Genomic DNA, 72,089 nt, shown 5'->3' with positions numbered 1-72,089 from the left:
GTCACCTGCTCTGAGATGTCTATCTCATAAACATGGCTATGCTATCATTTTTCTTACCATAGCATCCTATTTCTTGTCTGCATAGCACTTATCATGAGCTGATGGCTTCCTTCCTTCCCTTCCTCCCACCCTTTCTTCCTTCCTCACCTCCACAATATAACCTCTATAAAAGCAGGTACTTTGTCTTGTTCATTATTGTGTCTTGGTGACAAGAATAGATCCTAGCATGCAGAAGGCACTAAAGCAAAATTTGTTGAATGAATAAATATGATTTTGAGTCATGGATGCTGTCAAGACAAAATAGCCAGAGAGGTATTTATTGAGCACATCTTACGTGTCAGACATTGTAAGAAAAACTATATATATCCTATCTCATAGACATATACTGGCTATGGATCTCATAGATATATGTTCTGTCTCATTTGGGGTCTGCAAACTATGGTCCATGAATCTAATCTGTTCTGCTATGTGGTGTTGTAAATAAATATTTTTCGGAACATGGCCAAGCTCAGTTGTTTAAATATTGTCCACGGCTGCTTTTGTACCACAACACATAGTAAGAGTAGTTGCTAGAGGGACCGTATGGCCTGATATTTGCTTTCTGGTCATTTACATTAAAAGTTTGCTGATTTCTAAGGTAGATAAGGGGTGAACTGAAAGGGCTATAGTCTCCCCAATAAGTTCGTGATTCTTCCAAATGAACATGAAATCAAAGTAAAATCCCTGTGGTTCAAATGCAGCTTCAATGGAACTTTCTCAATCTCCCCTTGAGACTACATTGTGTCCCCAAGTACCTTTATGGAGACATGATAGACATGCATTAGCAAAACCAACCCAACACTGTGAGTGAGGTATTATGATGCTTATTTGGCAGATGAGGTGACAGAGATTCAAACTAGTCAAATACAGAGCTGGGACTGAAGTCCTGACCTGCCTCATTCCATGGCTACAGCAGTTTGAGAAATCCATACAGAATGCCCTCCACACTTCCACATGCACACTTTAAAGAATTACCCTGAATGCCGCGACTGTCTTAGTTTTTGCTTCAGCATGGGTAATTAGTGTCAAGTCCCGGAAGGCAGACTATAGAGTGCACCTGGCTCCTGTCCAAGCTATTAAAGAGTCTGAGGAGCCTATATCAAATCAGAAAATAGTAATGATCTCTGGCTTCATTATAATAGAAAGCAAATGAAAACGAAGCTTAAAAATTGTTACTGAACTTGTATGGCGTGCACTTTTTTCTTTGCATTTTTTTTTAAGTTACATATAAAAGTTTTCCATGGTTGACCAAGTTTGCCTTCATTTCAAGCCATTGTATTAATGTCTGTTTTTATTTTTTCTAGTCTCCATTTCCTCTCATTACCAAATTATTTTTTTAAAAAATCCTTGAATTGACAGACAGTCACTAAGATAAGCACAGTGTAGCTTAAAAAATTATTTGCAATAGAAAAAACAGATTTCTGTGATTAGTTCGTCCCCTCTAGACTCTGCCTCCTCCCCACAGTGTGTGGCCCTCTTCCTTGGCCCAACTCAGCTTCTGATGTGATATCCTAGTGACTTCTGGGTTGTCCACAGGCATCTCACCCAATTATCCAATCCTACTTTCTGATCCTGGCACTTGCCTAAGAAACAGTTCTGAGAAGCTGAGTCTGATTGACCAGAGCCTGGTGCCCATCTCCCTGGCAGTCTGAAGTCACAAGTGACAACATGAACCTGAGTCCTTACATTGACCAAAACAAGGAAGAAGAGAGAAGAGACGCTGTAGAGAGCAAATTCTCATCTATGTGACTCATCTTATCTGTTTCTGACACATGAAAAGTGCAGGCAAATACTTGTTAGTAGGGTGGATGGGTGGGGGGGATGACTGTTTGGGTGGATGGATGAGTGGAACAAAGTGAAGAGTTAAGTTTGGTTCAGCAGGACTTTGTTAGGTTTGGGGTGGATGAACAAGGGGGATATTTTAATAGTTGTTTTAGTTTGCTGTTTTATATCTTCTTCAGTCAATTCTAAAAAGCATAAAATATCATCTGCTTGGTCTTCCATGACAGAACACATTAGCCAGTGTTGTTTATTTTGTGACACTCAAGCAATGAGCTGTCAAAACCAATCTGCCCATTCAATCGATTCTGGCCTGTTTCCGAAAAGTGAAATTAAGCCTTTTACTGTTGTTAGCTATTATCCCTCTTCCAGTTAAATCTGAATTTACACAGGTCATGCTAGATCACAAATAGTAATCCCACTGCACTAACATTTACAAGCTGTGAGTAACTGAGAGCTGTGTCTATGGTAGCACTTGACTTGGGATACTCTTTAACCTCGGGCTGCCGACATAAGACAAAATCAATTTACAGTTGCCAGGGAGAGCAAGCAGGGTGCGAAAATGCCCAAAATAGCTCCACTTGTTTAAGATTTCCTTACTTGATAATTGCAGCATATAAAACGTATATATAGAAACTGCTTGGGCTGCCTGCATTTACTTGTTTCAATTAGCACACCCTTTTATTTAGGCACCCGCTAGCTCCATGGCTGTGCCTCAGTTTACAATAAGAGTAAACTGCACCATGAAAGAAAGCCAACCATATGCTGCCACTGCAGTATTGGGGTGTGTGTGTGTGTGTGTGTGTGTGTGTGTGTGTGTTTGTGTGCGTGTGGACATTCGAGTCACAGAGCCAATTAGGAGTGCTTGGAAGCATTGGCACCCTGAGGATGTTCCAGCCATCTCTGGCGCCATGTTTTTTCTGCTGCTGTCCCCACCACAAAATTGGCTTTCAGTACCATACCTTGAACATCAGGAGAGGGTCTTTATCCCGAAATCCTGCGGCCAAGATATTAGGAAATTCTTTTATAGTTTCATAACTGCTTTTAGGAGACAGTGTGGCTTTATTCCTTCTTTGATTGGGAAATGGAGGGGGTTGTTCATAGGCTAGAACAGAAGAAACAACTTATCCCCCTGAGCCCTTTCAACCATATGAGCTAATGCACTGCCATGACTATGCAGTCAACTACTAGAAGGCCGGGTGCAGTGGCTCATGCCTGTAATGCCAGCACTTTGGGAGGCCGAGGGGGGTGGATCACTTGAGGCCAGGAGTTCAAAACCAGCCTGGCCAACATGGTGAAACCCCATCTCTACCAAAAATACAAAAATTAGCCAGGCATTGTGGCACATGCCTGTACTCCCAGCTACTCGGGAGGTTGAGGCAGGAGAATCGCTTGAACCTGGGACGTGGAGGTTGCAGTGAGCTGAGATTGCGCCACTGCACTCCAGCCTGGGTGACAGAGCGAGACTCTGTCTCAGAAAGAAAAAGAAAGAAAGAAAGAAAGAAGAAAAGAAAGAAAGAAAGAAAGAAAGAAAGAAAGAAAGAAAGAGAGAAATAAATTACTAAAGAAGGCAGCGTGGAAGCCAGACTGAGACTGTGAGGCAGGCAAAGAAGGCAGTTACGTGATGGCACCATTTTTCTCCTCTGTTCTCTCCGAGGGCACAGGCCCTGCCTGCAGGCTGCAACCCATGTCCCACACTGGAACCTGATGATGTCTCCATATCAGCTCTCACTTTCCATGAAACAGGCAACATCAGGTGTATGCAGGGTGGAGCTAGTTTCCTTGCAGTGCCCTGTATTGTGGTTCATTTAAGACTCAGCTTCCTCAGTCAGCAACTGTGGGGCAGTGAATTGGCTGCATCAGTCTTGGCCCTAGAAGTGTCACATTGAAGTTCATTACCACTATTATGGTAAACCAGCTTTTAACTTGAGATCTTTTAGGGTGGGCACTCTTTTTCAAGTGGAAATCATGCCCGGCATTACTGGAGGGTGGTAATGCACCTGTCATGCTGTGGTCAGTCTGATCACACTTGAAGGGCTGGGCTCAGCCCTATGCACCAGTCAGAAAGGGAACTGCAGTGGGCAGATGAGAGGGACTAAATGCTGGTATATGTGGCCTGGGAAACAGCTTTGGAGATGGCATGTATCCTGTGTGGTCCAAGGAACAGAAATGTGACCTGTGATCCGGATAGCTTAGGAACACAGAGTCATCACTGGCTTTTTTCGGTAAACAGGGTAAAAATATTTCTAACTGGAGTGAACTACCTTGGAAGGTAGAAATCTCACTGTCATTCAATGTCTGAGCAGAGACCAGAGTGGGAATAGTAAGAGACAAGATTCTTAAGCCAGGTAGGTGAACTAAGGTCTTAGGGATGATCCAGGTTTTGTGGGGCCTGGAGTTTATACAATTTTGGGATGCTGCTGAAACTACAAGAATCCAAACACCCAATTAGATATGCCAGTGAATATTTATTTATAATGAGAAAATAAGTCACAATACATTCCTAGGGCCTTAGAGATTCGTGATTCTTTCCTCTGAGCTCTTTTTAGGCAATTTACCAGGAGCACATTTACCAGAAATCCTTTCTCCTTGTAATCCGTCTTCCCATCTTCATATAGAACATTCTACAACTCTCAGCAAAACTCTCAGCCCCCTAATGGGCTTCCAAGGAGGAGTCATGAAACTTAAACCTCATAACTTCATGTTACATCTTCCTGAACTGAGTTCCCATCTGGGCTTAGAATTGTGGGCATGATCAGAAAGTAGAAGAGCCAGACCCTCCTTCAGGGAGTTCAATGGGCAAGCCACAGAGGGTGTAGGAGTCTGAAAAGAGAGCACTAACTCTGGTGACGGCCCTTCCATGTGTTTGACACACTCTATGAATTTATCTCCTCTTCTTCAGAATATTAGTCAGGGGTCTCCAGAGAAGCAGAACCAGTAAGATACTTATAAGAAGAGAATTAATTTTGGAATGGGCTCACATGATTATAGAGGACAAGAAGTCCCACCGTATGCCTCCTGCAAGCTGGAGAGCCCAGGGAGCTGATGATATAACTCCCAATCTGAGGTTCAAGGCTGAAAGATACAGTTGGGGGAGCTGCTAGTGTATGCCCTTAGTCTGACACCCCTAGAACAAAGAGCTCCAATGTTCTAGGACAGGAGAAGATAATATCCCAGCTCAGAAAAGAGAGAAAATTTGCCCCTCCTCCACCTTCTTGTTCTATCTGGTCACTCAATGGATTAGACAATGCCTGTCCACATTGCTTAAGTCGATCTTCTTTACTCAGTCTAGTGATTCAAATGCTAATTTCTGCCAGAAAAACCTTCATAGACACACCCAGAAGTAATAATTAACCCAATATCTGGGCAACCCATGGTCCAGTCAAGCTGACGCATAAAATGAACATCATGATTGGTTAGCTCTACTTCATCGTGGAGGAAGTAAGACTTGGAGATGTCAAGATTCACACCTGGACATGTCTGATTCTATGTTCTTCTCACTTGGTGCTGCTAAACCCTTTCTACTGGGGAAGATTTCATCCTGGGGGGAAGGACAATGATCACTTCTTGAGGACAAACTGGGTTCAGAGGGCAACCCAGAATATCTATTGAATGTAGGAGTTAGACTGTGTTAGTCCTTTTTCACACTGCTCTAAAGAAACACCTGAGACTCGGTCATTTATGAACTAAAGAGATTTAATTAACTCACAGTTCCACATGGCTGAGGAGGCCTCAGGAAACTTACAATCGTGGTGGAAGGGGAAGCAGTCACGTCTTACATGGCAGCAGGTGAGAGAGACAGAGAGAGAGAGAAAGGGAGAGAGACAGAGAGAGAGACCTAGTGAGGGAGGAGCTGTCAAACACTTATAAAACCACCAGATCTTGTCTTGAGAATTCACTCTTGTCATGAGAACAGCATGGGGGAAAACCACTCCCATGATCCAATCACCTCTCACCAGATCCCTCCCTTGACACATGGGGATTATGAGGATTACAGTTCGACATGAGATTTGGGTGGAGACATAGAGCCAAACTGTATCAGAGACACAACACACACATCAGCATTAGTGCCATGTAGATATATACACACTCTTGGCTCAAGAAAGAGACTTTTAAAACGAGAAGGAAATAAGTCTTATTTTTACCCAAAGGAACATGGTGCTGAGGCTGCACTAATGATAAAATTACCGATGAGATCTATGGAGAGCTCAACTTTCATTCAAAACAACAGTCTGGGGTCTTGCAGTTTTTTCTCAGAGCTGCTTCTAAGTTTTCTTGAACCCAAGGGAGAATTTCTCTGATTATCTGTGCCTTATTCTTTCCATTCAAAACATTAGTCCTCAGCTCTCCTTTAGGGTCATTATGAAGAAAAATGTGAAAGGGATTTAGCCTTCAATAGGCCCATTTGGATACAGATCACATATGGCTATAAAAAGTCACTAGTATTAGTTTTGTTTTTATTAAGAAAATTGCAAATAATAAAAACATCAATTTAGCTACAAAAAGAATCTAACCTTCCTTTGATGGAAGTGAAAAAATATACTGTTTTTCTTTTTCATTATGAATACTCTAAAAGTAAATCATGTTTATTATAAAAAACATTTACAGTACAGATAAATCATAAGGGAAAAAAATCACCCACAATCTCACCTCCCAGATACATTAAACCATTGAAAACATTTTCATAAATTCTTTCCTTGTCTCCCTCTACTACATGTAAACATATGTGCATGTGTGTTTCCATGTGTGTTTGTGTGTGTAAAACTAGAAAAAAATACTATAATCTTTTGTAACTTGCTCATTGGCATAACAATATACTGTGAACATCTATTCATTTCAGTAAAATCTATTTACTCACATCTTTTTAAAGTGGCTGAATTAATATTCCATTATCAACAGATCACAATTTCAAATAATTTTTACTGTTGGAACTTAAAATATTAACCATTCTATATAATGATGCAATCAATATATTTCCTGGTTCATCTGGTTGTTTTCTTTAGAAGCATTTCTAGAAGTAGCATTATGAGGCCAAAGGGTATATGAATTTTATGGTTCTTGATACAGAGGTCAACCCTCCCTCCAGGAGGCTGTTCATTGCTACTCATATCACAGTGCTTGAAAAATCCGGTTTCCCCATATCCCTGCCAGTAATAGGCATTTTCATTCTCTCAAAACTTTGCCAACTTGCAGTGTATAAATCAGTATTTTGTATACATTTACATTTCTTGCTTAGCGGTGAGCCTAAATATTGTTTTTCATGTGTTTCTTAGCCATTTGTATCTTGTCTATTATAACTTATCTATGTCCTTTGTTCACTTTTTTTCTAGAATATTTTTCCTCAATCTTTCCTGAGAAAGTATATTCAGCAATACTTTGTTTACCTTATTTTAGGATATGGAGGTTCAGATTTCCTTAAAATACAATTTCCCCTATGTAGTCTCCCCTCACTGAAGAAAGACAAGCAACAGCTTTTAGAAGCAAAAAGGGCTGGCAATATGATTTCCACAAAGCATATTTGCATATTTAATATTTTTACTAGCATTTTATTCCTCAATTTTAAAACATGAAATAACTCTCTCTCTCTACCTCTTTGGATGACCTTGTGCTTTCAGTTTGGGTCCCTGAATAAAGAGGGCACCTACCTGTATGCTTTTGAACCCCAGGGTCTTCTGTCATAATGTGTCTATCTGTGTATGTGACTGGGGGAGTCGGGAATAAGAAACTGTGTCCAGCAGATGTCAGTGTATATCAACAGCTGGAGGGCTTCTGCAACCCAAATGTCTATGATAACAGCACAGACAATTTGTTGAAAATGACAGAGCCTATATTTTGGTATTGGAATGAGAACTATATACATAACTCACTATGAAGACAATTCAAGCAAAATTACACCACAAAGTAAAAAATGACACATGGTAGCTTCTGATATAAATTTCTGTCTCCACCAAGAATTGTAAAAATCTCTGCTCTGGTCTGATCTGCCCTGTCCTTCTAGAATTCCTCTGTCTCTTCAGAGCTCTCCTGTTTCTACTTTTCGTGTCCCCTAGTTGGTCTTTTTTTTTTTTTTTTTTTTTTTTTTTGAGACGGAGTTTTGCTCTTGTTGCCCAGGCTGGAGTGCACTGGCGTGATCTTGGCTCACTGCAACCTCTGCCTCCTGGGTTCAAGCGATTCTCCTGCCTCAGCCTCCCAAGTAGCTGGGGTTACAGGTATGCACCACCATGCCTGGCTAATTTTGTACCTTTAGTAGAAACAGGGTTTCTCCATTTTGGTCAGGCTGGTCTCGAACTCCAGACCTCAGGTGATCAGCCCGTCTTGGCCTCCCAAAGTGCTGGGATTACAGGCGTGAGCCATCGTGCCCAGCCCAGTCTCTTTCTTTTATCAGGGCCCCTTTTCCCTGTCACAGCATGCTTTCATCTCCACAGTTGCCATGTTACTCCTTATCCATTCATTCCTGAACTGGAGCAGTTAAGGACACTAGCTGCTTCTAATGTTCTTTCAAGAATGATTGTCCTGGTTATTGGAAACATCACTTCATGGTCCTCAAGCCCTCTGTCCCTGTGAGGACACTGCCTGCCACCCAGTGTTTCAACGCTACTGCTTCACTTTCTGCTCATGCTGAGGCAGCTTTATAAGCTTCAGCAGGAGTATTTCCAGACTGGGGCCTGGTTGAAAATTATTTCTTCCCTTGTCATTATTTAAAGATATGAACACAATGTGTCACTTCATTGAAACAGCTTTCCTGTCTTCTTAAACATGTAACTCTCAAAATTGTAAAGGCTATTTATACCTCCAGGGGTCTGACCAATATTTTTTACATATTTATGACAATAACTACAAAACCTAAAAACACCTTTTAAAGCCTCTAGTAAGCTATGTATAGCTAGTATATTGGAAATGTTTATGAAGACCCCACCCCTTAATGGAGATTTTCTGTTTCCCCTTGGTAATCTGTTAGCGCATACAATTTCAACCGGGGTCGGAGATTTACTGACTTCATTTAAATGTTATTCCCCCAAGCCGTCATGAATAGGAGACAAGTGTGTCTGATAGATTTCTACTGAAAGTATTTGAGGGATGTCAGAGGATTTACGGGAACAAATTCTAGTTACTAGTCAGGAGTTTCTATTCTCAATACTTTCTCCACCATCCTCTAAACCAGAGAAAACTTTACCAGTATGTCCCTCCTTATGGCACCTGGCCTCCTACCACATTACCAACTCTTTCTCTCTCCTCTCTTCTCTCCTGTCAATTTCTGGGCTGTCACTTTCCATTAAACATTCAAGACTTCTGTTTCACTAGTAAGCAGAGCAATTTGTCTTTGCCTTGCCTTAACCTTGTCCTCCCAGACTAGGCCAAAGCCATGTGTTTCATATTCAAAAGGGCCATTTATGAAAGAGCCATTTTGTGGAGATTAAGATCTCTCAGTGCAGAATTGGTGACAGTCACTAAACATATAAATTGTATCTCTGCTCCCACCAAATATGGAGCAGTGCAGCCCTTGGAGTTCCCATCTCGCTATCAACATCCACCTGTGCTCCTTTCCTATCCTTTCCCGTCACCTTTCTCTCTTCTTTTGTTCCACTGATACAGCCAATTTTGCAGCCTTTCCCACTTTGCTGAGAAATCAATAGACCCAGGAATCTGATCCCTTTCCTTACCCTTGAATAGCAGGTGCTTGTCCAAGATATTTAATGCCATTCTCCTCAACATGTGTTATCACGTGTTATCAGCCAACATCCACTTCTTTCATTTCCCTTTCCTCTTGCTCACGGGATTTCAAGAACTACTGGATGCAATCCAAACGGTGCAGTACTACCAGGCCTTCTGTAGGTTTGTTTTTCGCTTTCTTTGACCTGCACCTTTTAGTTATTGCTTTAGGACACTGCATGGTTTATGCAGTCTCACAGAAGTGCTTCACCTCATTCTTCAGAAAATCCAATTTGATGTTTGATATTCAGGAGGAAACCTTAGTCATTGCTGCCAAGTACTCTTACTCTGTTATCCTTCAGAAAACTCATCCATCATCTGGCCTGGCCCAGTGCTGTTCACCCAATGCTGTAATTGCACTGTGATTACCTGCACTGTCCCTCCTGCCTACCTTAGGTGCGATCATTTCTCATGAGCATAATCCATTGCTGTCACTGAGGGCTTGGAGGAGATTCATTTCCACTGTCTCCTGTGGCTTCTAAATAAAATCTTTTAAGCAAAGACTAGACAAAAAGGAAGGCTGAGGACAGTGATGAATCCCTGTTTCCCTCCTACCTAACATGTTCGCCTCCCAGCCCAGGACCCATGCATTAGGAGTAAACAGATCACTCATATCACAGTATTTTGGTAATAAATTGCAATGTTCACTATAGTGTGATTGAAGCATTTATTAAGAATGATACTGCTAAATGAAAAAATTCTCTCTCAATTCACTTAAGATTATATTGACCTTTTTACAGAAAGTCACACTAATCAACCTGACATCAAGCACACAGCCAGGAGGACACTGACTCGGTCTGAGATGCCTGGACCCTAGTCCCATGTTAATGCGTCTTGGTCTTCCTTACACCTTAACTTCAGAGCTTACCCCAGAGTACCTACTAAAAATGGATCTCAAGGCTGTTTAATGGAGGTTTATGCCATTGTTGGCTGCTTCCAGGTACACCAAAAAAGCTACTGTCTTTATTTTTTAGGAGAAGAAAATATACAAAGAGATACTAGGCATAGAGTTGAAGGTGGGAAGAGTATGTTCTAGAAAGAGAAATAAACATGACCAGGAAGGATAGAGTGTGAGGAGGCCTCCTGGACTGGAATCATCAATGAGTGGCCTGTGGACCAGCAGCATCAGCATCACCTGGGAGCTTGTTAGGAATTCAGAATCCCAGGCCCCACCTCAGTCTTCCTAAGCCAGAATCTGCATTGATGCAAGATCCCCAGGTGATTCCCATTAAAGCATGAAAAGAATAATGTTCTAGGCAAACAACCCCCCATACATACATATATGAGGCTGTATATAAGTCACCTATAGAAGTTAAACCCTTAGCACCCTGCCTGGTAAATGTTGTATGTTTATATGGAAAGAAAGGACCAGGGGAGGAGGTAGGAAATGATATATATATATATCTTGCTGTACACAGAGAGGAGCACCATGAACTCAAGAGTGACATATCCTGCTTAGCCCAGGTAATGTCAGTGAAGTGAGCAAAAACTCATGTTGAGTGCCATGTGCACCCCTCACAACCAGTGCAGAGGATGTGATGATTGACCCTTCACAACCTCGCTATTCCTTATCTGATATGTAGCAACACCGGCATTAAGGGAAGTAACTCCAGCTTCTGTGTTAAACCCTGATTGGGCAGATCCAGTGCTTTTCCAAGGGTAGTTCTTGGGCCAGAAGCATCAGCATTACCTGGAAAATGTTTAGAAATGCAAATTCTCTGTTCTCATCCCAGACCTAATGAATCAGAATTTTGGGGGTCAGTTTCTCCAGGAGATCCCAAGGCACACACACACCTGGAGAACCAATGGTCAAATACCACTGACCATTTGGTTCTATTACACTAATTGACCATTACCCTAGCGGGAATTAGGAAACCCAGCCCTAAGCCAATGAATGACAATGGGATTGGTTCATGAATATGTATGGGATCCCAATACAGACCAAAGAGACTCAAGTGGAAGGTTATTTGGGTTTTCTGAGGAAAGCTTCGTACCATTTAAAGAGAACCTTAGGAATAGTTTCTCTCCCTCTAGATGATGCTATGGACTCATATAGAGCAAATATTGCTGCAGCCGTCTAGTTGCTAGCCTGAAGGGAGCTGGCACAGGATGAGGACAGAGGAAAGAGAATAACAGGCAAATGGCATGGAGCCTGCCCACCTCTAGATTACACTTAGGTAAGCCATTTAATTTCTTTATTTCGGCTAGCTCAAGGTGGCTATTATTTGCAGCTCCAAGCATTTAACTGACAGCTTCGATGCAGTGAATAAGCTGCATTGGCTTAGTTTTGCTGATGATCTCAACCCTCTTCAAACACAGAGGTGGTAGGCAATCTCTTTCATAACTGTCATAGTCCAGGCACTGACCAACGGGAAGAAATGATAGCTGGGCACTTTATTATTCATTAGAGGAGCTCATCAAAAATCAAAATTCCTTCTAATTACTCCTGTAGCAATTATGGTACCTCTTCTACAACGTACCATCAGGTCAGAGCTTGATTTTTTTTTTAACTCCAATGGGCCATTTTTGCCTTTCTGAAATCCTACAGCTGGCTGACAATCAAAGGGATACTTCTCACTGAGACTTTCCTTACACCCTAACTTTACTACTCGTTTTTACCTCCCACTTGTTCTATACATGGAAAAGGAGTAGCTAGTAGGAATATTTGACTCACCAGAAAAAAAATGCATATATCTTAAATCATATAGTATGGGACTTTAATGTACTCTATAAAAAGATAAAGAGTGGTTAGTTTATGTAAGTCAGGATCAAAAGCCTTTAATATAATTAACATGGGTACTATTGTGTGTGAAATGAGACATATGCATTTTAATATAACATATGCATTAATAGCTACTGGTAATGGCTAAACCATCATAGTCTGAAACTGCAATCTGTTTGCTAACTCCTGTTTCTCCTGTCCATCGGAGGCATGTATTTTCACTTGAGTTTTAGATATGAGCACTGAAGATACTAATGATTAACAACTAGATCTCTTCCTTCTGGAAAAAAACAATACTGAATATATCATATCCCAATTGTCCTCAAAGAGAAATGTGATAGTAGAATTCTACTTTAATTTAGACCTGAAGGTAACCCTGAAGATATCAATAGCTATATATGGGCTCTACATGTGGCTAGGCAGAGCTGAGTGAATTATGGTGGTGACATTTTCACTACCAAATACTGTGCCTTATCCCTAAGCAGCCAGTCATATATTCTAGTCTCATCACCAAAGTCTTGTCGGAGGGTTTGTTAAGAAGACATCTTTTGAGATTCAATATGAAGTTTTAAAAAACACAGTAACCTAGTTTTAAAAAGAAATTATAAAGTCACAACAATAAAATTCAGATTGACCTAGATTAATAACACATCAAATTGAGATCCTATGATTTATTGTGATCTGATAGCCTACAACTGATGGTCCTGCTATGTCACTTAATAGATGATTTCGGAGGTAGGATTCCTAGCAACATTACAGCTGGTGTTAAGTCTCTTAGAATGCCTGACCAGGAACCATAAATTAGTCCAGCTCTTTGAGTTGTTTCTGCTCTTAAACTAGCAGGGATCATGATTGGAGTTCATGGTAGTTCACTCTGGGAGTCTTCTGACAATTGAAAACATGGCTTTTCACTCCTATTGTTTCTTGTGTTGCTAGAATCTTGAGCAGAAAAGTCACTTCTTTAATCTCAAGGAATCAGAAAAACTATCTTTTTATATTTTTAATGATTAATTCTCTCTTGCATCTTCTATCTTATTTCTCTTAAGTTTACTTATAATGCATACATTGGCTCTCTCAGGTCTGTTCTCTATGTCTTTTAAATCTATCCTTTTCCCCCAAATTCTGCAAGAACAAGGCAGCCTTTAGATTAACTGGATTGGTAGCTTCTATTGTTCAACATATCTGTCTGGAAAATTTGAAAATTTGGAAATTTTTAAGCAATGCATATATCATCTGAATGTAATCATGCCTGGTCTTGGGTTAGAGCCTGTAAATTGATGCAGTTTCCTTCAAAACCTGATGTTTTTTCTAACATTTTTGTTTCATGTGTTTGTTAGTTCAGATCCTCTGCTCAGCATACTCCAAGCTAGGAATAGATGTGCAAAAGGATTTTTAGGGAAATGCCTGTGACAAGTAAAGAAGATGGAACCGGAGAAGGTGGAAAGTGCCTTATCAACCACAAGATCTGATACCTATTCAGGAGAGAGAAGGAAGGCGAAGCCAGTAGGAGAATCCCAGACTACAGCAGAGGTCTAAGAAGGTTTTGGTGAGGCTGCTAGTGAGGCTGTTAGCCAAAGTCACCTATTAAGAGTCCCTTGTCTTGCATGAATGGGGCTGCATTAGTGCATAGTCACTGGCTGGAATAGCCTGTGGGCAACAGCTGGAACCATCACACAACAGGAGATCTGAGTGGTACATTTTCATGGCCACCACAGGGTGTCACTTAATCTTAACCTGTATGTTTCCTTTGATCTAGTAGGTCCTACCTTGCTGGAAGATTTCTCTTCGTTTGCTCAACCTTACCAAGTGAAGTGCCATGTCACTTTGTTCTGGTCTGGAAAATGAAGTGGCTTCACGCAGAGATTGTAGTGATTTCATTAGTGTCAAACAGTTCAGGTTCAGGCAAAGGAAGAAGGGAAACTTTAGATAGACTCTGTTTGTAGACATTGTCTTTTTAGATAGCTTCGTCTATTGGGGGTAGGAAGAGAGCTAGATTAAAAGGTACAGTGCAGCGAGATTTTGCTATACTGAATAATTCATTTTTCAAACCAAAGTCAGCTAGGACAATGTTCCCTCTTTGACATGTCATGACTGCAGTAGGCATTCCAGTGTTTTACTAAGTATGCCCTCTGCTCCAGGAGTAAGCTAGGAGTAAATGCTGCAGTTAGCTGCTTCCCATGCTGGTCTTGGTACACTTTTGTTTCTCAGCAACCATGCAATAAACCGCCTTCACCTCCAGCTCCTGCTCTCTGTGGCTGGGGGTGTTTGGGGAGTCCTGTGGAAAGTCCTACTCATTTCCTGTCCACACGTGCTTCCCTTTGTGAAAGGTGGATCCTGGATTCTCCAATCCCTGTCACAAAACAATCTTTTTTCCACTGTGTCTTACATTATATTTGTGGCATTTTGATGGCATCATTCTCAGTTTCAAGTTGATACAGATTTTCTTTTCCTTTAATGTAACAAAAATCTGTATGGAGTGCAAATTGTTCGGATTTGACTATAGCCTGCTTTCTCGTATCTGTTTGCACTGGTGATTCATTGGTTTGCATAGAAGGTCGAAGAGGAAAATGGTAAAAAATAGAACTCGAATTCTGTGCACACTTTGTGTCCCAGTGGATTTATTGGGTCAGGGAAGATGTGGTGACAGAAGTCAGGTTGCAAGGAGTGATTGCTGCTTCTGAAAAAGAATTCACCAAGCCCAAGTGTAGGTGGCAAGTTGAACCAATCACAGGAACAGGATGTTGGAGGCGGCTGGGAGCAGCAGGACAGTTACGTTGTGGCCAATGGTCCTACATCTGTTCCAGCCCAGCCATTCCAGTAGGATATGTGCAACTCAGGGGAGGAAGTCATAGGTGTGAGCTGGAAGCGTTCTCTCTGTAAACTTAACACATCATGGTGGGCATCAAGCGATTAAAGCACAGCAAAAGGAAAAACAGCATTCTTCTTGTTTAAAGAGAGAGGCTCAAGAGGTTGATGAGCCTCCATGACTCCATGGAACTGATATCAGCCATTCCACCATTGCCAAATCCCAAAAGTTACTGTCTACTCTCTGCTGAGAAGCTTTTTGTATTTTTTTTTCATATTCTATGTCCCCATCTTTCTCCTGAGCAGTCCATCTTTCTTAGGGAATCTGACTGACCAAGAAAAGTTCTCTGTGCTTTTACACTTGACCCAGGTCCTGGGGAGGGGAGGAGAGACCCTCATGACAGGGCAGCAAATCTCTCAAAAAGCAAAAGTATCCATGCAAATTGGTTGCAGTGGAAACTATCACTCACCCCTATTGCAATTTATCTGCCCCACAGTGGGTGTTTCTCACTAGGCAGTGTGGGAATCAGGGAATCAGTGAGAATCACAGTTGATTTCCTGGTGAGTTGCTATTGCCACAGTGAGACTGTTTTCTTTGAGAAACAATACAGACTAGTTTCATAGAAACAGCACATTTTCCTCCTACTAAAATGATGTCCCCCTTCTCTGATGAGGAAAGTTTACCTCCTTCCTCAGGGTGCTTTTATTACACAGGCTCCCCACTTAACTGAGATGGGCCACTCATCCCAGCTCAAATAAGTTCCTCTGGAAGCAAAACTCTCACCTTTCGTGGGCACCACAAGTTCGTCTCCCCATATGATGGGCTAAACCCATGGGATGGGGAAAGCTGTGAGTCCAGCCAAAGTTGACTTCAACACTTCCCACTTCCCTTCCCATGCCCCTTTCTCCCTGGTCAAATCCTTTCTCCATGGGGCTCCACGCCACCCACCCTCCCCATAACATGTTCTTATGGTTCCTTTGATGAGAAAAACAGCTAAATAAAATTTAGCGTAAAGTCAGCTCATTAGAACTTTTACATTCTTCAAAGAGAAGCACAAGAAGAGATGTTCCAAGGAGAGTTTCTAAATGGTAAAACAATTTCTGACACTGCCTCCCTCGGGAAACTTCTGGAGGCTCCTCTATACCGCTGCTTGGTTTGCTGCTCAACTGTCAGTGTGGAAGGCCAGACCCCCTGAGAGGAAAGCAAGATCCCGGAGCCTTGCTCTTGTTAGCAGCTGCAGGGAAACTCATGTTTCCTGTCTCCTATCTCCACCCTTCTCAGAAACCTCAGATTCAACTTCAACTAAACACAGGGAGCACCTAGCATGTGCTGCGTGCTTTCACCCATCTTTCCTCACAGAATCTTCCTAAGACATTTTTTAGGTTCTGGAGTGGTGGCTGAACATTTCAGAGGTTAGCTAACTTAGCCAAAGCCACACAGCTAGTGAGGACTTAAACCAAGAGCTCATTCTAAATCGACAAATGAAGCATCCTCCTCCACTTTCTCCGTATCTTAGAATTATTGAAATTTAAATGTATCCTTTAATGTTAATGAAGATCTTGCTAATAAACCAGCTAGGTTCTGAGCTATGCTTTCTATCAGTTTCTCAAAAGAAAAATTTCTTAAATGTTCCCACTTCCAGCTGCTATGGAACCTCACGTCTAATCTTAACATTCCAAGGAAAAGAGGGACTACAGGGAAGACCCTAAAATGTGCCTGCTGCCATTCCTGTCTTCAGAAGGAGTGCCAGGGTTCCAGTCTCTTTCCTTCTTCTGTTTCCAGATGACCCTTTGAGTAATAAGCGGCTCATGTCACACAGTCTAGTTGAGTGGTTCCCAACATGGTTCCGTAGATCGATTGCATAAGAATCACCTGCAGCATTGTTTTTAAAAATACAGATGACCAGGTCCCCTCCTGAAGATCCTGACTCAGTAGGTCTGGGATGGGGCCCTCTCAAGTGTTTTGATGCACAATCACATCTGGGAGCTTCAGGGCTTGTTGAAAAGATGAGGCACAAAGTTGGAGACCAGAGGTTGGCCTTGGCATTACAACTGCTCTCTGCGTTCGGTGCGCTCACTTGTGAGCAGGGACTGAATCACACTTGCCTTTATGTGCCCTCTGAGGCCACATATGAGAGCACATTATGTCATGGGTATTAACAAGCGTGGAGAACATGCCACACAAATAAGAGCTTATTTCTATTCCTCTACATTACAATCATTGCCAAGAAAGCATCTAAAGTGTTTACCAATTCAATATTTAATATCCGTCATGTTTTTACTGATGTGGGTGACTCCTTCCTCATAATGAGCAGAGAACAATCTCATTCCTGATGTCTCTTAGGTGACTTCTCCTGTCAGTACCTAATCTGTTGGATCCCTTCTGACTCTAAAACTCTATAACTAGCCCTTTCAGCTTTAATTCCAGTTTTTTTCATGACCAAGTCTTCTAAATTATGTTTGACAGTTGATGCAAAAATTATAACACTGCCTGGTATGGTTCTAAATATATGTGAAGGGACTATTTGAGATAATTATAAACAGAAGAGGGTAAAGGGAAGTAAATGGAGATAAGGTTTCTATATTTTATTTGAACTGGTAGAAGATCAACACCAGTAGACTGTGATAAATTCCATATATATAATGCAATACTTAAAGCAATCACTAAAATGGTATACAAAGAGATATGCTAAAAATCATTACAGATGAACCAAAATGCAATTCTAAAAAATTTTCAAGTAACTCACTGAAAGCTAGAAAAAGGAAACAGAGAAACAAAAAGCAGAACAAGCAAAACAAAAAATAAAATGCCAGACTCATGCCTTAACATATTAATAATTATAGTAAATATAAATGTTCTAAGAACACCAATTAAAAGACAAAGGTTTTCAGAGTGAATTAAAACCATGACCCAACTATTTACCGCCTACAAGAAACTCACTTAAAATGCATTGATACAGGCAGAATTAAAAAAAAAGAAAGGAAATATATATATTGTGCTAACATTAATCCAAGGAAAGCAGGAGTATATATTTTATTATACTTTAAGTTCTGGGATACATGTGCAGAACGTGCAGGTTTGTTACATAGGTATACACGTGCCATGGTGGTTTGCTGTACCCATCAACCTGTCATCTACATTAGGTATTTCTCTTGATGCTATCCCTCCCCTAACCCTCCACCCCCGATAGGCTCTGGTGTGTGATGTTCCCCTCCCTGTGTCCATGTATTCTCATTGTTCTACTCCCACTTATGAGTGAGAACATGCAGTTTTTGGTTTTCTGTTCCTGTGTTAGTTTGCTGAGAATGATGGTTTCCAGCTTCATCCATGTCCCTGCAAAAGACATTAACTCATCCTTTGTTGTGGCTGCATAGTATTCCATGGTATATATGTGCCACATTTTTAATCCAGTTTATCACTGATGGGCATTTGGGTTGGTTCCAAGTCTTTGCTGTTGTGAATAGTGCTACAATAAACATATGTGTGCATGTGTCTTAATAGTAGAATAATTTATAATTTTTTGGGTATATACCCAGTAATGGGATCACTGAGTCAAACGGTATTTCTGATTCTAGATCCTTGAGGAATTGCCACACTGTCTTCCACAATGGTTGAACTAATTTACATTGCCACCAAGAGCGTAAAAGTGTTCCTGTTTCTCCACATCCTCTCCAGCATCTGTAGTTTCCTGACTTTTTAGTGACTGCTGTGCTAACTGGCATGAAATGATATCTCATTGTGATTTTGATTTGCATTTCTCTAATGACCAGTGATAATGAGCTTTTCTTCAAATGTTTGTTGTCCACATAAATGCCTTCTTCTGAAAAGTGTCTATTCATATCCTTTGCCCACTTTATGATGGGATTGTTTGTTTTTATCTTGTAAATTTGTTTAAGTTCTTTGTAGATTCTGGGTATTAGCCCTTTGTCAGATGGACAGATTGCAAAATTTTTCTCCCATTCTGTAAGTTGCCTGTTCAGCCTGAAGATAGTTTATTTTGCTGTGCAGAAGCTCTTTAGTTTAATTAGATCCCATTTGTCAATTTTCGCTTTTGCTGCCATTGCTTTTGGTGTTTTAGTCATGAAGTCTTTGCCCGTGCCTATGTCCTGAATGTTGTTGCCCAGGTTTTCTTCTAGGGTATTTATTGTTTTACATCTTATGTTTAAGGCTTTAATTCATCTTGGGTTAATTTTTGTGTAAGGTGTAAGGAAGGAGTCCAGTTTCAGTTTTCTGCATATGGCTAGCCAGTTGTCCCAACACCATTTATTAAACAGGGAATCCTTTCCTTATTGCTTGTTTTTGTCAGGTTTGTCAAGGATCAGATGGTTGTAGATGTGTCACATTATTTCTGAGGCCTCTGCTCTGTTCATTGGTCCAGATATCTGTTTTGGTACCAGTACCATGCTGTTTTGGTTACTGTAGCCTTGCAGTATAGTTTGAAGTCAGGTAGCATAATTCCTCCAGTTTTGCTCTTTTTGCTTAAGATTGTCTTGGCTATACAGGCTCTTTTTTGGTTCCATATGAAATTTAAAGTAGTTTTTTTTTAGTTCTGTGAAGAAAGTCAATGGTAGCTTGATGGAGATAGCACTGAATCTATAAATTACTTTGGGCAGTATGGCCATTTTCACGATATTGATTCTTCCTATCCATGAGCATGGAATATTTTTCCATTTGTTTTTGTCCTCTCTTATTTCCTTGAACAGTGGTTTGTAGTTCTTCTTGAAGAGGTCCTTCACATCCCTTGTAAGTTGGATTCCTATGTATTTTATTCTCTTTGTAGCAATTGTGAATGGGAGTTCACTCATGATTTGGCTCTCTATTTGTGCTTTATTGGTGTATAGGAATGCTTGGGATTTTTGCACATTGATTTTGTATCCTGAGACTTTGCTGAAGTTGCTTATCAGCTGAAGAAGATTTTTGGCTGAGACAATGGGGTTTTCTAAATGTACAATCATGTCATCTTCAAGCAGAGGCAATTTGACTTCCTCTCTTCCTATTTGAATATGCTTTATTTGTTTCTGTTGCCTGATTGCCCTGGCCAGAACTTACAATACTATGTTGAATAGGAGTGGTGAGAGAGGGCATCCTTGTCTTGTGCCAGTTTTCAAAGGGAATGCTTCCAGTTTTTGCCTATAAGTATGATATTGGCTGTGGGCTTGTCATAAATAGCTCTTATTATTTTGAGATATGTTCCATCAGTACCTAGTTTATTGACAGTTTTTGGCATGAAGGGTTGTTGAATTTTATCAAAGGCCTTTTCTACATCTATTGAGATAATCATGTGGTTTTTGTCATTGGTTCTATTTATGTGATGGATTATGTTTATTGATTTGTGCATGTTGAACCAGCCTTGCATCCCAGGGATGAAGTCGACTTGATTGTGGTGGATAAGCTTTTTGATGTGCTGCTGGATTTGGTTTGCCAGTATTTTATTGAGGATTTTCACATTGATGTTCATCAGGGATATTGGCCTGAAATTTTCTTTTTTTTGTTGTGTCTCTGCCAGGTTTTGGTATCAGGATGATGCTGGTCTCATAAAATGAGTTAGGGAGGAGTCCCTCTTTTTATATTGTTTGGAATAGTTTCAGAGGGAATGGTATAAACTCCTCTTTGTAGAATTCAGCTGTGAATCCGTCTGGTCCCAGGCTTTTTTTTGGTTTGTAGGCTATTAATTAACTGCGTCAATTTCAGAACTTGTTATTGATCTATTCAGGGATTTGACTTCTTCCCGTTTTAGTCTTGGGAGGGTGTATGTGTCCAGGAATTTGTCCATTTCTTCTAGATTTTCTAGTTTGTTTGTATAGAGGTGTTTATTGTATTCTCTGATGGTAGTTTGTATTTCTGTGGGGTAAGTGGTGATATTGCCTTTATCATTTTTATTGTGTCTGTTTGATTCTTCTCTCTTTTCTTCTTTATTAGTCTGACTAGAAGTCTATCTATTTTATTAATCTTTTCAAAATCCAGTTCCTGGATTCAGTGATTTTTTGAAGGGTTTTTTGTGTCTCTATCTCTTTCAGTTCTGCTCTGATCTTAGTTATTTCTTGCCTTCTGCTAGCTTTTGAATTTGTTTGCTCTTGCTTCTCTAGTTCTTTTAATTGTGATGTTAGTGTGTTGATTTTAGATCTTTCCCACTTTCTTTTGTGGGCATTTAGTGCTATAAATTTCCCTGTAAACACTGTTTTAGCTGTGTCCAACAGATTCTGGTACATTGTGTCTTTGTTCTCATTGGTTTCAAATAACTTATTTCTTTCTGCCTTAATTTTGTTATTTACCTGGCAGTCATTCAGGAGCAGGTTGTTCAGTTTCCATGTAGTTATGTGATTTTGAGTGAATTTCTTAATCCTGAGTTCTAATTTGATTGCACTGTGGTCTGAGAGAATGTTTGCTATGATTTCCATTCTTTTGCATTTGCTGAAGAGTGTTTTACTTCCAATTATGTGGTCAATTTTAGAGTAAGTGCAATGGGGTGCTGAGAATAATGTATATTCTGTTGATTTGGGGTGGAGAGTTCTGTAGATGTCTATTAGGTCTGCTTGGTCCAGAGCTGAGTTCAATCTTGAGTAACCTTGTTAATTTTCTGCCTTGTTGATCTGTCTAATATTGACAGTGGGGGTGTTAACATCTCCTACAACTATTGTGTGTGAGTCTAAGTTTCTTTGTAGGTCTCTAAGAATTTGCTTTATGAATCTGGGTGCTCCTGTATTGGGTGCATACATATTTAGGATAGTTAGCTCCTCTTGTTGCGTTGATCCCTTTACCATTATGTAATGGCCTTCTTTGTCGTTTTTGATCTTTGTTGGTTTAAAGTCTGTTTTATCAGAGACTAGGATTGCAACCCCTGCTTTTTTTTTGACATTCCATTTGCTTGGTAAATATTCCTCTATCCCTATATTTTGAGCCTACGTGTGTCTTTGCACGTGAGATAGGTCTCCTGAATACAGCACATTGATGGGTCTTGGCTCTTTATCCAATTTGCCAGTCTGTGTCTTTTAATTGGGGCATTCAGCTTGTTTACATTTATGGTTAATATTATTATGTGTCAATTCGATCCTGTCATTATGATGCTAGCTGGCTATTTTGCCAGTTAGTTGATGCAGATTTTTTCATAGCATCGATGGCCTTTACAATTTGGTATATTTTTGCAGTGGTTGGTACTGGTTTTTCCTTTCCATATTTAGTGATTTCTTCAAGAGTTCTTGTAAGGCAGGCCTGGTGGTGACAAAATCTCTCAGCATTTGCTTGTCTGTAAAGGATTTTATTTCTCTTTCACTTATGAAGCTTAGTCTGGCTGGATATGGAATTCTGGGTTGAAAATTCTTTTGTTTAAGTATGTTGAATATTGGCCCTCACTCTTTTCTGGCTTGTAAGGTTTCTACAGAGAGATCTGCTGTTGGGTAACCTGACCTTTCTCTCTGGTTGCCCTTAACATTTTTTCCTTCATTTCAACCTTGGTTAATCTGACAATTATGTGTCTTGGGGCTGCTCTTCTTGAGGAGCATCTTTGTGGTGTTCTCTGAATTTGAATGTTGTGTATTTCCTGAATTTGAATGTTGGCCTGTCTTGCTATATTGGGGAAGTTCTCCTGGATAATATCCTGAAATATGTTTTCCAACTTGGTTTCCATTCTCCCTGTCAATTTCAGGTACACCAATCAAACATAGGTTAGGTCTTTTCACATAGTCCCATATTTTTTGGGAGGTTTGTTCATTCCTTTTCATTTGTTTTCTCTAATCTTGTCTTCACGCTTTGTTTCATTAAGTTGATCTTCAATCTCTGATATCCTTTCTTCCATTTGATCAATTCAGCTATTGATACTTGTGTACGCTTCACGAAGTTCTCATGCTGTGTTTTTTCAACTCCATCAAGTCATTTACGTTTTTCTCTAAACTGGTTATTCTAGTTAGCAATTCTGCTAACCTTTGTTCAAGGTTCTTATCTTCCTTGTATTGGGTTAGAACATGCTCCTTTACCTTTGAAGAGTTTGTTATTACTCACCTTCTGAAGCCGACTTCTGTCAATTCATCAAACTCAGTTTCTGTCCAGTTTTGTTCCCTTGCTGGGAGGAGTTGTGATCCTTTGCAGGAGAAGAGGTGTTCTGGTTTTTGGCATTTTCAGCCTTTTTGTGCTGTTTTTTCTTCATCTTTGTGGATTTATCTACCTTTGTTCTTTGATGTTGGTGATTTTCAGATGGAGTTTCTGTGTGGATGTGCTTTTTGTTGATGTTGATGCTATTCCTTTCTGTTTGTTAGTTTTTCTTCTAACAGTCAGGCCCCTCTGCTGCAGGTCTGTTGGAGTGTGCTGGAGGTCCACTCCAGACCATGTTTGCCTGGGTATCACCAGCAGAGGCTGCAGAACAGCAAATATTGCTGCCTGATCCTTCCTCTGGAAGCTTCATCCCAGAGGGGCACCCATGTGTATGAGGTGTCAGTATCACCAGCGGAGGCTGCAGAACAGCAAAGATTGCTGCCTGTTCCTTTCTCTGGACGCTTCGTGCCAGAGGGACATGTGCCAGATGCCGACCAGAGCTCTCCTGTATGAGGTGTCTGTCGACCCCTCCTGGGAGGCATCTCCCAGTCAGGAGGCATGGGAGTCAGGGACCCACTTGAGGAGGCAATCTGTCCTTTAGCAGAGCTCGAGTGCTCTGCTGGGAGATCTGCTGCTCTCTTCAGAGCTGGCAGGCAGAAACGTTTAAATCTGCTGAAGTTGTGCCCACAGCAGCCCCTTCCCCCATGTGCTCTGCTTCAGGGAGATTGGAGTTTTATCTATAAGATCCTTACTGGGACTGCTGCCTTTCTTTCAGAGACGTCCTGCCCAGAGAGGAGGAAGCTAGAGAGGCAGCCTGGCTACAGTGGCTTTGCCAAGTCGCAGTGCAGTCTGCCCAGTTCGAACTTCCCAGCGGCTTTGTTTACACTGTGAGGGGAAAACTGCCTATTCAAGCCTCAGTAATGGTGGATGCCCCTCCCCCCACCAAGCTTGAGCCTCCAAGTTGACTTCAGACTACTGTGCTGGCAGCGAGGATTTCAAGCCAATAGATCTTAGCTTGCTGGGCTCCATGGGGGGTGGGATGCACTGAGCTTGCCCACTTGGCTCCCTAGCTTCGTCCCCCTTTCCAGGGGAGTGAATGTTTCTGTCTCACTGGCTTTTCAGGGGCCACTGCGGTATGAAAAAATCTCCTGCAGCTAGCTTGGTGTCTGCCCAAACAGCTGCCCAGTTTCGAAACCCAGGGCCCTGGTGGTGTAGGTACCTGAGAGAATCTCCTGGTCTGTGGGTTGCGAAGACTGTGGAAAAAGTGTAGTATCTGGGCTGGAATACACCATTCCTCACAGCACAGTCCCTCATGGCTTCTCTTGGCTAGGGGAGGGAGTTCCTTTAATCCCACTTTTTACAATGCATTAGAAAAAGCTTTCTTTTGCCTTCAGGGAGATGTCATTCTGGGTCCTCTGTCTGCAGGTCTTTCCCAAGGAGCTTCCATGATCACCATTATCCACCTGATGCTAAGGTTACTCCAGTTCTTTTCAAACTTGAATGTGCATTAGAAGGGCCTGGGAAGCTCATCCTTCATCAGCTTCTCAAGTCCTGTCTCCAGTAGTCTGGTCCAGTGGGGCTGAACTGATGCTTGCACTTAGCAGGGGCTCCAGGGAATGCTGTGCAAACGATCCAAGGAGCAAACTTAGGGAAACACCATGCTGCACCTTCTGTCCTGATCAAGCTGATATGCATTCATATTTACTGTCCTGATCAAGCTGATATGCATTGATATTTACTCACTGACATGGAATTCACAGCATCTAGAAGGGATTAGCCTGAGGATGACCTTTTCTCTATCAGTGAAGAAATGCTTAGCTGAGTGCTACAGAGCCTTGCTACTCAAGGTGGGACCTACAGACCAACAGCCTTTTCTCATCTGGAAGTTCATCATGGATGCTGAATCTCAGGTCCCACCCCAGACCTTCTGAATCAGGATCTGCATCTTAACAAGACCCCCAGGTGGCACATGTGCTGATTAAGGTGTAAGAAGCACAACTGTAATGGCTGCAACATGGGTTTGGTGTGAAGCTGGCTTGAGTTTTATTCTTTGTGTCATAATTTATTAGTTGTACAAGCTGGGTTCAGTGGTGTCACCTTTCTGAGTATCTCTTTCCTCATCAGTGAAATGGAAATAATAGAAACTGCGAGCATTGATTTACTCTTTACAACCTTCATGGATATAGTGTCTAGGAGAATTCCTGACACAAAATAGTGTTTAATAAATGTCAGCTTCTTAGCACTCTTTCTACTTAATTAAGTAACAGTGTCCAAAATTTACATGGGGAATGTGGATATTGCTCAGGAAACCAGATTATTATTTAAACACTGCAGGCAGACAACTTAGATATAAAGAATTATGCAAAAAAGTACTTGAGGGAACTGAAGGACCATCTGCAAAAAGCATGCCAAGGACACGTCTTGTGTGACTAGAGGAAAATAAAGAGAGATATGCAAGGAAAGCCTTGGGAGGACGGATTACAAAAGGGTTGACTGCATCTTTCCAGTGGATTCCACAAAAATTCTACGGTGTGAAACTGGAGGCTGAGAGAGGAGGTCAGTTAGGCAACAGCGATAGTTTGCCCATGACTCTCTGGAAGGTGACTGAGAGATGGCAGTTACACTAAGAATGAATCAGAAAGAATCTTCTGTCTTTCACCAAGTCTCAGCACTGGCAGAGTCAGGGCAAAATCTGTGGGAGTGGTGAGCTTTGGAAAGAGTCTGCCAACATGTTCAGAGCCATTTCAGGAGAGCGGGGAAATGGGAGGTTGCCACCATGGTGTAGCACACACTCACAGTGTCACTTTTGTGCCCAGAGAGGCACTAATCCTATGGTAATTATGCGGTCCCTAAAATCAAGCCACTGAGTCAGAATCCCCACCATGCCACTCACCATCTGTGTACTTTGGGCAGGTTACCTAACCTCTCTGTGCCTCTTTTTATTTTCAATATGTAGCTAATATAGAATATTTACCAACGAATCAGTATAAAGTTTAAATCAGATAATGCATATAAAAGGTCGGGCACTGAATAGTTTAGCAGAATTTTTATTGAGTTATGATTGTAATGACTCTATAATACCCACAGTTATAGGCAGTGAATGAGGACTCAGACGTGGAGGTCAGGTAGGAAGTCCATGTCTCCAAATAACCTTGAGGCACTCAATGTTTCACATGTGTCAAAGTGATTTCTGTTCAAACTTAATACAACTCTAGAATAATGGTGCTTGCCCTATCATTTAGACATCCCCAAAGAGTGCTCAGAAAGGGGAATGTATACCCAATGATTGCCAAGAAAGCTAATTACCCGATTCCTGAAAAAGTGCACTGGTAAAGCTGCTCCAGGTCTGTTATCTCCGTGACTTATTAGCAGGGCATTATGGAGAGAGAGCTTCCATCTCTGTAACTCATGCTTCCTGCTGGCTATTCTCATGGTGCCACTCTACTCTCAGAGGAGGGGACCTCCCTTGAGATTCCAGGCCCTCCTCCTCCAACGCCCCACCATGTGGCTTCACCTGCCTGCAGCTTCTTCACCTCACTCCTGTTCAGATCTAGGCCTGGTAGTCTGCATTCTCTGCTATAAAAGCCACCTTATTCTTTTATTAGATCCCTCTAGAAAACATCTAAGGAGCCACATACTCAGCTGCTGTCAAACACTGAATCTGAGTCTGTCTGATGGTGAAGAATAATTTGATAAGCCATCCAAAAATAGATCCAACCAAACACTATAGACATTTCTGTTAGGTGGCTTTGGAACTTAAGCCAATGCTGTATCATGCAAAAGACACATATTCAGCTTTTTCAGATAGAATTAATTTGCTGCTTCATATATGCCTTTTAATTTTTCACTCTTTGGAGGGCAACACATGATGTATCCAAAGGGCAATGACATCTCTGTCTCTGGCATCATTGCCAGCATCATCCTCATCCTTCCAATGGTGACCATTTATTGAGCATCGGACACTCTGCCAGGAATTTTTGCATATAAAATAGAAACTTCAATGTAAAGCAATCTACTTCTTAATATATCTTTCAGGGCAAATATTTGCAAAAAAATGGTTATAACTGTTTAACTTGTTGTTAGAAAAATAAATATAAATGTACTAAGTCTTGGAGGACATCTGCCAAACCTAATGATTTTGGCTTCAGCTTGTTATCATAGTCATTCTTTTTGACAACAGTGAGATAATAATGGAAATTATATATTAGGGTCACTTGTATTTCACCATAATAAATAAACAAACAAACAGGAAATTATGTACATACACCTATTCTCAGTCACAACTGGAAAGTAGGATCCAGTCACTAAGATATAAGTTAGAAACAATCACATTCAGAAGACAGCTCCATTTCTCACTTCATGTTTATCAGTCACATAACTGTCTGCACCAAACGGACCATCACATTGTTGTTAAAGAACAAATTCAAGTTGGGCATGGTGACTCATGCCTGTAATGTCAACACTTTGGGAGGCTGAGGTGAGAGGATCAATTGAGGCCATGAGTTTGATACCAGTCTGGGCAACATAGCAAATCCTGTCTCTACAAAACATTTAAAAAATAAAAATAAACAAGAACAAATTGAGTAACTCAGGTCAATACATCTTCACTCGTGTTATACCAAATCAGAGGCTAAGGAAGGATCAGTATAGATGACAGTAGTGGGAACCTACATCATTTTATGGACAGATTTATTCTCAAGGTGATAAGAAAACTTAACAGTGGTCAAGGATATCAGAATCATGGTTAAAGGCTTCCTGCTCCTTCATCATGTGTTAGCTTGAGAACCTCCAGCCTACTCTTTGCTAATGAAACAAGTGGCGTAAGTGGCCTGGGTAGGGGGACATTCAATAAACTGCCTGGTTTGTGGTTTTGAAGACATAGAGGTATTTTGTCTAAAAGAGGAAGAATTACTCTAGGCTTACTGAGTTAGGTCTAACAAGTTAGTGAAGAGAAGGGCTCAACAGAATGTCAACATTTTGATGTCAGAAAATCTTTACTAGACGTGTTAAAATTTGAACTTCTTAATCACAAGTGTTATCTACAAATAAACAAGATAAGGAACTTGGGTCTATAAAGTTCCTAAGTTTTCCTTGAATTATAAAGTTGAGAAGAATGGGTCTTCTAGATTATCAAAGGCAATCTGGGCTTCCATGATCTTTTTTTTTTTTTTTTGAGACAGAGTCTCACTCTGTCACCCAGGCTGGAGTGCAGTGGCGCGATCTCAGCCCACTGCAAGCTCTGCCTCCCGGGTTCACACCATTCTCCTGCCTCAGCCTCCCGAGTAGCTGTGACTACAGGCACCCACCACCACGCCCAGCTAATTTTTTGTATTTTTAGTAGAGACAGGGTTTCACCATGTTAGCCAGGATGGTCTCGATCTCCTGACCTCGTTATCTGCCCACCTCGGCCTCCCAAAGTGCTGGGATTACAGGCATGAGCCACCGCACCCGGCCTCCATGATCTTATTTATGAGATTTATAGCTAGTTCCCCTAATCTGCCTTTATGCTCAGTGACCAGTAAATTCAGGTCCTCCCATAAGTATTTATTGTAAGTGAGTGTTTAGAGAGGATAATAGTTTTACAGTAAAATTTAAATTTAATATAATTCTAGGTGCATGTTGTATATATCACATCCTCAAGCTGGCCTGGGATTAGTTGATTTACTGATGACACTTTTCAAACCAATAAATGGAGTGATAATAAAACACCACCAGTAAAATTGGAACATTTCTCATTCTGTTCCAATCTTTAGTCCCCAAAACAAACCCTGGTCCAATTATTAGTATAGACAAACTCCAGGACAGATATAGCTGAGACTACATTGAGGGGAAGATCCCCGCCTTCCACCAGTTCAGGATATCAATCCTCAGAAGGACTACTGCTGATATGTAGCCACATTTCCCACATGCGCCAGAAGTGTTACCATTCAGCAGAGCCAATTTATGCATGGCAGTCATTCCATCCCTCAGGGACTCCACACAGAGGCCTGTGGAGCTGCTCACCAAGGACATTTTCAGCACTGTGAGATACGTGGAATACTGAGCTGACATCAAAGATTGTTTTTACTGATGACAAGGTTATATCACAATATTGAAACAAAGCACGTTTAACTTCTCAAGGAACTGAAACAGTACCAGAAGGAAAACGCTCCTGTGGCATGAGCTGAGGGACTTGGCTTACATTTCTCCAATGCTTACATTCCTTTAAACTTATATTGTCTTTAAGCTTTAATATGAGGGTTGGCCAGCCTAGCCTAACTCCAAAAATATTTCCCATTATAGCCCAGGATAAAAAAAGGTGTCTGTGCCACAATATTTAAAAGAACAAGGAGGTTAGGTATCACAATAACACAATGTTAAAATCCATTTTGAAAGAGTTAGCACATTAGTACCTTTCTTCAGGATTCCAACCAGACACATTTCAAAAAAGGCATTGTAATCACTGGGAAATCTGTGCACTAGGGAATGAACTAAACATAGAGGTTTATCACTGTGTGTGTTGAGTCACTGAGGTTGAACTAAAATTACAGCAGTTTAATGCGTATTCTGACTTGCATCTCTTAAATCCAGGCTATTTGAAGGCAGATATTTTCTATTTCCTGAAGCCCTTAGGTTTCACCTATGCTCATAGTCATAGGGTTTTTCTCAAGGTGTTCCTTCTGACTGTGCTTTTAGCCTCTGGGATCATTTTGTTTCTCTGACTTCCATCTTATTGGATTAAACCTGGATCCTTTCCCTTTCTGTGCTTTAATCTTGCTACACCATGTTGATGGTGTATGCCTGACCACTTCATTTTGCTTCAACCCAAGGTGTAGCCGGTTTCAGTTCTGTACACTACAGGTGCATGTAAACTACCCAAAGATATTACAGTCCAGCCAAGATCCAGTATCCCCAAATTGGAGACCCAATAATTGACCAGGAAGAGCATCACTTGTAAGCCTCACTGTAGGTGCAATATTGGGATTGGTGCAGCAGAGGAGACAGTTTCACTTGGCTAAACTGTGCAAAGGGAACCCTGACAAGATCTATTGGAAGAAATCTGCTAGATGTAGAAGGACAGAGCATCACACTGGAACCCTGACTATAGGATGGAGAGAGAACTGCATCTGAGAATACATCCACATGGGAAATAGCATTGCCTGATCAGGGAATTACAAACACATTCACAGTTAGTGTGGAGGGGTTATATGAAGGGGCTAGGGAGAAACCAAAGAAGATAAGACTAGAAAAATAGTAGCAGATAATGAGTGAGCTAAGCTGTTCAGTGGGGTTTTGACTTGATTTTGCACGTCAGAAAATACAATGTATAAGGGCGGCAGGCTTGGAATCAAATATATTTCCTGGTAAAATTTGTGTAGTGTATGATGAATCTTCCAGAGAATTTTAGGAATAGATATGACTTTACAGGAATATAAATGTGACAGATTCAAAGCAGCTATGAATATAGTACTCTCTACTCCATCTCTCATCAACAACAGCAAAAATGTCCACGTTTACTTTTCACAATACGACTGCTCCACAAATAACCATGTTAATTCCACCAGCACCTGTTGTGATGGTCGCGCTGGACTCTCTTGGGAACAGTTGGCAACTTTTGCCCACTGGATTCCTTTTTCTATCCCTGCTCTCCTTTTTATGTTGCTTTCACTGCAAGTTCTCTGAACAATATTTTGAAGCTGTGACCTTTTAAACAGAATAAGCATTCGAAAGTTTTGCCGTGATTTAAATTCTGAGCATGAGCCAACTGTTTTTACCTAGACATGCTGCGGGGTATGAAAAATTGCTAGAACAATTTAGCCATCTCCAGTTGGTGTCAAATGACAATATGTGAATTATACTTTTTGTCTCTCGGTGTTTTTCCATCTTTTACAATTCATACTGTGTCAGAAAAAAAAAATTAGAATTTGCCCCTGCTGTATTTTGATGCACTTCCTGAAAGATTATCAGCCAAATAAGTCATACTCTCAGGGAGGTGATGTGGTCCAACTTATTCTCATAACTTGCAGTTTGGATTTATTCTCCCTTTGCTCTCTTCCAAGTTATTATTTTACTGGCAGTAAAAAAAATGGATCCATCTAGCTATCAGATAATATTTTGGAACCAGCATCATTTTCACTCTCATAAAGGGCAGCTTGAAGTGATCAGCAGGATTACCAAAGTAGCAGTGTTTTGTCTTTTATAAATGGCTGGAAATGATTGAAAGTACTGACCAAGGGATTTTGGGGCTCAAGTAGGGCAATGAATTATGATTTAATCTTTATTTCGAAACTGATTATCTTAAACTAATTTCCACTTCATATCAAGGATTTCAGAGAAAAATAGGATATGTTTTACATAAGATTAGGCAACTGGCTTCAGTCAAATAATCCTGTATAAAGCTGGTTACATTTTTCGAAACACATGTTCCTTGTTACTGAAAGGAAACATTTGCCTTTAGTAGAGTCCCTGATTGTTGTTAATCTTATTACTATTATTGTCATCAAGACTATGGAGTGTGTGTAAATGTGTGTGCGTGAGTGCCTGTGTGTACCTAAGCTGAGTGTACTGCACAAAACCTTGGCATGAAATAAAGGTGAAGATGGCCTTCCTATGAGTTTATTCATAAAGTCCATAAGTCTTTAGGCAGGGAAAATGACTGCATACATCCAAGCTGACAGTAGGTCTTGCACATGAGAATTGTGACAAGAGACATATCCTTAACCTTGCATGTAGTATGCCCTTGCTAAGCAGTGAAATTGCCGTGAATTTGGAGGAACCTGGTGCTAGAGCTCTGTGCAAGGGTGTAGTAGGAAAAGAAAGATTCTGGGTATGGCATGGAATGATAACACACTTATTGTTGTACTCAATGAGATTTTGTCTCAGGTTCCTTGTAAGAATCTCAGAAGGTGACTCAAATAAAGGATTAGACACACAATACTATAGAGATGAGCTAAGGTAGCATGGCCAGCACTTGGACGTCTATGATGAATTGCAACACTGCAACCTGGCAGGGTCTTCTTTTGCCTCAGCTAGAGCAGTGTGGACAGGTATGGCAGAAAGGACTATGAGAAGTTGGAATTGACACCAGCGAGGCTTCAGACAGAGCAAGCGTTTCCCACAAAGTCAGCACTCATTGCCTGGAGCAATGGCAGAGCTGGGTGATCCAAATGGTCGGCAGGCAAGGAATACCACAGACCAGGAAAGAACTGGAATGGCACCATACAGAAACCATCACAGGCACAGGATTTGGGTTTGAAGAGACAACATTACAATGAAGGAGATGGTATAAGGCAGTGGCGTAGAGATATCCCTTCTCTGCTAGAAAAGAACCTCCATGGCAGCCATGCAGAAAGGGGCAGGTCACCTTAAAAGTCTGCCTGTAGGTGGAAGAGTGGGTGGGTACAGGCAGTGGCGGAATGGATTGGAGTGTGGAACTCCAGGAATTCTGAAGGTGAGACTATTGTTGGTAACCTATGCTCTCTCCATCACAACTGCTTAGGTCTCAGATATGTAAGAACTGGGGAACATGGGTTACCTTATTAGAATTCATACCAGAAAGCCATAGAGTGAACAGAGTGAATGCTCTCCTTCCCCAGTCTCAGTCCCCAACGCTTGGTCTCCCCTTGGATGTGTACCTGAGATGAACCTCTTACTCTCCTCTAAGGTCCAGTTCTCAGCTCAGACTGAGACCCTTTGTTTATGGGCAACTCATAAAGCAACTACTAGTCTGATTTTGAACAACCTTCGAAGACTTAAGAAGCACCTCGGAGACCTCTTGAGATAGTGGCCTCACTACAACCATATTCTAACTTCCTTATCACACAGCCTAAGAAGAAAGTGTTTCTGGGAGGAGAGGAAGGTAAACTCGCTTGACATGAAAGCCACTGTCCTCATCCTGACCTCTAATTCGAGTTCCAGTTTGTTATTTTGAAATTCATTTATCATCTCCATCTGAAAGTCCATTATCTTTACACATTCAATATGTCCTATTCTTAGCACATTAACTTCTCACTTCCTTTCTTAGTTCTTATTTTTTCAGTGGAACGTCCCTCCATTCTCCCAACCTCCAAACTTGGAAATATCTTTTATTCCTCCCCTAAAACTCTTCCATAAAACAATAAGTATTTAAATTATTCTGACAATTATTCTTAAAATGGATGAATCTCTTGTTCTGCATTGCCATTGCACCACCATAATCAGAGCATCCATCAACTGGCTCCTGGACCAGAATGATTCTTCCCCTACCACCATATGTCACTGACAGCTCTGCATGTCCCTCTGCTGTTCATAAATTTAGCCATTGCCTGGCTAGTCCAGTCTGGTCTCATCTCTCTCTTCAGGCTTGTTGGTCTTCACTCTCAAATAATGAAATTCCCACTTCTTAGTAAATAACCTCAGCTTTGCCCAAAGCCTATGCAGATCCAATGCATTTCCACATGAACAACCTGGCAGCTCCTCCTTCTCTTCTTCCTTCTATCAGCCTTGCTAATTTCTACCATCAAGTCTTATAAAGTCAATTTTAATTCTCACCATGTTGATAAAGTGATCATTAGAAACTTTAGCTGCTACCAACCTTGAATAGCTCCGAGCTATACATTTTTTGGCTGATAGTGGGCATGCAATAAATACTTGAAGTAAATTACATTCTATCATATTAATCTCAATCTCCTTCATGTGTGAAAGCATTGCCCTTTAAACTATAGTATAAGGTCTTTGAATTTAATAAATGCTTGCTGGATTGGATTTACTGAATCATGTTGGAAAAATAGACCAAAGAATTTTAATTTTTAAATCTATGCTTGGACATGATGTATCAAAAGCATTATTTAGACATAAAGGAATTTTAAGCAAATATTTCTCTTCTGTAGTATATACCAGAGGAGGAGAATCGATGACATTCTTTTTCCTTTTAGGGTACATGATACTCCTTTAGGAGTCAGGACAAAATCTGTCATTTTTATCTGACACTGCATGGGAAGACAGTTAAAGGAATGGTTTCTACTTTCTGGATTTCTACATTCTAGTTAAGAAAAGACTAATGTAATGATGAATGACTTTGGGCCAAAATAGATGCTATTGGATGTGTGCTAGAGGAATGCACAGAAAGGGTTATCAGTGGGTACCAAACAATCAGAGATGGTCTTGCAGGGAAGGGGCCATAGATAAGAACCTTGAGCGAAGGGGCACGCTTTCAACAGGGAGAGTTAATTCTGGAAGGGCCACATTAACTCTATGAGGGCTAACACAAGTCCCTCTTTCTGTGTTTCAGTGTCTCTTGTAAAATGAGGAACAAGAGGCTGGGTGTGGTGGCTCAAGCCTGTAATCCCAGCACTTTGGGAGGTCGAGACGGGTAGATAACCTGAGGTCAGGAATTCGAGACCAGCCTGGCCAACATGGTGAAACCCCCGCTCTACTAAAAATACAGAAATTAGCCAGGCGTGGTGGCAGTTGCCTGTAATCTCAGCTACTCAGGAGGCTGAGGAGGAGAATTGCTGGAACCTGGGAGGTGGAGGTTGCAGTGAGCTGAGTTCACGCCACTGCACTCCAGCCCAGGTGACAACAGTGAGACTCCGTCTCCAAAAAAATAAAAAAAAGAGGAACAAGGCTGAGATTATTTTCAGGGCTACTTGCAGGGACCCAAGGTAGGGAAGGTGGGGATCATGGATTCCAGAGTGGAGGAGGGACAGTGATCACAGCACCATAAGGGGCTGAACGAGTCTGAGCAATGTCGCTGGCTGTGGTCAGGGTAGCTCTTCGAATAACAGCTGGCCTTGAAGAGGGAGATAGCAGGCACCATGGATTCAGAATATTCCTGCCAAACAGTTAAAAGTGGGGGGGGGCTGTGCAGCTTCTCTTGTTCAGGTATAGCCCCTGACACTGAAGTCCTGAGATTCTAGAAATTTATCTATAAGACTCAGCTACAATGGTCTGGAGTTGTAGGTAAGAGTATGTGTTAAGAGGAAAGAAGAAATTTTGCCCAGCTGGATTATTAAAACCCATTTGGAAGAGAAGAGTAAGATAAGGTCACACTAACTACATATCGAATGCTCAGTAGCCACGTGTGGCCAGTGGCTGTTGTATTGAATAGTGCAAATATAGAACATTTTCTTTATTATAAAATTTATATTGGGCAGGCTGTGCTCTAGATTCCACAGTGAGTTCATTGTGAGTCTCAGAGTGAGATGAGAAAAGAGGAAACACTTGCTCTCCCCAAACTATTTTTGATATTATGACACTTCAAAGATTTCCAGAACCTCTCAAAGAATGTCACAAATTATTTTTAAGTTAATACATTCCAATTCAGGCCAATTAAAACAAAAAAAAAGATGTCACATTCTTTTTTTTTTTCCTGTGAAGAACAAAACTTTTATTGTTCACATCTTTTCTGAAGAGCTTTTTTGAGCATATCTAAAAATAGAACTTGTTCCAGGAGCTCACGCACACCTTGGGGACAGCACTGTACACTTAGCTCCTCAGTGTTGCTCAGGTGCTGCTGCACCGTCCAGAGACCCTTTAGAATTTCTCCCTTTGGATCTTCTGCCTTTTCCCTTGTGATTTTCTGGTGCCTTCTGAGGAATGGGATCCACAGTTGGCTGGTGTGTAACAGCATTTCACAACCCAGGAGACACAGGGGTATAAAGTTGGCATCTTGAGGGGAAGCTTCTCACCTGGCCTTGGTTCATTATCAAAGATAGAAATGTGTTTTCAGCCATCTGTCCTTTCCAGGACTAAACTCCCTTTTCTTATCATATAGCAATTTTGAGAAAGAAGACTCAGAACACAACTAAACACACAACACTTCAAATTCCAAGGACCTAGAGAGGGCCTTAGAGAGCTGTGCTTTTTTCTGGGACAAATCCCTGCCCCGACCCCAGACACCCCAGGATGACTAACACAGAGCCAGGAGTGGAGATGCATCCATAAGTAGGTGATGGCTTGAAGATATTCTTTAGGACTGGAGGAGAAAACCATGAAAGCAAAATGTGGTTCCCAACCTCCCAGTCCCCTCGGTAGCTGCTGCCTTCCTCTTCATTCTAAACCTCAGGCAGACCTGCCGCTATTTCACAATGCAGGGGCAAGAGAGTCACACACTGGTAAACATATCTTCAACCATAGAAAACATCACTTTCTTTGGTGTTCCATTTGGCTTATTACAGGACAGAGGAAGGAATGAGTCACATGGCTGAGTTTTCTTCCATGCCACACATCAGCACACTCTTCAAGCTTTAAGCACTCTCCTCAACAACATATTTACACAACAATAATGACCCCAAAGATGCTAAGATAAATAAGACATGGTCTCTGCCTTTGAAATGTTGAGAGATTACTAAAGAAAACTATCTGACATGAATGTCATCAATTTTACCTCCCTTAAGCAGACATTATTAATCTATCATTCGTTCATACAAATATTAATTAAATGTCTATTATATGCTCAGATTGAGCCAGACATCGAAGATACCATGATGTAAAAGTCAGATAAGACCCTCACCCTTATGAAGTCTGCATTTAACATTTTCCCATTGAGCTCAAATATGGCCTCAAAATCCTTCTCAACACAGTGCTTGGGGCAGTACCACTAATTCCTTAGCCTGGTAGAGAAGAAACCCAATATCTCTGATCCATGGACGGACAGGAGAGATAGATTCATATATTAAATGATGCAATACCGAGTGGCAAACACTACACCATAGATACGTGATAAGTTGTATGGGATCTTACACAGGGGGTGACCTAAATTTAGCCAGGAAAGTCAAAGAAACTGCTGAGAGGAAATACAGTTTTCCAGGGACTTGCAGGAAGTGTAGGAGTCCATAAAGCAGATCAGAAGGGGTGGGTGATCAGTGGGGACAGGGCAGCGGGAGGAGCAAGAGCAGAGCCCAAGCAAGAAAGGGCACAGGTGATGTTCAGGGAGCGTATGATGAGAATCTCCATGCAGGCAGAGGACGAGGTGATTAGGCTCCACTGTGAAAGGTTATCTATTCTATTTTGTGGACTTGAGACTTTATCCTGGTGGCAACAAGGGGCCCAGTGAAGAACTTTAAGTGAAGAGCTTTAAGTGAAGTGAAGAACTTTAAGCATGTAAGAGCACAGGCCCTGAGCCAAAGAGCCTATGTTTAAATCTCTTCTCTTCCCCTTACTAGCTATGTGGCTACAGGCTGGCCAGCTCGCTTTTCTGTGCCTCAGTTTCCTCATCTGTAGAAATGACAATACCATTCACCTCATTGTGATAATTAAATGAGGGGATATATGTAAAATACTTGGAACATTGGCATGTAGAAGTCATCTATGTGGATTATTTCTGTGCTGTTTGGAATTTGGAAGCTGAGGCACAGAAAGCAAAAATAATTTACTCAGGACCGCAATGCTGCTTAACAGCAGAGGCTAGATGCCTATCCATCATACCGAAGTGCTTTGAACATGAGTGTTATCAAAATCTATCTCTCCCAATGCATCCTAAAAGATACGTTTTCATTTGTTTAGATGACGAAGAGGAAATTCATTCTTTCAAAAACTCTTCGTCATTTCTATTTCCCCCTTTTATCTTAAGATGCTCCAGCTGCTTCCCATATTGTGTTCCACCACTATGTTTTCCTTTTATTTTAACATGCACCACTTCAATTTCCCAAAACACAGTGTAATTTATCAATAAATAAATAAATCTGGGCAGAAACACAAAGCACATTTTTCTCCAGGAGCATTCCCTATTCACAAGCACAGGGAGAGAAAACTCAGTGGCATCTTGAGCAAACATATGCATCAATACACACATTAAGCAGATCCCTGTAAGAGACTGTACAAGCTCTGTTGGAATTCTCTGCTTATGATTGAAAAAGAAAGCTCATCTTTGAAGATTGGCCAGATCTGTCCAGTCACTGCACCAGTCCAAGGCACTTAAGGTTTGTAATCCTTGCTACATTTGTAGAATAAGTATTCTGGCTATTAAATTGTTCAAGGAGGCATTTCCTAGATTTCTACATATGATCACCCAACTCCTTTTCTCCCAGATCAATCAAATAGTATCTGTGGCCAGAAGCAGAGACTTTTACCACCAGGTTGAACCAAATTAGGCTGTGTCTTCCCATGTACAAACCACAAAAACAGTCGAAGTGGACTGAAGAGAAGAAAGTGATATTTTTAGTTGTAAATCTTTGGGCAAGATAAAGGTTGCTGAGGTTTAGTACATACAGGTCTTAGAACTCTAGGATTTTTCCTTTTGTGGGAGGAAACAGCTGAGACTTATTTAAAGGGAACGGGTGTAATGGGATATATATTTGGTATATTCTAGTATTTTCTAAAGGAAGAATTTTATGAGTGGGGTGGAAGCTATAAAACTTCATGCGTCCAAGAAGCAGTGGGATTCCAGACCTATATTTGGGTGAGGGGTCTCCATCAGTATTGCTATATGCAGTGCACTTGGCGTGTGGCAATGCCCTGAATCACCAAGGCGGCAGTTAATCCAGTTGGGAGGTGGAGCCTCATGCCCAGTGCTTGGTTCAAGCAAACACAAACACCAGCAAACTGCCAGGTGTCACAGAGCTCTGTGGGTCTCAATGCTGGGACCCATTAGGATTTTTTGAGGACATTGTTTTTCTTCATCTTTCTTTTTAAATTTTAAAAATAAAAACAGAATATATACCCAGTAAAGTACAGAAATCTTAAGTGTATATCTCCATGGATATTTAAAGAGTGACTTTGCCCATATATCACCTGCATCAAGATATGAAACTTTTTCATTGTGGCAGAATTCTACCAAAAGAAATACTAAAAGGAGCTTATCAGGAAGAAGAGAAATGATCTCAGATGGCATCAAGCTAAGGCAGGATGGAATGAATGGCTTGCACACAAGGAGGAATGTGGGTAAATTGAATAAATATATTTTCAGTGACAATAATAATAATATCTTGTGAGAGCTTAAATACATGTCGAAATAAAGGACATGACAATAATAGCACAAAATGTTGGAAAGGGTCAAAGAGTTGTGAGGTCCTTGCATTATCTGGAAAATGGTAAAGGTGCTAATTTAAGGTAGATTCTCTTAAATCAATGATGCATTCTAGGATAGTCACTAAGAGAAGAAGGAAAGAATATGCAACTAACAAGCTAATCAAAACAGAAATTGGAATTTTTTAAATGTTTGATTGATCCAAAAGACAGCAAGAAGAAAAAAGGAAAAAACATAAGATGAGACAAATAGAAAACTAATAGTAAAATGGAATATTTAAATCCAAATACGTTAGTAATTGTACTAGATTGAGACAAACTAAATAAGTTTCATATATACATATAATTTATTTTTATGTAGATAGTTTTTAATTTAATCTTTATATAGTTTATTCTTATGAAACTTTATATATATAATCTTGAGAGATTATATATAATTAAATATATATATTGTTCAATATAAAATCTCACAAGAATAAATTTTAAATATAAGAATATAGGCTGGGTGTGGTGGCTCATGCCTGTAATCCCAGCACTTTGGGAGGCTGAGGCAGGTGGATCACTTGAGGTCAGGATTTTGACACCAGCCGAGCCAACACGGTGAAACCCCTTCTCTACTAAAAATACAAAAATTCGCCAAGTGTCGTGGCACATGCTTGTAATCTCAGCTATTTGGGAGGCTGAGGTGGGAGGATTGCTTGAACCTGGGAGGCAGAGGTTGCCATGTGCCATGAGCTGAGATCACGCCACTGCACTCCAGCCTGGTATATTTTTTTTCTGTGTATATATATATATATATATATGAACACAGAAATCACAGAAATGTTAGGGAAAAATGGGAAAAGAAAAACATGTAAACTGTAACCAAAAGAAAGTTGACATCACTTAACTAACATCAGACAACATAAATTTTAAGGCAAATGATATTACTAGCAGTAAAGAAGACATTTATGATCATAAAAATTTCAATTTAACAAAAAGATATAAATTTTTATGTACCTGTTAACATAGCCATATTATACATCGATGAAAAAGAGCAAACTGCTCTTATATGTAACAACCTGTATCAATCTCATGGAAATAATGTTTACAAAAGAATATACACTGTATAATTTCACGTAAAGTTCAGAAACTGGCCAAACAGCCACATGGTGAGGCCAGTCATTGACTTAAGAGAATCCACCTTAAATTAGTGCCTTTACCATTTTCCAGGTAATGCAAGGAGCTCACAACTCTTTGATCCTTTCTGACATTTTGTGCTATTATAGTCATGTCTTTTAATTCTACATTTATTTAAGCCCTCACAGGATATTATTATTATCACTGAAAATATGTTTATTCAATCTACCCACATTCCTCCTGTACTTGTGACACCCATTCCATTCTGCCTTAGCTTGCTTGATAAGCTCCTTTTAATATTTCTTTTTTTTTTTTTTTTTTTTTTTTTGTTTTTTTTTTTTTTTTTTTGAGACGGAGTCTCGCTCTGTCGCCCAGGCTGGAGTGCAGTGGCGCGATCTCGGCTCACTGCAAGCTCCGCCTCCCGGGTTCACGCCATTCTCCTGCCTCAGCCTCTCCGAGTAGCTGGGACTACAGGCGCCCGCCACCACGCCCGGCTAATTTTTTGTATTTTTAGTAGAGACGGGGTTTCACCGTGGTCTCGATCTCCTGACCTCGTGATCCGCCCGCCTCGGCCTCCCAAAGTGCTGGGATTACAAGCGTGAGCCACCGTGCCCGGCTTTAATATTTCTTTTGGTACACTTCTACTGCAATGAATGGCTCTAGTTTTTGCTGAACAAAAAAAAATCATTTCTATTCTGTAAGTATGTCATTATCTTGTCTGGTGGCTTCTGTTGTTTCTATTAAAAATTCAGATGTTAGTCTTATTGCTGCTCTCAGAAGTCATGCGTCCTTCTTACCTGGTGCTTTTAAGATTTTTCTCTTTTTCTTTTGAATTTAGCAGTGTTATTATGAGGTGCTTAGGTGTATTTATCCTGGTTGGGTTTAAAGAGATTCTGGAATCTGTAGCTTTATATTTTTCATTTATTGCAGACAACCTTTGGTCAGTTTTTTTTTTTTTTTTTTTTTTTTTTTTTTTGCTTAATTATCTCTTCACTTCTTAGATTTCAATTATACATTTTAGACATTTTCACTATATTCCATTAGAATGTTACTTTCTTTCATTTTTTCACTGTGTGTGTGTGTTTGTGTGTGTGTGTGTATGTGTGTAGGAGATTCAATCTAGATGTTTTCTACTGAGTACCTTCCAATTTTTTAATCTCTTCTGGTTTGTGTAACTGCTGTTACATTCATTTAGTGAATTCTTCATTTTAGCCTTGCATTATTTTTGGTTCTAGAATTGTCATTTGATTTTCTTCCATATATTTTAGTTCACAGGAACTAATTTTCTTTTTCTTGAACATATTAAGCGTAGTTATTTGAAAATCCATGTCTGATAACTCCGATATCATAACTACTTATGGTCTGTTTCTATTTTATTTGTATCTTTTTCTCTTGCCTTTTAGTCATCTGGTCTAGTTTCCTGGCATGCTATTAATTTGAATGCTAGATATTATCCAAGAAAAATAATATGGGACTCTGGAACATTTTACCTTCCTCTAGAGTGGATTTAATATTTTTCTGGCAGGCAGGTAGCATATAGGAGGATCACCTTAATCTAAGCATCCATTGCCAGGATTGAGGCTTTTCTTTTTGAGGGCTCATATATTTTCTGTTTGTCCTTACTCCTAGGGTATAGCTCCTTGGAGTGATCACAGTAAAAGTCTGGGACATTTACAGTAGCCTGACCTCCCTAGCAGGCTCAACTCATTTTCATCTTTTTGGTTCCATGAGGCTGTCTGAATTTCTGTTTAGCGTTTTAGACTCTCAGATGATGCTTGTTACCGTTTCTTAGCACTGCCTCTAGCCCCTCCCCAACTCTTCCTGGTACATGCACCACTGAAGAACTGACAAATGTCATAATAGGAAACGACATGCATTTGGGGCTCAATTATATATGGTTTTCATTTCTCCAGGATTGTGGCCCTTCAGGTCCCTGTCACATTTGTCCCCCTTCAGCAGGGCCACAGGGCTTATGAAACTGATTTTTGTTTGGCCTCTGTGCCCCATGACATGAATTGGCAAATACCCCAAGGAGTGGTAAAATAAAATAAAAAGCACATACCAAAAACTAACTAACTAACTAACTAACTAACTAACTAACGAAACAACAACAAGAAAAATACAGCTATTTCCCATCTTTCTAGGACTTTTTTTAAGTCTTAGCTGCTTGAACTGTTCATCAATGACTTCAAACAGAAAGAGTTATTTCTGTGTTTTATTCAGTTTAAATAGTTGTTCTCAGTAAGAGGGTTTGTCTGCAAAAACTACTCCTTCAGAAATGGAAGAAAAAGATAGTCTGGGAGGTGGGGCTGGAAAGTATTAGTGTCCAGGCCCCACCCAACACTAATTAAATGAGAATCTATCGATATGGGAATTGATTTATTTTTTAAAGTGGCTGTAAATGATCCTCTTCAGCAGTCAGATTAGAAAACTACTGATATAAACAAGCCGTATAAAATTGACTGAATATTTGAGATGTTTTTAATATAGAGTTGGATGATTTAATGTCATGTGCAATCCCTACTGCCTCCCTCATATTTTTGAATATAAAATAATAACCTTCTGATCCAAAGATAATCCATCCCACCACGCCATTGCGATCCTCCCCTCCTACCATCTCTGGAAAGTTATTATTCATCTTCAAGCTTTCACCTTTTCTTCAGAAAATAGATACACTTTTGTAATTTTGTCCTAAATACCTTGTACATTTCTAAATATATGTTTTACACATACATGGATATATTTATACACATTTATGTATACTTATACATACCACTGCTATTGCAAATAGAATTTTTCTTTATATTTTCTAATCTATAATTGCATGTATATATAAAAACTATTCATCTGTGGATAGTGATCTGGTATTTGGGCCTCTTTGTTGTTATCTCATAAGCTCCAAGGTATTTTTTGACAAATTCCATTTCTAAGTATCTAATCTTATCGCTGTAGAAACAATATTTTTTTTCCTTCACTACTAGACACCGTTCTGATACATGCTTTCTGTTTTGACATATTGGCTGGAAATTCTAGGTCAGGTTGGCAGAAGAGGATCTATTTTTTAGAGTGTTATATTATCAAATGTGAGTGTGATCGATGCCTAAAATCAGAAGGTTGTTTATTCATTTTTGATACAAAGCATTGTAAATATGTCCTACAATAAGAAGAAGAATGTTGTTCACTTTATGTTTGCATGTTCTCATCCCCAATTCTCAAAGTCTACTCTATTGGAACAGAGATATCACAAATAATCTTTCAATTAAAAGAGAGCAAGAAAAAAGCCCACTCTAAGTAGGTTTTGGCACCACTATTTTCACTGAAATTACCTTTTAAAAGTCACTAATAACCTCCACCATGCTAAATCAATTTCTCAGTCCTTATCTTACTCAAATTATTAGTTGCATTTGACAAAGTTGATCACACTGTCTTATTGAAACACACATCTTCAGTTGTCTTCCAGGACATTGTACTGTTCAGGTTTTCCTCCTACCCCCTGTCAGAGCACCATCTTCTTCCCATCCTCTAAGTACTGAAATGCCCAAGGACTCATTCATATCCCTCACTCTCTAGGTTATCCTCTGTTGCGAGCTGAATTTTTCTCTCTAAAAGATATGTTGAAGTCATAACTCTCAATACCTGTGAATACTTGTGAATAGCTGTGAGTGTGACCTTATTTGGAAATAGGGTCCTTGAAGTTATTAGGATGGGCCCTAAAGTAACATGACCGATGTCATTATGAGAAGGATATTTGGGCAGAGCACACAAGTAGAATGCCATGTGATGAAGGAGGTGGAAACTGGAGGGTTGTAGCCTCTGCAAGCCAAGGACTGCCAAGAATCAACGGACACCATCAGGGTGAAGGAAGAGGAAAGGAAGGATTCTACTCGGACTCTCAGAGGGAGCATGGCCCTGCTGATGCCTTCATTTCAGCCTTCCAGCCTCCAGAATTGTGACCACGCGTACACCACCACACCCGGCTAATTTTGTATTTTTAGTAGACAGGGTTTCTCCATGTTGGTAGTCTGGTCTCGAACTCCCGACCTCAGGTGATCCACCCTCCTTGGCCTCCCAAAGTGCTGGGATTACAGGTCTGAGCCACTGTGCCTGGCCAAGTTTCTTTTTTTCAAGTCACCAAGTTTACAGTAATTCCTTAGGGCAGCCCTGGGAGACTAACATATCTTTACCCCCTTAGCTTTAAAAACACTGGTAGGGGAAATTCTAAAATGCTCTTTAATACTCCCAGCCTTTAGTATACACACACCTTTTTCAGATATTCAAGCAAAAATTTGCTGATATAATTAACATCCCAAACCAGTTGACCTTAGAATAAAAAGATTTTGCAGGTAGGCCTTACTCAATTACATGAGCTCCTTAAAAGCAGGTCATTTTCTCTAGCAGGCTTCAGAAAAGGAAGTCAGAGATATGAAGAATGAGAGGGATTTGATGCACAGTCACTAGCTTGAAGATCGAAGGAGCCGTATGGCAGGTCTGCAGGTGTCCTCCAGGAGTTGAAAGTATCCTCTTACTGACTGTTGTATGGAAATAGTGAGCTCAGTCTTACAGCCACGAGGAACTGAATTTTGTCAACAACAAGAATGTGTTTATAAGCAGATTTTTACCCAACCTCCCCCACAAGACAAGAACTAAGCTCAGATGACAACTTGATTTCAGCCTATGAAACCCCAAGCAGATAACTCAGCCACACTGTGTCATTCTGACCTAGAGGACTAAGAACAAGTTCACAGTTCAATTGAAGTAATTTGTTACATGGCAAGAGCAGACCAAGATGAATACCATCTATGTGCTGATGACTTAAATGTGTATATTTAGCTCAGCTTCGCTCTTAACCTCCAGTCTTATGAATCTTCATTAGTATGAATAAAACAGAAATTTTGACTCTCTCCACTCATCAATATCTATTTTTGCTGAATTATATATAATCAACCAGATATCACCACCATCTCCTTGGAATATGCCCTCTGCATTGCTGAGGAAAAGATGGGAACTATAGCTTTTGTAACCTCCTTGCTTGAATGGTCCCAGTTTAGAATTTTCTAATGAGAGAAACACACAAGATTAAGAAGGCAAGAAAAAAGATGAAGCCATTATCCTTTGCAGACAGTTACAGACTGACAGGGGGCAGATGGGAAATTCACAGCATTTTTCTGGGGAGTGTTTGAGAACCACCCACTTCACTCCTAGAGCCTCAGATAGTTGCTTGAAATTTCATAGAGGTTTTTGAGACATGCAGCACTTCGCAGTGAGTTTTTGGAACCCCCTGACTTCTCGGTTTCAGGCCGAGCTCTTCAGTATCTGCTCCGCTGATCTCCAGTATAGACATCCTTGTTCCCTCTTCTCTGACTCTTCCAACAGTGGAGTAAGGTCTGGATTCACACGAGATGCCCCTTATACCTGGGTACATGGGGAAGCTTGTGTTCTTATAACCAAACCTTCAGTGATATCTCAGTTCACCCCCAATGCCTGCCTTCCCCAACAATGAAAATGGCATTTTTACTTACGGAGGCACTCATGCCTCAAGGCAGGGTTCATCCCTGATTCCTCTTTTTCCTCTTGTCTTCCATGTGGTGCATCCACATTCAGAAAGCAGCCAGATGGATTTTCTTTTAAATAAAGAGAGGGTTCCATTTTTCACTGTAAGTTCTTGAAGAACATTAAAGCATTTCCCACACATAATCCCTAGAAGCTGTTCTCAATCTCCTGGCTCTCTTCCCCCAGAAGCTGCTGCAGAGACCCTCTCATGCCAATTCTTTAGGTTCCGTGGCTTTTGGAGTCCCACCCCCTGTGGCTTCTCTCTCCCCCTCTCCATACTATCTCTGACTTCATTGCTTGACTTCTCTCTTTTTCAGCTCAAAAGAATCTTTTTGTTCTTTAAAAAGAGGGCATCAACGTGTGCAAATATAACATTCTCTTTAGCAGAGACAGATGAGTGCTCATCTGTTAATACATTTTTGTGCCCTTATGTAATGTTCTCAGGAATTTTGGTAGCTTATCTGACACAACCTAGCTTTTAAAAAAAAAAAAAACTATTTTAGTTATAAAAAGTTTTAGAAAACTTCAAACATATGCAAAACTAGAGAGAGTATAACTTAAATGTGCCCATTACCATCACCCACAGAGCTGTTTCCACAAGTAACAGCTTAAAAGCAAACTTATTCTTATTTTATCTGTACCCTCACCTGCTTTTCCTCCCACCTCCTAATCATGTTGAATCAAACCCTAAATGTAACATTAATTCACCTGTAAATATTTCAGCACATTATTCTAAAAGATAGGGATTTTAAAAGTATAATAATACCATTATCATATTAGAAATAATTAACAATAATTTTAATATAATCAAATATCCAAAGTTTGTATTATCCAATTTTCATAGAAAATACTTTGGCTAATTATATATATATATTTTTCTTTTAATTAGAGTAAACAAACTAATTGTTGATTTTATTGGGTTCCAGATAAGGCCCATGCATTATAACTAGTCAAATGATTCTTAAATCACTTTTAAGCTATGATTTATCTCTTCATCTCTTTAGTTTGTGTAATTTTTGTTGTCGAGGGGGAAACTACATTTTTCTCAGTATGGGTTTTTCTAATTGTATCCCTGTGGTGGCACTTGAAATACTTTTCTGTCTTCTATATTTTCTGTGTATTGACTGTAAAAGCTAGAGGTTTGTTGAAATTTATTTCAACGTTTTTGAACGTTTGGGTAACACCATTGATTAGATGGTGTTATATGTATATAACAACTGTCTATAAATCAGGGCTTCCCATGACTCCCTCTTATGTTTGATAATTTGGTATAATGGCTCATAAAATTCAGGTAAACATTTGACTTCCTAGTATCAGCTTATTGTAAAGGATACCATACGTGAACAGCCATTTGGAAGAGCTGCACAGGCCAAGGCATGGAGGCAGGGAATAGAGCCTCTGTGCCCTCTCGGTACATACCACTCATCCAGCACATCCACGTGTTTACCAACTTGGACGCTTTCAAACCCCATTGTTTAAGGGGTTTTATGGAGGTTCCATTACATAGGCATGCTTGATTACATCAATGGCCATTGGTGATTGAACTCAATCTCCAGCCTCTCCCGTCCCTGGAAGTCTCAAAGTGGGGCAGAAAATTTCAAACCTCTCAACATGCGGCTGTTTCTTCTGGCAACAAGCCATCATTTGGAGGCTCTCTAGAGGCCATCCAGGGCCACTTAGAGGCCATCCAGGGCCACTTATTTAGCATAAATGAGGTATGATTGAAAGGGACTTGTTATGAAAAACAAAGACGCTCCCATTATCTCCACCACTTAGGAAATCCAATGGTTTTAAAAGCTCTGTGTCAGGAACTAGGACAAAGACCGGATATATATTTCTTACTGTCATAAACAAACAGCTACCACCATATGTATTATGAGAATAGCGGCTTTAAAATAGGAATTGGGGTTTACATCTTTGTGAGTGGAGCTGGAGGGAGGGCTGGAAGTCAGAAGGACTTCGGTCAGGAAATCAGAAAAAAATTCAAGAATGACTTGGGCCTGCACATTGGGTGGGTAGACAGGTGCTTGCAGCAAAGTCCAAGAAGCCACGATGACTTTGAGTTGCCCGGAATGACCACAAAATGGAGGAGCATGGAGAAGTCTGGGAAGCCACCACTAGTGGATGTTTTTTACTTCCAATAATATGGTTTTGCTTCACATGCTCCTTCCAAACCTCAGTTTCTTCCTTTGGCAAAGTTTAATCTAGAAAATATTAGGGATTGTATTGTGTCCCCTGAAATTCATATGTTGAAACTCTACCCACTGGTACTTCAGAATGTGAGTGTATTTGGAGATAAGTCCTTTAATGAGGCAACTAAGGTTAAGTGAGGTTGTATGAGCAGGTCCTAATCCAATAGACTGGTGTCCCTAAAGAAAAGAAAGAGACACCAAAGGTATGAGAGCCTAGAGAAGAGACCATGCAGGATACAGTAGGAAGGTAGCCATCTACAAGCCGAGGAGAGGGGCCCTGGAGAAACCCAACCTGCTGGCACCGTAATCGTGGTTTTTCGGCCTCTGGAGCTGTGAAAAAATAAATTTCTGTTGTTTAAACCACCGAGTTTGTGGTATTTTGTTATGTCAGCCCTAACAAGTTAATACAGAATGGATGTTTGGAAATGTAGTTTCCAGCTTTAGAAGTGAGTGTGGTCATGGTGCTGAGTTGACAGCAATAATACAACAGATTTGTAGCATCCTCCAAAGCTGACCAATGAGGGAGTCTGTGTGTATGTGTGTGAGTGCGTGTGTATGTGTCTATGGGGGAGTGTTTATAACGATACATTTATGAATTTAACAAAAATTTTGTATTTCAGTATTAATGCTTGAGTTGTAACACATGTGTTTGATGGGGGCCTCTTTAAATTGACTCTTTAGTTCTTTTGAGATGATCTAAGTGGTCTCTAAGAGCTTCCTTGCTTTTTAGAATAAGACATTCCAGGATTACATTGTACATTTGCTGTTCCAGAGCTGGAATCAATTATTTCGCAAAGGAGACCTGATTTCCTATAGTGTGAAATGGTAATGAGGAAACACAGGCTGGGTAATAGGGGTGCTTGTTACTATTATGTTGGTAATTATTTCTATGCCTTTTTGCTGGACATAGAAAATAACAGATTATGAGTTCATGCCAATATTTTTGACTTATGTTTAGGACTACAGAGTCTTCACGTACTTTATTGGCTTTAAATCTGTATCTCCTTTCTCCAACACTAAAAAATTGCTAGTTCTTAATGTTGTAGATTCTATTAAAGCTGTGGGTGACTTGCCCAGACTCTACTTACTTGGCTGGTGCACACATCCCTTGGAGTGATGACTATTAGCAACAAATAGCTCACAGATACACCCTTCTCTGAGAAAGTATCTTGGATGTGAGTCACGCCCCTTGAGAACCACTATATTCTTCTCCTGGAGTCAGCCTGCAGTCAACGGCTGACTAATACTGTATTTCAAATTACCAACCCTCTTGACTCAGGGGTTAATGTGGTGCTGGTTATTGGGGGCAAAAATATCACATCTCCCAGATCTTCATAGTAAACTATAGCCTTTAATGCTAAAATTATCCTTGTCTTTCTTATTCCTCTTGCTATTTTTTCTGCATCTGTTTGCTTTCTTTTTTATAATTGCATTGGCTTATGTGTCCTTAAACATTTTTCTTTGGTTTGCTCATTTTCTCACTTAATTTAGTATTTGAGTTCACCTTCTCAGGGAAGCTTGACTTTCTGGCAGCACTTCTGATCTTTTCTCCAGCTTTATCTTTCTTCATAGCACTTGCCGCTACCTGAATTTATACTAAATATATATATATATATATATTTTTTTTTTTTTTACTAATTTGTTGTCTCTCTCTCTCTTAGAATGCAAACTTTGTGGAGGTAGGGATTATGTTTTCCTTCCACCCTATCCCCAATCCTCCGGCACGCTCATGTCACAGAGTAGGTACTCATAAACATTTGTGGAATGAAGGAAAGGTACTTGTCTAAAGCATAAGATATGAGTGCCCTTTCATGAAAGGCCAGAAATATGAGAAAGCAGAGTAAAGGGACTTAGAATCCAAGACAGAACTAATTATATAATGTAAATACTTGACAAGCATCAGAGAAAGGAAGTCTGGGGCATCTAGTCATGTAGTGAGAGGATGCCTGCCTTTGAAACTGAGCATGTCTGTGGGTCTTTGAATCATTTTCTCTGAACAGGTCATAGTTGGGCAGATGGCACTGCCAGCATGCCTCAATGACTTGCCAACCACATTTCTCATGGACCCTTTGTTGGATCTGAATGTGTTCAAATATTCGGGGCTTCTGCAGTCGCCCTTTCATTTAATATCCAAATAAAAGAGCTTGAACCTTCATAAGACAAAATGTGGTAACACTTTGGAGACATTCAAGTGTACTTTTGTGTTTAGATTGATAGGGAACTTGTACTGCCATATCTTGTTATGAAGTCTTGTGAGCATTCGAATTCTGTGTCACTCCACAAATGATATTCCAGGATCTTATGGTCAGCCCTCTATCTCATGCTCCCTAACTGCAAGTAAGACATCTCTTTTTCTTCATCTTCTCAAAGAACTTCCAGAATATGATCTTTGTGTGATTTTTTACTGAAGATTTGAGGGTGATGGGAATTCATATTTACAGGTATTATTACAACAAAGTTCAAGAAATGCCCTCATATTAAGAATCCTCTATTGTTGTTCTAATTAGTTAATTGGCAATTTCCCAATACAGGACTTTTCTCATGGGCTACGTCCCTACATAGGCCTTAACTACTGTCACATTGCAAGATATGTTCATTCTGGATCATTTTTATTATACCTGTGTCCCTTATTCCAGACTCCTAAGTCTTATCTTGATACACCAGTGGACAACTACAAAATGCCTATTATTCTTTTTTGCAGAGCAATTTAATTATTTTTGTTAACGCTTCTCCATTATTGGCTAGCTTGAGAAAAAGGAAGGTTTACTCTTCTCAAAAAGATCAATCAAGCTATTTTCTTTCTTTTTTTAAAAAAAAAAGCAAATCTCTCTTTGTGAAAAATCATTCTGAATTTCACTGTCATCTGCTTAAGTCATAGTTTTCTTTTAAAATAATTATTTTCTGCCTGCCACATTATCATATTATGTCAGATTCTAGTCAATTATTGTAAACCCTAAAGCCATTCAAGAAGAATTTCCATAAATGTCTGCTTTGATTTTAACCTGTAGCTCCTAGAAGCCATACTGCATTCCATTTTCCCAGGGAGTGTGATGAGGCATCACTAATGTACCCAAAGTTCTTGATAACATTGGTCAATGTGGTTTTACTACTTCTCGGGTTAATTATGATAACTAATAGGCTTCCAGAAAGTCACATATTTCATAGCACTTTTTTTGTGCATTGCCATAGTCTCACCATTTTTCAAATCTACTCCATATCACCATGTCCCTTCTGTTGTGGGCTGAATTGTGTCCTGCAAAAAGATATGTTAAAGTCCTAACCCTAGATGATATGGTTTGGCTGTGTCCCCACCCAAATCTCATCTTGAATTGTATTTCCCATAATCCCCTCATCTTGTGGGAGGGACCAGGTGGAGATAATTGAAATGTGGGTGCAGTTTCCCTCATCCTGTTCTTATGATAGTGAGTTCTCATGAGATCTAACGGTTTCATAAGTGGCTTTTCCTCCTTTTGTTTCACTTCTCCTTGCTGCTGCCATGTGAAGAAAGACGTGTTTGCTTCCCCTTCCACCGTGATTGTAAGTTTCCTGAGGCCTTCCCAGTGATGCAGAACTGTGAGTCAATTAAACCTCTTTCCTTTATAAATTACGCAGTCTCGGGTATTTCTTCCTAGCAGGATGAGAACGGGCTACTACACTAGGAGGTATCTGTGAACATGACCTTGTTTGGAAATAGAGTCTTTGCAAGTATAATTAAATAGGACTCTGAGAGAAGATATTCATGTGTTAAGCCACCCACTTTGTGGTAATTTGTTATGGCAGCCCTAGGGGAACTAATACTAACGTTGATTTATGTCTGACATCTATTCTTGATTAGCTTTGCTTATTTGATTAAGGATTTAAGAGAAAAATGTTCACTTTCACTTCCTTTTAATACAGTGATTTATGCTTGTGTTTTGAATTATTTTCTTCTTCTTATTGTAAGCGCCTTTCCGACTGTATTCTCCTAACTTTTAAACAGTTGAGTAATTAATACTGCTATGACAAACACACACCAGTGACTGAACCTGACAAAGATTTATTTGCCACACAGGAAAACTCTACTGAGATTGGCCAGTCCTCCACCACATCAGATGAAACTGCATCATCTGAAACACTGGCTGTCATGGTAGTTGGAGTAAGGAGAGATGGAAGAGACCCAGCCTCTTAACTGCCTTGGTCCAGGATAGAAATTTTATCTACTCAGAGTTCATTGGCCAGAAGTAGTTTCAAGGCCCCAACATGACCATGAGGTAAGTTGCCAAGTATAGGGGAGAACCTGGAAAATTCAATTAATAACGTCTCATCTGCTACTATCTTCTTGGTTATTTTTTTTTCTTCAAATATAGTTAAACTCCACAAAGCAACAGATTTTTCTGTGAGCATAGCTTAGCTACATCTTTTATGTTTTAGAACATCTTCAGCCAGTATCCCTTCAACTATGTATTTTGTCTCGTTACATGTGTGGTATTATCTACTATGGTCCCACAGGTCTCAGGTGCTCTGTTCTGTTTTTTTTTCTTTTTCCTTGGCACATAAGTTTGAATAATCTGGCCCATCCTCAAGTTTGCTGACCTTTCTGAATGTCAACTGAAATCCTAGGGTGTTGACCAGTGTCTTTCCCCTCTGGGCAATCAGAACTCCAGCATCTCCCCAGCCCTGTGCAACCTCAGAAATCCCTGTTAGCTTTTCTACCAGGAGCTGCTCTCTGCTAGGCCTCTAGAGTTTTTCTCAGTACCTGTGCTGTATAGGATTCTGCGTAGGATAGGGACCCCCTCCCTAAGCCTTCTAGGGATCCTTCTCAGAATCCCCCTTCTCTCAGACACATGATCCACAATCTCAGACACTTTGGTGGTCCAGTGTCTGTTTCCTTCCCCCAGTCGTATTTGGCTGTACACTGAGTCTCCACTTCCATTTGGAAAATGCCGCAGGAGAAACCCAGGATGCATGTGGCGCTAACCTCCCATACGTCCCTTCTAGCCAAAATCATAGTGTTGTGCAGGCTGCTCCCCAGCACCTGAATTTGTGGCAACACACACTTTATCCAGCTTCATAGTTGTTTACCACAATACCAGCAAAAGTCTGTTATCACATACATTTTAAAGTATGGCGTTCTCTCGGCTGGGTGTGGTGGCTCATGCCTGTAATCCCAGCACTTTGAAAGGTCGAGGTGGGCGGATCACAAGGTCAAGAGATGGAGACCATCCTGGCCAACATGGTGAAACCCCGTCTCTACTAAAAATACAAATATTAGCTGGGTGTGAGGGCATGAGCCTGTAGTCCCAGCTACTGGGGAGGCTGAGGCAGGAGAACCGCTTGAACCCAGGAGGCGAAGATTGCATCGTGCCACTGCACTCCAACCTGGCGATAGAGCGTGATTCCATCTCAAAAAACAAAACAAAACAAACAAAAAAACCCAAAAAGTGTGGTGTCCTCTTTTTCATAATTTTCCAGAGAGTGTAATTCCACTTTTATGTATGCAAAATAATTTTCCAAAGAGTGTAATTCTACTTTTATGTATGTATGTATGCATGTTTGTATGTATGTATTCTTTTTAGAGACAGTCTTTCTTTGTTGCTCAGGCTGAAATGCAGTGGTGGTTCACAGGCATAATCATCGCGCCCTACAGTCTTAAACTCCTGGCCTGAAGTGATCCTCCCGCCTCAGCCTTCCAAAGTGCTGAGATTATATGCCTGAGCCACCATGACCAGCCAATTCTACTTTTAATTGTTTATTTGATGAAATAATTTGTTAGGCTTTTTTTTTCCTTTTTTATTTTTTATGTTTTATAATTTTAGTATTTGCCATCAAATAATATGGCCTATACATTTACAACTTTTTGAAATGAACAGAGGCTCATTTTTGGCTTAATAGACAATCAGTTTTAAGATAATCACTTCACAGTTCCGTAAAATGATTATATAACCCTTGTAAAATTTAATTAATTTATTTAACCATTTCAATTATATTACTCCAATTTTCTATGTCCTTGCTTGATTTTGGTTTAGTTAATTACTGAAACACAAATAATATTGTGTAAAAGTTTCTCATCATTATTGTGATCTTATCAATTTATTTTCCTGTTTTGTTTTACAGTTTTTGCTTAATATATTTTGATGTTATGTTATTGACTGAATGAAGGTTTATGCCTTTCATTCTAATTTCATATTTTCATCCTATACTTTTTACTATTATGAAATTATCTTCCTTGTAATCATTTTTTCTTTGACTTGTAGATTGGTTAAAATTAATTTTGCTATTTTGTCCTTTTTATTGTTTATTTTGCCAGATAAATTATTGTAGAGCTTTTTCTAATTTTGTTATTTTGTTTTTAGACCTGTTAGTGTAGACAGAGTATAGTTCAATTTTATTTTCTAAAGCAGTCTGAGTGTCTTTGCCTTTTGATAGATGTATGCAGTCATTTAGGTTTCAGTTTTAATTGGTATGTTAAATCTGATATTGTCTTGTGCTCTGAGATATATATATAGCATGTTTTATAACATTCTTTATTAATGGCTACATGATGTTACATAGCCTATTTTTGTTGATGTTTGCTATTTATTTTCAATAAATAATAGTTTGTTTACTTTTAAACATTAATTTAGAAGATATACATCCATTTAAAAGTTCCACTTGTGGTTATGTTTAGGTCAGAAAAAACTTTTATAGTAGACACCAATGGAAGTGGGGACTGGCTGGTTTATAACACTTTTTATTTTAAGTATTAATGTATTATCCTCCTATAGTCACCTGGTACAGAAGTTCTTAATCCGGGTAATTTGCCCCCAAAGGGTACTTGTCAATGTCTGGAAACATTTTTAGTTTTCCGAACCTGGGGAGAGAGGGTTCCAATGACATCCAGTGAGTAGAGGCCAGGGACATTGCTAATCGTCCCGCAATGTGTAGGACAGTCCCCAACAACAAAGAATTATCCAGGCTCAAATGGCAATAATGCAGATGTTGAGAAACCCTGATCTAGTTAAACATTTTTATTTTACATACAAAGAATTTGAGACTCACAGAAGTGAGGCGTCCTGTCCAAATTCACTCCACTAGTTAGTGCCAGAACGGAGGCAATAACCCAAGGCTATAGCCTTTTCTACCCCAGCACTCTACCTCCAGAACAGAGGTTCCTTTAAAACAAGCCACTCCTGTGGCTGACATATGATAATATGTTACCTGCCCTCGCACAGCGCACCTTTTTTCACTGAAAGCTAGCAGCTGTAGTTATTTTCCCAGTAAATCTGAGACTATTTCTGCTTATTTGGCTTCTCAGCTGAATAAGATCAACTAAAATGTGGGTATTGCTATAAGACTTCAGTAAATGAGAATAGCCACATGAGCAGCAAGCACATTTGGTTTTCTGCAAAATATTAAATGTGTAATCTACAGAATTTGAGAGGAGGTAATCTACTAAGCGTTCATCCCATTCCACTGCACATCAGTCATGGCCATGCAGACCGACTCTGCCTGGACAGATCAAGAGAGGGAAAGCTTAGGATTCTCAGATGCTGGTTGTAATGGTGATTATTACAAATGCAAGGTAGAATAGAAATTGCAACTGCAATTATGGCAACCATAAGGTAACAATTGAATTTATGTTAATAAATCAATCAGGAAAGAGTTTGTCAAACAGAACAATATGGGTTTTGTTGAGAAAGTGATTTGGAAAGGGAGTGAGGAAGGTATGAGGTCGGGAAGTGCTTTAGCATGACAAGGGATGCAATTAAATTTTCCAAGCCCTGAAACAAGCCCTGCCTCCAGGTCCTACAAAGGAGCCAACCCACTCTAAAGACCCTAAATTCTTGAATCAGAATTATTATTCCTGCAGGGAAAATTGCAAGGAGAATTTTAAGAGTTAGTCAAGGTGGCTGACTCAGCTCTGTAGTCAGTCAATGTCTGCAAGCTGGAGAAGGAAAAACCAAATGGTTTCTGGGAACAAATCAGCTAGAAAGAGGATCTTTGAGGCATTGCCTATCACCCAAGGGAAGAGGAGAAGAAAATACTCTTTATTTAGATCAGCATTACAGATGTGGACGGAGATAAACAAATCATCAAAATTAAAATAAAAATGAATTTTAGTTTTGAAAACTATATGGAAATTTCTAAAAGTGGACTTTTGTTCTATAACTAATTTTTTAATTCATCTCTTACCCCTCCACCTGAGTTACTCCCCATTTTTTCTGTCTTTTCCAACTCAATTACTTGTACTACCATCTACAGAGTTGCTCAGTCCACAGACTTGGAGGCAGTTGTTGGTTTTATACTCCTCCAGATCCTGTCACAAGCAATCTAATATCAAATTGTATGGACTCTATCTTCTAAAATCATCTGAATTGTAAGCAGTTGAGATGCCTTCACTGCTATGACCAGGGTTAAGCCCACAATAATCGCTTATTTGGAAAACCATAGTCATTTTTCTATATCCAACTCTTTACTTACTTCTAAGTTATTCCCTACACAACAGCAAGAGTTTTTGTTTGTTTGTTTGTTTGTTTTAAACAGCAATCAAATTCTATCACAGCCCCCTTTCTGGATATGGCCAAATGCCCTCTGGGTAATTGGCCTCTATAATGATAATAATACCTTGAATTTGTGTACCATTATCAATTCATCCTCAAGCAACGCTATAATGGTTTCATTGATTCTCATTCTGTGAATGAGGACATTGATTTTTCAGAAGGTTAAGTAACTTACCCAAGGTCACAAAATTAGGAAGAATTATGATTCAAGTTTTTGATGTTTTTAAGAGTATACTGGCTGCTATTTCTCCTTGTATTTGGGAAAAAGAAATTGCTTCTCTCCTCCTCCTCACAAGAAAGGCTTTTTATGTTTTCCATAACTGACTCTTCCCACAAGCATCAGGCAGCATTCTATTTCTTTTATTTAAACATTTTGAATGTAAACTGGTTGTTGTGGTTAAATTTTCCACAGTTCTGCATTATTATTTTAAAAAATAACAGAAGGAACAAGAAAAATAATTATGTTATTTATAAGCCTAAGCTTCTCTAGTTCTTTTTGTACAATAAAACATAATTCTAATTTTTGTTAAGCAAATGAGGTTTAACAAAGAATATTAGCCTAATAATGAAAAAGTGTAATTTGAAATACTTTATCTTGTTTTTCACATAACTTTGGAACTTTATTATCAAAAAAATAGTTTTGAATGACATTTTGCATTTCACATTCAATTAAATTCAATGCAATGCATTTAATATGCAAATGGGCTGGGGAGGCAGTAAAGGAAGTTGGCATTCAATGATAGACCAGAATTGGAGCCCAAAGGCCTGTGTTTGTGTTTACCACCTACCACTAAGAGCCTACGAAATTGTATAAGACAACTGTTGTCTCTAAATTTAAGCTGAACTGATGTGAAGAATGGGGGCTATCTCCTACCCCAAAAGGTTATTGTGATGATGAACAGAGACAACACATGCTCAAGTGTCTGCCATTGTGCCCAGGACGTAGGAGGACTTTGAAAGAGTTTACCATATCTGAAGTTTAATAGATGTACTTACAGAGCCTGAAGGAGGCTTTAATAAATGGGTTACATGGGAAAGGTTTCATGGAGTATGTTACATTTAAGCTACCTACTAAAGAATGAGTAGAATTGCAACAGGGGAGATGAGTGCTAAAAAAATTCCAATAGAGTAATTGGAATGAGCAAAGGCAAAAACATACGTAGCTCTGATTAGGAGCTACTTGTGGTGAGGGTTGACTTGGCATAAAAGGTTTACAGAAGGAGAGATGAGGAATTCATTGGATGATTAGATTGGGATATTTTATTTTTATCAAATCTGAAAATATCATCCACTGTAAGATGCACCATTATTCTACACAGCACTCAGAAAGAAAGAACACAGCCAATGAAACTGCTACTCTTAAAGTCTTTATTTCATCGAAGAATTCTTTTAGACCTAGACATCATGTATTATTCTCATGCATAAATAGAAAAGAAAATAAAAGCAAAATAAATTGGTTCAAGAATGCTTAAAATATCTTTCTATTCGGCATCCTGGGTCATTGAAGTCCTGCATTTTCATACAGTATCTGTGTGTACCACCAAAAACACAGTGATGTGGCATTTCTTAAAGGAGCGCTTCACTGTTGCCTCTGGTGTTTTTTCCAAGCTGCTCAAGCCAGTTCTACGAATTCTGATGTGTGTCTTCAGGCAGTGGCAACCACATCATAACCACATCATGACCGTCATATGGCCAGTGATTTTAAGACAAACAGATTGCAGAAATGTTAAATGTGAAAAAATAAAGTGTGGTTCTTAGAAAATCTTTGAAATTTGGTGGCTGCAAAAGGCCTTGCAAAAATATTATGCTTAGAGTCTGTACTTGAATTTGTAGTCAACTGAGAAGTACAAAATGCTTTTGAATCAGATGGGCACTTTGGGTAAATCATCCTGGCACCAAGATACTAGGAGATGGGAAGGTGGGGAGCCACAAGTTCTGTGGGCTGGTGAGAGATGAAGATGGTCCCAACCAAGGGATCAGCTGAAACAATGGAAAAAAGAGACCATGTTCATAATACTTCCCTTCATTTTTCATAGAGAAAATCTTATCTATCTTTAGGTTAAATTTTGTTTTTCAGCAATCAGATGCCGGGCTCCTGAAATAGGGATAAGAAGATTTATACAGGAAGAGAAATCTGGGAAGCTCCATTTATCCAGACTGATAGTCTAATTTCAGAGGTCGCACTCTGCTAACGAGTAGGCTCGACATGACTCACTAATTTATCAGCAGAGTAGCAGGAGCAGCTTTTGTTAATTAAAAAAAAACTTTTTTAAAATTAAAAATGTTAGACAGTAAATTTCAGCTTTTAGATGCAACAGGAGAACACATTCTCCTGTTCACCATAGGTCCTAACACTAATATACCTGGACTGATCACTCCATATATTTATTTTTGCTGCTCAATATCTGAATTAATTTACATTTCTGACCCCTGGCACATGGATTGATAGCACTTGACATTTCTTTTCTTCACAGAAAGATATTTCAAATCTTGCTCTATTCAAAGCACAAAGATAGAATCACTTATGATTACCATCACCCTCCTGAATGACTGATTAGTCCAAGCCAGGATGGAGTATCAGAAACAAGTGGCCTCTTTATGGGAGACTTCCGTCTTCATCCTGCTTAATTTCTCTGGGGATATTTGATGCTGTTTCTTTCTCAAAATGTTTTCTCTCTTTCCTTCTTATGTTAATTGAATTAATATTAACAACCAACTTTCACCAAATTAGTATTAATGACCAAATTTACCAATTAATATTTTATTTTTTTTAATCCCATGGGCTGAACTTATTATGCACAAGGAGTTTCCAGGATAAAATCTTGGAGGTACAAACCCGAGCAGAAGGAGATTTACAGAAGGTCCAGGGATGGCTCCGATGGACGCAAGGGCCTCACTTTCTTATGATGGCGTATGATCAGTCACCATCGTCTTGTCCCAACTGTCTCCTTACTTTCATTAGAAGGAAGTTCACTCATTTATTCACAGTCTTTTGGCTTCGTGGTTGCCACTATTGGTTTCTTAAACTTACAGTTGTGCCTGACTACATGTTTGGGGGCAAACAGTTCTACCCGTTATTTTTAATATCTCCACACTTCAGACATACTGATGTTTGAGCCATAAATATGCAAGCAGAGAAAAAGACAGAAACACTTTAAGCATAAAGATGGGATCTATTGTGCAGAACATTAGCAAGGTTTGAGATTCGTACCTTTTTCTGTTCCTACCACACATCAAGAGAGGAAACAGACGACCTGAGAAGACAGAACACTGAAGAAGGGAAATAAGGAGCTTCAAGGCTTGAGGAGAAGAGGAGGAGGAAAGAGAGGTAAGGTCTTAAAGGGAGAGATTTGTGTCACTGACTATGAGCAAGGTGGCCACATGGAGTCATGGAACAGCCACATGACTCAAGATCAAAGAACCTGCACCATTAAAACCGTGACAAAATAAGCAGAAAAGAGATGATTCTACACCCCCAAAACTCAGTTCTCTGCAGATTCCATATGGATCACAGACTATGACGTCAACATGAGGCAAAGGTCTATTTCATACACTCTGTAGTTGTTTTGGTTTTTGTTTGTTTGTTGTTATTTTGAGACAGGAACTTGCTCTGTTACCCAGGCTGGAGTGAAGTGGCATCATTATGGCTCATTGCAACCTCAGCCTCCCAGGCTCAATTGATCCTCAATCCTCCTGCCTCAGCCTCCCGAATAGATGGGACAACAGGTGCCTGCCTCCACGTCCAGCTAATTTTTTGCATTGTGTTTGTAGAGATGGAGTTTTTCCATGTTGTCCAGACTGGTCTCAAACTCCTGGGCTCAAAAGGATCCACCTGCCTTGGTCTCCCAAAGTGCTAGAATTACAGGTGTGAGTCAGCACACCCTGCTCTCTGTGTGTGCTTGAGCAACTACTTCACTATTCATTTCAGAGTGCTGTGATTCCATATATTTCTCTCTATAGAGCATCATTAACTATAACTAAGTCTCATCCACAAGGCCAGAAGTGCATCTCCCACCTGGGCAGTCAACAGAAAGGGGGTTAATACCAGGGACTTAAGGTAAATATGCAAGTAAGCTAATATGTCTCTGCCTACTTGTTTTGTGGAATATTTAGAGTCTTTTCTGATACTCACTAAATGGGGACTTGGGTGTAGGCCTGGGTTTCCTCCTAAGTTGAGAGCTCAACTGACCTCAGAACATCCACTGGAGATCTTAAAGGGAGACCTCATTGGAGGAATGCAACTGTCAAGGACTTGATGAGCCATTCATCTAAGTATTTGACTTTTAAAGAAGGATGGCTACCAGACATTCAGGACCTTCCCCAGGTTATTCTTTTCAGAGGGGCTATAAATTCACTTTGTGCAATCTTCAGCCATATTCTGCCTTGTCAGTCTTCTCTATCATTTTAGGACAATTTTGAGGAAATCTGGCACTGTCCTTTTCTGAGGTACTGACACATTAGTAGAGCCTTTTGGGTGTGTGTGACCTTCACTCACAATCTGTATAGATCTTCTAACTGCAAAACCTTAGAACAGTGAGCCAGTCTCAGCCTTCATGTTCCCATGGTCACGACATCCCTCTAAGCAGCTTTCGAGATGATGTAAATTTATGCTTCTTCTTCCCGATTCTTATGACCACTTCTAAATTTCCTTGTTTGGACCTTTTTCCTTATGCTACTGCCAAATGAATATGAAATAAATTTAAGTCAACCAGTCAGTTCAGGGCTTAAGGAGAAATGCTGAGATGCTTCAGGTACAAAATTTCTCTAGCTCTGAGTCTGTGACTCCCCTGAACATATTTATCACCCATATGGAAACATTTGATGTGATAAATCATGCATTTACTCTTTCACTATATATTTTTTCTGAGTGCATAATCATAAATTGTTTCCAACTTTTAAATTATTTAACTCAAGCAGGCATTGATATTTCCAACTTTTGAGTCTTTAGAGCATGCTAGGCACTGAGCTAGGTACCAAACATGCAAAGATGGATATGGCTTTGTCCCTGCTAATGAGGAAGCTGCAGACTTACAGGGAATACAGAGAAAATAAGAGTTAGAATTCTGTGTGATGCATTCTGCCAGAGTGATGCAAGGGAGGAAGTGTGAAGACAGGGGACAGGGCACCTAATGTCTCAAGAGCCTGCACTGACAAAAAGGAAGCATCAGTACTGCTTTTGATCATGATCACATAAAGGCAGAAGCAGAACAGAATTGGGTTGCTGTGTTTTTTTGTTCTAGATTTAAATCTCTTTCAGTGGATCGTTTTACTCCTGGATTCCTGCAGTACAGGTTATGTGTATTGGTCCCTAGGTCAAGCAGTTTCCAGAAGACAAGCAAGACCTTGCATATCTTGTATCTTTATAAGGTCCCAGGAAGCATCAGAAACACAATATGATTTTGGAAAGTGGTTCTGTTTCAGTCCTAAGTATAAACCTAAATAAGGACAGAACACTTCCCTTGACCAGATCATCTACTGTTCTGGGAATCTGCATTCCTTATGGAGGAAGAGCATCTAGGCTACTCTTTATCCACACTGATGTGTCACTGCTTTGTAAAAAAAAAAAAAAAATTGCCTCTTTTGATTTTTACTCTACCTTAGAGAGGAAGTAGGTTGGATTTTCTGCTAGATCAACATGTGTGACCTGCACTCAGAAACATTTCCCAGGAGGGAATATGGCAATGAATGTTGACTTCACTGTCTTGAGTCATTATGTCAGTGACTGATGTGATTCTCTGCAGGGTTTGTCTCCCTGAAGGAAAACCCAGAATGGACATAAAGATACCACTTGAGACAAATGTCCTGTCAGTTACTGAGACACTCCTACAAATATATATACATATATATATATCCAAATCGAAGAAAACAGAATAAAACCTACCTAAATTTAGCACCCTGCTTATACCCAGATATTGTTGAAAGAAATAATTCTCTTTGGTGGATTTATTATCCATATGTTTATGATGTTTTAGATTTAATCTTCTATATTTAATTCTGAAGAGATTTTTTTAGCTAGAGTAAGACCCAATAAACTGGGAAAATGCAAAATGATAGGAGAAGTTTATTTCTTGTTCACACAGAGTTCAAAATGAGTGTTTGTAATTGGCAAGCAAACCAGGCTCACTCTTGCTGCTTTGAAATTCACAGTGTAACCTACAAGAGCCTCACAAACAGGGAAAGGCATAAAGGATGATGCATGGGTGGTTTTTTGGGGATAGGCTAGAAGGTAGCCCACGTTACTTCTGCTCACATGTCATAGGCTGGAATTCGGTTATGTGCGTACATGACTGTAAGAGACACTGGTAATAAAAGACAAATAATCTAATACCAAAAATACATAATAAGTATGAATACGCACTCTTTAGAAAAAATATATTGAGCAAATAAACATATGAAAATTCCTAAATTCTTTCATAATTAAGTAAATGTACATCAAAATAACAGTTCAATTTCTTATCTCTTTGACTTAGAAATTTGGTGTGAGCAGTTATGAGGCATTCCTCCCCTTAGGTGAAGTAGAAGATTTAATATCCTGCCTCTTTACATATTTCCACCCTTTAGGGATAAAAACCTGTGAGAATATTGTAGTTTCATTGTTTAATAATTCTTTTAAATGAAATGTATTAGATAAATTTCTTCCTGAGTCATGGTTTTTGGCTTTAAACAATGGACACTGATGCTGGGATAACTTAAGAAAATGAATTTATTGTAATTATATCAGACAGCTTAGAATCTCGTGGGAAGTCTTAATAGAATAATCCTTAGAGGATAGATAGCAATTAAGGGAGGTTAGGCTGTAGGAAATATGGCCAAGTTTACACCACAAGAAGAGTCTCAAAATGCTGTCATTTGTGCTGTCACCCCTGGACAGGTGAAACTACTAAATGGCTGACCTTTCAACATCACCACTTCTGTGAATAATTCTCACTGTTTCAGTGTCTTTCCATTGGGAGCATCAATTGGGTTAAACTCCTCTCTAGCTGTCAGGGGTATGGAGAGGGAGCAACTGGTCTCATCGTCTTCCTGTGTATTGAGAAGTGAACTTCCACCACTTACTCCCTTTATCAGCCCCAAAACTGCAGGCATCACTTCCGTTTCCAAAGACAATACTGTCATCTTCCTCACTGCTTCCTGAATAGAAAACATCTAAAGTTTCATCAAGTGTTGCATCTTACTCCAAATCTAGGATCTTAGTGGTGCTCACTTCTCCTCTGTTTCTTTTTTTTCCATAATCGTTCTTGATATTCCACAAGTATAAACTATATCGTGACGTTCAACATTAAGAACCCTGGCTAAGGGAAATAAATGGAGTTTAGGGGAAATAAACCCAGGCTAGGGGAAATAAATGGAATGGAAATAAATAGAACATATATATACTTGAGACATAAGGATTCAGGCACGCCATACTTTTAGGCAGGCGATCATGAGGCTGTGGCTCCCTGGTATTTGCATGTTCTTGCTACTCTACCCAGTTTATTTTCTCTTTCAATTCTTCTTTACTTTCTATACATCAGCTGGCTGGTGCCCTTTGGCCAATGGGATGAACTAAACCTCCATTTCTGAGCAATCTGAGGCCCTAGTAGTCCTTTCTGTATAGCATTGCTGTGGTTTTCTATTAACTTTTACTATTGTGTTTAGTAACACGAGGGCATCAACTGAATTTCATCCATATTTCTTCCTAGCCATAGTGTGCAAAAGCATCTCTATATTTTCTAGATAACTATGATCTATAATTGCAGGTAATACTGTAAGCTTTTTTTATGTCCGTTTACTTAGTGGCATGAAGTATACCAAATTCAATGGAATCACTGAATCTTCCAACTCAATGAATCATTACTGAGTCTTTTAATAGAAGCATTACTGGCTGGGTGTGGTGGCTCACGACTGTAATCCTGATACTTTGGGAAGCTGAGGTGGGTGGATTACTTGAGGCCAGGAATTCAAGACCAGCCTGGCCAACATGGTGAAACCCTGTGTCTACAAAAAATACAAAAATTAGCTGAGCATGGTGTCAGGCACCTGTAATCCCGGCTACTTGGGAGCCTGAGAAAGGAGAATTGCTTGAACCTAGGAGGCGGAGGTTGCAGTTAGTTAAGATTGCACCACTGTACTCCAACCTGAGTGACAGAGAGAGACTCCATCTTAAAAAAAATAAAATAAAACATGGAAGCATTACTCTTTTAATGATTTTGTTGATGCAACAGACCAGAGTAACCATTGCCTTAGAACGGGGAAGTTCCCCTTAAATAAATTGTGATACATATCTGAAGATGAGATGAAATCCTGGTGTAAAATGCAGTGCTGTCCCTGTCATGTAAAAGTATAATGCTTTTGGTTGTTCATCTTTTGTGGGAAGCAGTAAAGGAAACATTTGTCACTTTAATAATTGCCTACTATGTATCAAGACTATATCGTTTGTTACAGTTTCTAGCTATAATTAAAATAATTCCACATGATCGACCTTGTAATACAACTTTTACACATATGATTTTAGATAATTTGGGCTATGAGGAGAACTGCCAGCCCTTCAGGTTTCAAGATAAAAATTGCCACTGAACCCTAATTCACACAGTGATGCAGTGTTGTTTTTATATTATTTGACATGAAAGGAAGAGGGAGCTTCAGGGCTCCTACTTTACCCTTCTACTATAATATCTTCACTCATGGATTTGGAATTTGGTGTGGGAATTTTGCTTGTTGATTTTCTTCCCACCTCTGCACTGAAGAACAGGTAATATAGCTACAGAGTGAGATTTGGGTCTCACTAGGCTGTGGTCTAGAGTAAAAACTATTTATTACTTGATCCCAGTAAGCTCCCCAAAATCTCTTGGGGTATAGAAGAGAAGGTAGATACCTCATATGTTTTATGATTATGATTGTACTATCCTCTCTCAAATTTAAACATTCTGTTCTATTTAAGGAGTTCCAGGTCTGGGAATGGATGAGTGGCCATTATTTTCAGTTGTGTAGATTAAAATCAGCTTTAATCTAATTTTTAAAATTGATTTCCTTCTTCTTTAAATAAGCAACCTGAAAAAAATTTCTATAAATATTTCTTAGTTTGTCTATAAAATTAGTAGTTATTAGTTTTTTTGTCATTTATTATGGGAAATTTTAAATATAAAGAAACAAAAAAGTTTTCTGGTTAGTACATGTATATCAACCACCTGAATTCTACCATTAACACTTATCATATGTTTTATCACATCTCTATTTCTCTATTCTATCTTTCTTTAATCTGCTTTTCTTTTATGTATTTCAAAGTAAGTTGTAGACTTGGTATAAATGCCCCTAAAAGTTCAGCATACCTATTAGTCAGTAGTGTGAAATATTTGTTTACAGACTTTTTAAGTTAAAATTTACATATAATAAAATGCACAAAACTTGAGTGTACAATTGGTGAATTTTGACAATTACCCACACTTGTGTAACCTCAATAAACATTCAGATATAGCATCTAAGTCCTCCATATGTAAGATTTCCCTTCTTTAATTTTGTAATGACCTCCGGGGCAGGTTAAGCTACAACTTTAAGTATGGTCTGGAGATGGTGAGAGGTGGGTATGGGTTGCAGTATGAGGAGATTTGACTTTCTCTCATTTGGTAACAACTCAGGCAAGGCAAGCCACATCAGTCAAGCAGAGGGGCTGCTTCAGCCGGGAAGGTTTTCAGAATTGTAAATTAGAGTTCTCCAGTTTCCCCAAGTTCTTCATTAAGTCAATTCTTTCACAGAGAGATTTTGAGAAGCTGCTGATGTTATAATTCAGCAATACACAAGATCTAACTCGAATGGTATTCAGCCACCTGAGCCCTATAGCTGCAACCATTGAAACGATTTTAGCAAGACTAAGGTACTTTTGGATTACAGTCCATGCCTTGAACTCAGAATTTAAGAGTGTGAGCTTCAAGCTGTTCAGAACTATTAGATACAGACATCATACTTACTGAGCTTGAATTCTTTATTCTCTTTATGAGATTACATGATAGTACAATTTGACATTTTTAAATTTTGCTAAAATAACTTTTAAAATAATGTGGTGCATCTCACATATTCTAATTTGACATCCTACATTTTTCAACATAAATTTAAATAATTGCATAATAACTTTAATTATTTCCAGCATATTTAAAATATTGACATTTTACAGTAAAGTTATGTTACTCTTTTAATATAGCAGTGGATGCAAAATATCATAACAACTTGATACCCTCCATCATCCATATCAAAAAATAAACAAAATGATATCAACAATCAGAAATTTCATGTAGTTTTTTCCTCCTCAAACTCATATATCTATTATACTTGCCTTCATTATTTTATTATAATGTAGTTGCATCATCATATTTTTACATGTGATAAAATTATATTATATTATCAGTAAAGATCGCATTAACAATATATTGTATTAATATTTATTGTTATCTACACAATAAATGTTATAATTTTAATTATAATATACATATGATAATGTCAACTGTATTAATATTAATATCAATGTAAGGTAATTTTACCATAATGTTATCAATTAAAATTTTTTAATTGATTATTCTATCATACTTCTATTTAATAGCAACAAAAATCCAATTTAAGCTATGTTTTAAGCTTTCCTTTCAGGAGCCAGTAAGCATTAAAACTATTCTTCTACATTTTGTTATCATTATGGTATTTTTAATAAGCTATTAATAAAGGCAACACACATAAATTGTGATCTTAAATATTTATTTCAGGGCTTCAGGATTGTGGGTAAATTTTTCTTTGTTTTTCTGTATTCTTAAGTTTCCTTAGTGAACATATTTTACCTTCACAAGCAGGAAAAACACTTAAACTAACATCAAATCATGTAGATAGCGTATATATCAGGAGTCATAGGAAGAAATGTATTAATTTGCAAACATGTAAGATGAGTTGGATTTAGGGCTAAGAATTTAAAACAGTTCCCATGTGTTTTTAAAATTGTAAATTCAGAGATAATTATAACAATCAAAACTACTTCTCAATTAACAGTCTTTTTTCCTTCAAGTAAAGATATTGTGTTAAGCTTTTGTTTAATTCACTTTTTTAACAAAATAATAATAAAAAAAATCTCCACTTCCCTAAAGGTTCATGATAAAGTCCATTCCTCTCTTAAGAGACACAGCTCAGAAAACAATAACAAAAACAACCTCCATTTGATAAATTATAATAAATGATTGCTTCACATAATGCTTAATAATTGTTGTTGAAACCAACTGGTGATTGGTTAATGGGAAACTGGAGTTCAAATAGCGTTACACTATCACAAGAACAGCATGGGGGAACTGCCTCTGACGATAATCCAGTCATCTGCCACCAGGTGTCTCCCTTGACATGTGAGGATTACAATTCAAGATGAGATTTGTGTGGGGACACAGAGCCAAACCATATCACTCCACCACTGGCCCCTCCAAAATCTCATCCTTTTTACATTTCAAAACCAGTCATGCCTTCCCAAGAGTCCCCCAAAGTCTTAACTCATTTCAGCATTAAATCAAAAGTCAAAGTCCAAAATCTCATCTGATACAAGTCCTTTCTGCTTATGAGCCTGTAAATCAAAAGCAGGTTAGTTACTTACAAGATACAATGGGAGTACAGGCATTTGGTAAATGTTCCCATTCCAAAAGGGAGAAATTGGCCAACACAAAGGGGCTATAGGCCCATGCAAGTCCAAAATTCGGTGGGCAGTAATTAAATCTTAAAGCTCCAAGATAATATCCTTTGACCCCATGTCTCACATCCAGGACATGCTGATGCAAAGGGTGGGTTCCCACAGCCTTGGGCAGCTCCTCCTTCATGGGCTGACATTGAGTGCCTATGGCTCTTCCAGACAAAAAGTGCAAGCTGTCGTGGATCTACCATTCTGGCATCTGGTGGACAGTAGCCCTCTTCTCACATCTGCACTAGGCAGTGTCCCAGTGGGGACTCTGTGTGGGGGATCCAACCCCACATTTCCCTTCTGCACTGCCCTAGCAGAGGGTCTCCTTGAGGACTCTGACCCTGCAGTGGACTTCTGCCTGGACATCCAGTCATGTCCATACATCCTCTGAAATACAGGTGGAGGTTCCCAAACCTCAGTTCTTGACTTCTGTGCCTCTGCAGGGCCAATAACACATGTAAGCCACCAAGGCTTGGGGCTTGCACCCTCAGAAGCACCTCTTTAGGAAGCCTAAGCTGTACTGTGGCCTCTTTTAGCTACAGGAGCAGGAGTGGCTGGGATGGAGGGCACCAAGTTCAGAGGCTGCATACAGCAGTTGGGCCCTGGGCCAAGCCCACAAAACCATTTTTCCTCCTAGGCCTCTCTCTGGGCCTGTGATGGGAGGGGCTCTTGCCAAGATCTCTGACATGCCTTGGAGACATTTTTCCATTGTTGTGGTGATTAACATTCAGCTCCTTGTTACTGAGGTACATTTCTTTAGCTGGCTTAGATTTCTCCCCAGAAAATGGGTTTTTCTTTTCTACCGCATCATCAGGGTGCAAATTCTCCAAGCTTTCATGCTCTGCTATTCTTTTAAACATAAGTTCTAATTTCAGATCATCTCTCTCAAATTCAAAGTTCCACAGATCTCTAGGGCAAGGGCAAAATGCTGCCAGTCTCTTTGCTAAAGCATAGCAAGAATGACCTTTGTTCCAGTTCCCAAGAAGTTTATCATCTCCCTCTGAGACCACCTCAGCCTAACTTTATTGTTCACATCACTATCAGTATTTTGGTCAAAACCATTTGACAAGTCTCTAGGAAGTTCCAAACTTTCCCACATCTTCTTGTCTTCCGAGCCCTCCAAACTGTTCCAGCCTCTCCCCTTTAGCCACTTCCAAAGTTGCTTCCACATTTTCAGGTTATCATTACAGCAGAACCCTCACTCTACTTGTACCAATTTTCTGTATTAGTCTGTTTTCACACTGCTACAAAGAACTTCCCTGAGACTGGGTAATTTAATTGACTTATAGTTCCACATAGCTGGGGAGGCTTCAGGAAACGTAAAATCATGACAAAAGCAATGAAGAAGCAAGCACGTTCTTCACCACGCAGCAAGAGAGAGAAGAGCTGAGAAGGGGGAACTTCCAAACACTTTTAAAAACCATCAGCTCTTGTAAGAATTCCCTCATTATCACAAGAACAGCATGGGGGAAATTGCCCCCATAATCCAATCACCTCCCATCAGATCCCTCCCAAGACATATGGGGATTACAATTCTAGATGAGATTTGGGTGGGGACACAGAGCCAAACCATAACAATATTAAACATATTTAATAACTGGCACAGTACTGGTACTGATGATATAGAAGTTAAGAAGAAATTACTTAGGTGGATAGTGAGGGTATGGGATTCCTTGGTAAGGTTTTCCTTTTAATGAAAAACAGCCCCAAAATCATTTTCTTTTCTAATAAAAAGAAGCCTGTAAAATTGAGCTGCAGACATAGACAAGCAAGCTAGATGCTTTCACGGGTGAATGCCAGCAGCTGTGCCAATAGGAAAAGGCTACCTGGGACTATGCATGTTCAAAATTGCAGGTCCATCTTCCCTTCTCTTTGCCAGCCACGTGTACAGTAAGGAGCAGACAAGATGGTGCTGGCCAAGTGGAAAGTCCATTTGCATAATTACATTAGGGTGGGATGGCCAATCTTCCTTGTGCACTATGTAAATGTCACATCTAATGGAACCAATCTGTGGGCCCTACGTAAATCAGACATTGCCTTCTCAAGCCTGTCTATAAAATCTGGAGCACTCTGCCACTGGTCGGATTTTCCTTTTAGAAGCCACTAGTCGGATTTTCCTTTTAGAAGCCCCTGCCTCTTAGAAAGGAGAGAGCCGTTCTTTCTCTTTCTTTCACCTATTAAACCTCTGCTCCTAAACCTACTCCTTGTGTGTGTATCCATGTCCTAAGTCTTCTTGGCATGAGACAAAAAGCCCAGGGTATTTACCCCACACAACAACACCGCTTCACTGACTGGATATAACACTGAATCAACCTGGAAGAGAGGCAACAGCACCTAGGCAGCAAGGCATTTATTATTAAGTAACCAGCATGGAAATCATTTAATCATCAGTTTGCCTCCAATGTTGCATATTGACTAGGATCAGCCTGACTGCCACCAGAATGGTATAGCATTTATATCAAGTTTTTTGGTTTATTATTGCTGTTGTTGTAGTTGTGTGTGTACATATGTATATATGTGTAAACACACACAGTTATTTGAACATTTTCCAAGTTATATGTCACACACACTTATTGAATTGTTATACAAATTATTTTAATGATCTCTCAGTTGACAACTTGATTAGATGTTCTTTCAATTTTTTACAGTCAAAATATTTGACTGTAACAAAAGAATTTGTTATCCAATCATTAAATTCATTTACTTTCTCAAGATTTTATGTAGGCTTAAAAATGACAGGTGAATATTCCTATCACTTTTTCACCCTGAGGTACTTGTCTAACCCAAAGGAATTTGGAACAGTTTGGAAAATGAAAAGAAATCATTTTAGTGTTGTTGACAATGCAATATTTTATCTTATCGCAAACCTTTTAAACATGTTTTAAAACTAAACTTTAGAATGACGTATGCAGCTCATTCATTTAACGGGATGTTCCTGTCATATAACCACCCTGGTAAAGTCAGACCTTGTTGTGAACTACTCAGCCAAATCAGAATTATTTTGTGTCAGAAAGGAAATATAATTTAATTTTTCAGTTCAACTTAGTGCGTTAATGTATGACCTTATGAAAAATCATCTCTACCTCTGAGTTTACTGAAGATAGAGGAATCAGGCAGACAAGCTTGCCAAAATTTGTCACCCGGCTAAAGTATTTCTTTCTGATGTACTTTTTGCCTTTTAGTCACAAGTCTTTCCACAGGGCAAAGAATTCTATACTTTCATTACAGAATCGAAGAAGCAGGTCAATTAACATTCAAAGATGAGCCAAAGTATCCAGTTTCTAATACCACACTTTGATCTATGAGGTAGGAAAATACTATTCAAATAGGCTTTCTGCAGGTTTATGGTGCCTTGATTAAAGGCAGATTAGATTCTAAAAATTATTATTCTATTTGTCCCTTTATTTTATAAAAGTATTATTGCTATTATTATTACTATTACAAGTATCTGGTACAATCTACCATAGTAAGAAGTTTGGAGATGGGATGTGAGAGGTCAGCCTTTATTTTATAAGGTAGAGGAAAGATCATTAAAAAGACAATATAAGAAGTGATGCCTTGACCACCAGTTCCGTTTCAGGCAAATCATTTTAGGAAAAAGTACTTATGGAAGCCAGGGACTATAGGTGACTTAACTCTTTGGGCAGTCTTAGTGGACTCCCCCACTGTGAGTCCATGTATGCCCCATGCTCGAGTTCACTTTCTATGGCAGGAGAAGTGATGTCACACAATGCATTGTCTTTAACAACTGCATTTTTTAGTTTTTAAAATTCAATGCATAGCTTATTACAGAATGCCATCAATTGCAATATTAGAATGTGTGAATACTAAGAGTTTACTTTAGGTATAGTATTAATTAATTCACTTAATCAACAGCAAGTTCTTCCTTTCTCCTGAAAGTATTTTGTTTGGATTCCACTGCCAGTATCTTTTTTTTTTCTATAAGGATTCTTGATTGTGAACAATAGAAACTCATTTAGACTAGTGTAAGTATAAAAATAAATGTTTTGGATGAATATTTGGAAATTTAAAG

The 72,089-nt window shown here is 39.5% G+C and overlaps 1 long non-coding RNA gene across 1 annotated transcript; it reads left to right on the top strand.

Moving 5' to 3' along the window:
- The first annotated feature begins 32,859 nt into the window (after window positions 1–32,859).
- On the top strand, window positions 32,860–52,049 carry LOC131383042 (uncharacterized). Its single transcript, XR_009212753.1, has 3 exons — window positions 32,860–32,919; window positions 51,371–51,439; window positions 51,918–52,049. It is a non-coding gene; the product is annotated as an uncharacterized LOC131383042 (long non-coding RNA).
- The last annotated feature ends 20,040 nt before the right edge of the window (window positions 52,050–72,089 follow it).

The sequence above is a fragment of the Hylobates moloch genome, unplaced genomic scaffold, assembly GCF_009828535.3.
Source record: "Hylobates moloch isolate HMO894 unplaced genomic scaffold, HMol_V3 SCAFFOLD_1, whole genome shotgun sequence".
Taxonomy (NCBI): domain Eukaryota; kingdom Metazoa; phylum Chordata; class Mammalia; order Primates; family Hylobatidae; genus Hylobates; species Hylobates moloch.
Note: the sequence above shows the minus strand (reverse complement) of the source record. Positions and strands in the feature narration are given on the sequence as shown.